Here is a 71639-nt window from a genome sequence, read left to right on the forward strand (position 1 = left end):
ATCAGCTTCCCTGAGAGCATTCCTGTCTCCCCCCCAGAGAGGGGAGCAGTCAGTAGGCCCAGAAGAAAGGCAGCATCCTGGTTGGTACCCTGAGATGGCCAGCCCCTCTCCCATGTCCCCGCGTGGTCCCCCTAAGTCTCGTGGGGAGACCTCTGCTCTGGTCTTCAGACACACTCAGCTGGCACAGAACACAGAACAGATGTGTTTCAGCATCACTTTAATTACATTATTTACACACACCATTTTTTATTCAGAAAAAAAAAAACCCCAAAAAATCCACCCCATCTTCCTATCTCTGGAAAGTTCTATTTCCAATCGTCATTGAAATCAGGATCCCTTTTCACCCTTCTGGAAAAAGAAAAAAAAAAAAAAACCGAGGACCTGGGTCACCTGCAGAAAAAGTGGCTTGTGGTGAGGGTCCTCTGGAGATGTCCTAGGGCCCTGACCACACAGGGTGCAGAGCAGTGAAAGGGTCCAGGGTTGGGGAGACAGAGATAGAAAGGAGTCTGCTGGGAGACTGAGGCCACAGCTCAACCCAGGAGTCAGGGAGAGGAGGGAGGAGGCCATGGAGACAGAGGTGAAGGTGAGAACCTAGCCTCAGAGCAAAAGGCTTCCTTCGAAGTGCACGGGTCAAGAGGCCTGGCTCAGAGATCTGGTCCCACGGTCCTGTCCACTCTGACCCGGTGGCAGAAACAGCAGCCCCAGCAGAGGCTCTGCGTGGCCCTCCAGAGACTGGGACCAAGCTGTGTTCCTTCACCCCTCTGCCCTTTGAGTGGGAACCCATGTGTCCACATGTATCCCTACCAGGTCCTCCAAACACACAGACTCCGGACGTTGTTCTAAAACTTGGGAGTCCAGTTCTAGGCTCAGCCAGAAAAGCTGCACAGGCCTCGGTCTACAGCGGTGGTGGTGGTGCGGGGGTGGTTTACCTGTGGAGCTCAGGGAACTTAGAGAGCAGGAGGGGAGCTGGTGAGCAAAGGCTCAGTGCCTCAGAGGGGGAATAAAGGAGATGGGTTAAGATGGCATGATTCTCTGGCTGTATCATTACAAAGGGGCAAGTGCGAGGGATTGCTTTGGTGTTCCTAAAGCAGAGAAAGAAAAATACAAGGAAGAAACAGGAAAAGGTAAAGCCTCCTGGGATGAAATCACAGCCCAGAAAAGCCCCTGCTTTCCCCTGGGAGTTCCTATAATGACGCAGAGAGGAGGGGGAGGAAAGGGGCCCCCGCGTGGAAGCTGCAAGACCCTCTGCCCCCCGCCCCCACCCCCCGAGGAGCTTCTCAGCATCTTGGCTGTGCCCATCACACCCTTCCTCAGAGCAGCCCGGAGGGGGTGCAGGGAGCTGAATGCATCGAGGGCAGGAGGGCACAGGGCGGGGCTCCGGGGGACGGGCTCTGTGGGTGTGTGCGGTGGGGAGGCTGGCCGGCGAGGCGGGCCGCTCCAGCACAGAGGCTGCGGCGAACGCTCAGACCCAGGGAGGGGCTCCTCCCCCGGATCCCACCCGGCCTCACCCCTCCCCAGCCACGTCACAGTTCGGTATCAGCCACCACACGTTGTCTTGCTGAATGGCCGTTTCTGGAGGTGGCCTGGCCGGTGCCATTCTCCTGAGCCCCTCGATTCACAATGGCCTTTCCCTGAGCCTCGGGGGAGGCCTCAGGGCCTGAGCTATAGCCCTGGCCTCCACTGTTCTCCACGTAATAAGGGTCTTCGCCCTGGATGGTATATAAATAAAGGAGCATTATCTCGCAAGCAGGGGAGGAGGATGAGGGCTAGGGGGCAGGGGAGCGGCGGGGAGGGGGAGGGGGCTGCAGCTGCCTGTGCAGGCTCCTTTCTTCCTGAAGAGCGCTCAGGGTTCCAGCTCCTAGAGGAGAAAGGACAGAGGAGAGGCACCACACCTTGCCACGGCAGCTCGAGAGCCAACTCGCGCCAGAAACTGGGCTGTCCCCAGGGTGGGGTAACCTCCCCAGAGGGGGTAAGGGGCCAGAGACCAACAGTCAAACCCTGGCCGTGTCCTGCCTCTTCTAGACCACTTCAAGAGTGGAGTCTCCTTCCACACGCCCCCTTCTTGTGAGACACTGGGTACCCATGGGCCTTTAATACGCTTGCAAGGAAGTGGCTGCTTTAGCCGCCTGTTCTGGCTTGTACCCAGCTAAACTATCCCAGGGAAAATAATAAATAGATGACACAAACCATCTGTTACCATGGGGGGGCGGGGCAGGGCCCCAGTTCATGTCCCCCTTCCCAGTCTACTATATATTGTTTTGACTCGTCCATGGATACAGTAATGTGCATGCACACACATTCCTGTGTGAGGCCACAGAAGTACCTCTTCTGGTATTTCTCCTACCCTTCTGTGACATTTATGGACCTCCCCAGGAGACCTAGCTTCCTCAATTTCTTTGCCCTGGACCCCAGAACTGACCAGCCTTTCTCCTGTTGGGCTCCAGCTGCGGCGGTTCATCAGGAAATAGCACGTGGTGACCAAGATGGCCAGCAGGATCCCCGAGGTGACCAGTGCAATCAAGGTCTTCCGGGAATAGCTCTGGTGGCTGCTGACATCTTCTTCAGAGATGTCCTGGATGCCCATCTTGAAGAGAAGACATAGAAAAAGACAGCCTTTCACTTGTGGAACGTGGGTTCTAGAAGAGGAGCCCAGCCCATGCTAGACGCCTGTGTGGGACTCAACACTGAATACACCCAAGAAGACATAGACCTCAGGGATTTTCTAAATAGGACTTAAGACTGATCTCTCTTCATCAAGCCAAACTGTAAAATTTTGTTTCAAAGATAGAAGGACGAAGACTGTTGGAGAAGGGTGGAGAGGTAGGGAGGGTAGGTCTGGAGAACAAGACTACTTTCTCCCCCGAGACCCCTCATCTCTGAGCAGTTACCTCTCTCAGGTCAGACTGGTGCCTTTTCAGAAGTTTGATCTTGCTGGAACATTCTGGAATGAGAAATGGAGTTTGCTGAATCTAGAAGCTGGAACAGCTCATCTTGTTCTAGAAGATGCTCTGACAGTGAGGGTAGCTCTCAGGAGGGTCTTTCCCAGACTCAGCACAGCCTTGCTCCCCCGCACCTGTGCCCCCTGAGCTAAGATGCCTGGTTTCCACCCAGCATCCTCTAACCTCAGCCCCTCTCCCTCTCTAGACCTCAGCACAGACCTGTCCCTTACCTGTACTGTTGGCCAGGACCAGTAGCAGGCACTGAGGCTTCACCTCAGACTGGGTCAGGAGCAAGGAGCACACCTCGGCCTGTTCCTCCTGACACAGGACTTGGATCAGCTTCTCTTCGTTGTTCTTCTTAAACTCCTCCTGGGACAACAGAGAAAAGTGGTGAGCAGAACATGAGGTTGCTGGTATCCTCTGCACTGTATCCGGAGTCTCAGGCAATAATTCGGATTAAAGTCTCACTGTTACCCTCAAAACAAAAAGAATCCCTTTTTTCCCCCCTAAAATTCCAAGTGAAAAAAAAAATCTTGCAAACTTCAAATGTGCAAAAACACAATAAGGAAAAAAAAAAAAAAACTCCAAAATTTTCCAAGACCAAAAGGTGGTCTTAGCTGGCGCTCTACCATGTCAGGGAACAAATTGAGGAACCATTACCTTATTGAAGGATTGCCCATGTAAACATACACTATCCAAATTAAGTTCAAAAGAAATCACCGATAACACAAAATATTAACAGTGCAATACAAATGAAGGTAATATCCTTTGTTTCAAGGTTATAAGAGTCCCAAATATTGACGGAAAACCCAAAGGAGGTGAGGAGTAGAGAAGAAATTTATGACTATAGATGCAATGGGATCCTCCGTCCCTGCCCTCTTACTCTCCAAGGGGTCTCACAGACAGCATGGCTCAAATTCAAGTGGGGCTCTTGTCTAGTCTTCCGTTCCCTGTCCCATGAGAGACATGGAACCCAGTTCTACACGAGGTGGACAGACAGGTGGCTCCAGGCTGCGGACTGATCGGCCCACGGGAGTCAGGCGCTCAGACTCAGAAGACAGACTGACAATTCTTCAACAGTCAAGTCCCAGAAAAGGGACGAATTAGAAGCCCTGGCTGTTCCCCCTCCTCGGTCTTCTAGGATTTATTCCAGCAGCCTGCTAAGGGAGTGGCCTGCTCTACCCAGAAAAGGAAGACTCTCTCTCTCAAAACCAAGACTCTCTCCTTTGTCCGGATGGCAGATGGCGGAGGAGGAAATGCCTGAGCAGCTCTGACAGCTTTCCTGTGAGGGGAAAACTGCTGGGGCGTGTGAGGGGCATCAGAGCTGAGCCTCCGTGGAGGAGAAAGCTTCCTGTTTGCGGAGCGGCGCTGCTCCGGGGGCAAGGCCACAGGGCACTGCCGGCTTGGCAGGCAGCCTGGGTATTTTCCTATTGCTGTGGCCCAAGGCAGTAAAACCCAGGCTCCTTTGCTCCTGCACAAGGCAAGGTCAAGATTGGCCTCACGTCCCAGCTTTCTTCTGCCAGCTGGAATTCGAGGCTTTGGGGAGGCCAGACAGCAGGGCGAGCTAACCTCCAGATCACAGGAGAGAGGAGTCCGGCGGGAACCTCAGAAGGTCCCCAAGAGCCAAGGTTACAGAGAGGTGAGTCCTCAGGCCACGGCTGCTTCTCCCTTGGGAGAAGGACAGATGAGGCAGGTCTCCAGGGAAGTCCCAGGATAGGAGCACCTCACAGCAGCATTCACTGTGGGGAGTCTGGACACCGCACTGGATGTGATCAGCAGTCTCCTTCCTCTCCAGGCTCATGTCCCTTTGGACTTGCCTTGCTGCCCCGTGAGCACCTTCTGGATGAGGAGGAGGGAATTCCCTGGCTGGATGACTCTGGGCATCTAAGCTGTCTCTGGCTGACATGTGTCTCGTTCCCGAGAGAGGCAGAGGGATGGGCTCCTGCACAATCTAAACAAGCCGAACAAGGAGGCACCTCCTCAGTGTGCTGGTCCTAAGAAGCTCCACGTCGGTCAGACTCAGCTGTTCCGATGGTGATCAGGACTGCGTGAACCTCTCTGTGCGTGCATCGTGTGTGTGCTGTGTCTGTGGAGGGGGGCTAGCAATGGTCAGAGCTGTTGGTGTGTACACACGGCCATGGAGACAGACACCGCTTCCTGTGTCTCAGGCACTGGCTCTAAGTGCTTTCTGCATGTTGACTCATTTAGGTTTCACACAACTCTATGAGACAGATACTGTTATTCTCCCCATTTTATAGATGAAGAAACTGAGGCACAAAGAGACTTCAGAGTTGACAGAGCTAGTCACGTGGTAAGAACCCTAAAAGAGGCGCAATAAGTACCGTGGACATTTAAAGGAGAGCGAGCACACACCTGCTTCGGGGTTATCAGAAACATCTCAAAAGAGGCCTCAAAGAATGGACAGAATGTATGCAGGGGAAGCTGGGGAAGGGCCTTGGGAGTGTGGGTGCCACCACGAGGAAGCCCAGGCGTGTATGAGCCTGCAGCCTTCACGACACGGGTTGCCTGGGGAATGAAGCACATGGCCTTGGCCCTTGGAGTTTCATCCTTCAAAACAAAATTCCATCTCACCTCCTCAAAGAAGCCAGTCCCTGTCTTCCAGCAGACTGGCTATCAGTCCTTGCTCTGCTATTTACTAGATTTTTTGCAAGTCATACAACTCATCTGAGTATGAGGGTCCTCAGCTGCAGACTCAGTAGGGGTGGTGACTGAAGAGCTGCTCTGTGAAGACTGTCTGACAAGGCGATTGGGATCAAGTGGGCACTGGATAAATGGCAGCTGTTCTGAAGCAATACCTCCTAGACCATATCGTCTAGAATCCACACGTCAATGTTTAATCACATTCTGCCTTACTGCTATTATCATTTCTCTGTGACTAGATTGTTAGGCTTCTAAGTAGGGGGAGGGAAGTGGGTGGACATTAAATAATTTTGAACCCAAACTGCACAAAGCATAGCACCAGACAAACAAGAACCCAGTGAATTGTTGTTCATCTTAACGTCCCAAGTGGTTTGACTTCCAGACAGGGGCACTCCACCCCTTGTTTAGTTTCTTGGACTCAATTCAGGGGAATAACAGTGGCCAGCCAGCCTCCCTCCTACTCTGGAATCCAACAGCATCAGTGAATTGTGTTTGGGCCTGGACAGAAGCAGGTGGATCCTGAACAAAGCACAATGTGCCTCCGGATGCTTGAAATAAACATCCTCCCCCAAGAGAGGCTGCAGGCAGGCATCATGGGAGAGTGGGCAGGAGGAAGCCACAGCCTCGCCATTTTGCTCGTGGGAATCAGACTGGTGGACCCCTAACTGCATCGGCTAGCACATGATATTTTATAAAAACAAATTATCATCATCATAACAAAACCACCTAAGTTTTCTAAAGCAGTGTTCTCAAACTTTGCAAAGACTCCCAGCATGTTAAAGAAGTACATTAAATATTGGAGTAGGGGGAGAGAGGGACAGGTATTTTTCTAAACTTTAAGATATTACTCGATGTTAAGACTCTAGGATCAGTCACCTCTCTCTCTCCCTTCCTCCCTCTCTCTCAGTATTTTATCGACTTTGGTGTGAGCTTGACAATGCAGCTAAAACCCCTCTTTTCATAAAGAGACTGGAATAATTAAGGGACCCGTTACAAGTCACACAAGTGGGCAGCTGACCAAAAGTTAGGGTGTCCCACATCTCAGGTTCTTTCCAGAAGACACACTGTCTTCATCAGTCCTCCATCTGCAAGTTATTTTTTCTGCATGGAAACTGACCTTTAGTGTTTGAGCGAAGGGCAAGGAAGACACCGGCTGGGGGACATTATCTGAAGGCAGCCTGCCTCCGACGAAGCAATGTGACACAGCAAGGGGGATGGGAGCTAGCTGAGCGAATATCACCTCCGCTTATAAACATATGTGGTTCTAAAGAAAGGCAGTCTGAAAGACAAATTGGAGGGCAAAGGACTTGAATAGTGTATCCAGAGAAGATACACAAATGGTTAGTAAGCACATGAAACGATGCTCAACATCATTAATCATTAGGAAATGGCGATCAAATGCGCCTCACATCCAATCAGATGGCTACTATCGAAAAATCGAAAATAATGAGTGTTGATGAGGACGAGGAGAGACTGGAACTTCTGTGTCCCGTTGGTGAGAACATAAAATGGTGCAGCTCTTACGGAAACCAGTATGGTGATTCCTCAAAATATTAAAAATAGAGTTAACATGTGATCCAGCAATTCCATTTCTGGACATATACCAAAAGAAGTGAAATAAGAGTGTTGAGATATCTGAGCAAACATGTTCATAACAGCATTATTAACAATAAGCCAAAAGGGGGAAGCAACCCAAGTGTTCACAGGTGAATGAATGAATAAAATTGGATATGAACATACAATGGAATGTTATTCAGCCTTAAAACAGAAAATTCTGACACATGCTACATCATGGATGAACCTTGAGGACATTAGACTAACTGATTATATTTCAGTCACAAAAAAATAAATACTATATGATTCCACTAATACGAGGTACCTAGAATAATCAAATTCAAAGAGATAGAAAGAATAGTAGTTATCAGGGAGAAGGAGGAGGGGGAGGAAGGCAAGTTGCTTAATGAGTGGAGGGTTTCAGTTCTGGAAGATGAAAAGAGTTCTAAACATTGATCATACAACAGGGTGAATGTACTCAACAGTACTGAACTACACACTTAAAATGGTAAATTTCATGTTATGTATATTTTACCACCATTAAAATGATTCCTTGGTAGATTCCCCTGGATCAATAGATATGAAATAAGAGAATAAGGGCTTCCCTGGTAGCTCAGCTGGTAAAGAGTCTATCTGCAATGTGAGAGACCTAGGTTTGGTCCCTGGGTAGGGAAGATCCCCTTGGAGAAGGGAATGTCAACCCACTCCAGTATTCTTGCCTGGAAAATCCCATGGACCGAGGAGCCTGGCAGCCCCCAGTCTATGGGGTCGCAAAGAGTCAGATATGACTGAGCAACTCACACACACACACACAAGAGAATAAAGTAAGCTTACATTCTGGAAACTATGTGGGAAACCACGACCACAAAAAAGTAAATTAACCTGACGTTGCAGCAGAGAGAATGAATGTCAGACGTGGGTGACACGTTCTGCTAACGAGGCTTCTGAGATGTAGTAACAGCTGCTTGACAAGAGTATGGGATTACCATTCTCCCTCAGGAGCAAAAGGAGAGGAGCTGGGATAGGAATGTCTACAGAAGGCATGTACAGAAGACAGGCCCAGATAATCCCCACAGCCAGAGCTAGCAGACTGGGTCCTGACTGTCTACCAGTGTGAAATGAGTGTCTGGAGAGCTGAGGACAATGAATGCCTGTTTCTGTTATGGGAGCATATTAGATGGAAGAGCGTGACAGCGGTACATAAGGACTCGAGGGTGTGATGTTAGGTCCTTCATGCTTCTCATTAGGCCTGAGTTGCCCTGCGATGAGAAGAACCAGGGCCATAAGGCCCTCTGACACCCAAGGTATGAAAGCAACCTAAGGAAAATTAGGAGGTGCACCCCACTTTGGGGGAGAGGCTGATTATCAGAGAAGCATGCAGTAGCCCTCATGGAAAAGGAATCTGGGAAACAGGAGCTGGGGCTCAAAACTCTGGGAGAAGGACTGCTGACTGAGGAAAACAGGAGGCAATGCTGCCTGAGGGCTGGGGAAGAGGAGCCCCCAGGAAGACAGAGGGACCAACAGTGGTGGAAGGAAAAGAAAAAAAAAAAAAAACAGCGCGGCATAGGTGCTGCTATCACGTTGATTCATCACAGGCAGCGCATAAGCCTTCTTTAGGATATTGGAGGAATTATTATCTTTCCACATCCCTACTCGCAGATTCTCCCCAAATTACAGTAGAGTGCTGATCTTTTCAGCTGTAGCGCAAAGTAGATTAGACAGTAAAGGCCTCAGAGAGAGAGGGAGAGACTGCAGCGCAGTGAAAGCAGTTATTTCTGGAGTAGCAGTAAGTTTCTGGCACTTATCTTGTATGATGACCCTCGTTAAACGTGAACTTTGAAGAGCAGTGGACAGACATTTAGAATAAATCCTCTGCGATTAGCTCTAAATCGTTTGTACGAAGAATTAGTATTCTGGCACAGACCACTGCGATGCATAGGAAAATAAGTGCTCAGCCAAGATAATACAGAGAGAGAGAGAGATGATCATTTTTCTTGGCTATAATTAGCAAACTGTTGGGCAAAAAAAAAAATGTTTTTTAAATGAGTAGAGTTGAAAATCAGCATCAGAAACACACAAAATCTTAACGTGTACACACTGTATATTCATGCTTAACTATTTTATAAGAACTTAGCTATTCACATTGTGTGAATCTATGTCTTCCAAATGTCTGTTGTTTTTTAAAACTGTAAATTAAATAATTTTCTTAGGTATTATTTTAGAAGACCTGTGAGTCAGAATGACCCAACTGATAATCACAAGATACCAATAGTCAAAATGGACAAAAGTAAGTAACGTAACACCCTCTACAGACTACAGTATTTATCCAGACTCTTTCCAATACATGCATGTCACACGTCAAATATACGGTTCCCTTAAATGGATTCCCAACATGTAAGAAAACTCTTTTTTCTGTAAGTAAATATCACTCTTCCTATTATCCCATCTTTCATCCAGGAAATTGTTACTGTCAGGAAACTGGATTTACTGAAACAAAGCAAGGAGATCTGCTATCATCATTAAAAATTAATATAGTGCTGTATAGTTTGCCATGCAATAAGACATGAAACTGAAAGAAGAGGCATAACTACTAAAAAGAAAGAGAAAACCAACCTATTATGAGAAGTGACATGATGGTTTACCTTAAAAATGAAAAACAGTCATCTAAAAAACTCCTGAAATTTATAAGCATGTTAAAGAAAATGGCTAGACCCAAGATAAATATGAAAAACTCAATGAACTTTCTAATATACAAGAAACAATCAACTGGAATTTATAGTGGAAAATCTATATAATAAACAAATCGTAAGAAATCCATAAAACCTATAGGAAAAAATATTTTAAAAATTAAAAAGATAAAAAGACACAGAACAATACCAGAGGAAAATCAGAAAAAAATGGTGAAATTTTAGAGTGGTTCCAATTAAAATTTTAATGGTTTGGTGTTTTTTGTTTTATTTTTTTGACTTGATGTTTCTAAAACTTTTCTAAAAAATAGATGAAAAGTGCTTGACTAGATATTGAAAGTGTTGATGTATAAAAGTATAAGGGCTTCCCTGGTAGCTCAGCTGGTAAAGAATCCACCTCCAGTGCAGGAGACCCCGGTTCAATCCTGGGTCGGGAAGATCCCCTGGAGAAGGGATAGGCTACCCACTCCAGTATTCTTAGGCTTCCATGGTCGTTCAGACGGTAAAGAATCCGCCTGCAATGTGGGAGACCTGGGTTCGATCCCTGGGTCGGGAAGATGCCCTGGAAGAGGGCATGGCAACCCACTCCAGTATTCTTGCCTGGAGAATCCCCATGGACAGAGGAGCCTGGCGGGCTACAGTCCACGGGGCTGCAGAGAGTCGGACACGATTGAGCGATTAAGCACAGCACAGCACAGGGCACATAAAAACTTCATACAAACTAAAGGAAGAATTCCAGTCAGTAAAGGAGAGAATCACTGAATAAATAATGCTAGGGGAACTGGTTATATGGAGAATGAAGCATTTACAGCAAAAAATTCTCTCTATATTAAAGAGGTATATGAAAATGATAATAAATAAATTGATTTTTTAGGTGACTAGTTTATATTTCCTGAAGGACTTTCTTAACATAAAAGCAAACCTAAATCGGACTATATATTGCAATATGCATGTGTGCGTGCTCAGTCATATCCAACTATTTGCAACTCTATGGACTGTAGCCCGCCAGGGTCCTCTGTCCATGGGATTTTCCAGGCAAGCATACTGGAGTGGGCTGCCATTTCCTCCTCCAGGGGAATCTTCCCGACTCAGGGATGGAACCCATGTCAGCTGCATTGGCAGGCAGATTCTTAACCACTGAGTCACCTGAGAAGCCTATATAGTACAATAGAGGAGGGGGAAAAGTAAATCTAAATAAAACCATCTTTGCCTTCTTTGTCCACCAGATGGGGCCTCTTACTCCTTAAATCCAAAGCTCAATATTCAAAGCAGCCTGTCCATGTTAAACTGCCCCTGCCTCCACCCAAGACTCACCTTAAGGAGGTTCATAAGCAATTTCCGGAGGAGAGGGAGGGGGAATGGGCAGGGGGGTTGACTTACACAGCTGGAGGTCTCATTTAGCTTCAGGCAGATGCTGTAGGTCAATTTCACTTCTTTGACTCTGGAACATTTTATTTCATACTGTATTAAAAAAAAAAAAAAGTAAATAAGTCAGCATCATTTCTTCCCCACCTCTTTTCTGGTTTGATTTCTATGAGCTACTTTTTAAAGAGGCTTTAAAAAAAGGAAATTTAAACATGCTGTTAGGAGACTAGAAAGTTATAAGGCATACTCTTCTTTCACCTCGCTTCTTAACACATCTGATAGTCAAAACTTTAGTTACTAGCCTGGGCTTGCAGGCAAGTGGCTATTTGCAACCTTGGTAAACATTGGCTTGCATGGTGCAGAAATGGAAGAGGGTAGGATCTTTCCCCTTGGAGCTGTTTTTCCCTCCAGTGAATTACACACTCGCAGGGGAACAGATAATGAGGTGGACAGGCAAACTGGTGACACTCATTTTCCTCTCGGGCCTTGGGACTCTCCAGATTTCTATTCCGGCTCCCTTAAAAACAGAAACCAGGCCTATGCCTGGTTTCTGCCTGCTGGCAGGCTCCACGCCCACATTTTCTACTCTTCCTGTTGAAAGCTGTTGACAGCCACAAGCCCCAAGACTGAGCAAGGCAGGTTGAGCTCAACACCCCTAGTCTTCTTAGCTCCTCACTGCCTCTCTACACCTGGCATACCACCAAACCCTCTCACAGAGAGGAAATAGTATTTGCCCTAAACATTTTGGGAAAAGCAGCACCATTAAGTGCAAGATAGTTTCCAAATATGCCCAAAGGCGAGTGGTACCTTGGTCCAAGACTAGACCAAGAGGTATAAGAAAGAACCACCGAGGGCTGGATGGATTTCTGAGAATCCTCTTCACTCTCTACTTTCTAGAAACACTACACCCATGGCACAGATCAGTCTTGCCACCAAACCCTACCCTTTTCCTCTCCTTTCTTTCCCTTTCAGCAATATTTAAGCTGTATATTTCTCATGTGAACTCCTACATGATTCAAATTCATTGGTTTGGATAAGCAGAGGTTAATGGGAGGGGAGAGAGCTTGCATACATATGAAGTGAGGGGGCAATCTGTCATTTTTAACCCAATTCACCCACCTTGATGATGCTTTGGGTAGGAGAAAATGATGGAGAGGTTTTAATGGAAGAAGTCACGGGGCTGGTACTATTGTATAGGGAATCCGAAATATTTTCAGGAAACGTGCTGGGCTGCAAAGTCGTCCTTGAAGTTGCAAAGCTGATGAGGGTAGAAGGCACTGTGGTGGCTAAAGAGGTCTGTGATTGGACAGAAGAGTTCACGGTTGCAGAGACTGGGAGGGTCTCGGAGGTAGACGTGAAATTGACTGTAGACACTGGAACTGACCAATACACAAGTGTGAATACATGCACAATGGCACAAACACACAGACAAACACACAAACACATCTCAGTCCATTCACATAGGCTTGGACTTCAATCCAGAAAAGGGAATCTGGGGAGTTAAAAATTACTTCATGTCCTAACCCTTGGCAACTCATTTCCAGCCAGCTTTTGGAACCATAGGTATAATCTAGAATGTGTTGGAAATGCCCTCCAAGACGCTGAAACTGAACTGGAAACTGGTCTACCTTAGAGACACTAAAGACCCCCAATTTGAATCTGTACACGGTTTGCTTCACTTAGAAAAGATCATAGATTCTTCTTTTATCACTAAGCTGGATTCAGGAGTACAAGGAGAATTACTGATCAGAACGAGCAGCCCAGACATTGACAGGAGAAAGCTGTCACTACAGGAAGAATTGTCTAGAACATACTTCAAGGTTCCCTAAGCATGATACTCAAGCCATTATTAAAAGGAGCTTGTATGTTTCCATCTGTGGAGGGACATAAGAGGACAGAGGTGGTTTGCAAATATCCTAATGCTTTACCCAAGTGCCAGCAGCATCCTTCTGGGGGCTTGAGACGAGAAATCTTTACCTAAGGTGACTGCTGTGGTCCCATTGCTGTCCTGAGAGACATTGTAGAGGCTGGTGTTTCTAAAAGTACTTGAGTTCATGCTTCTCCAGTTGGACGTAGTTGTAGGGACAGGTGAAGATATTCCTGGTCTGAGTGGCACTGTGGCTTTAGTAGTCGCATCCATATTTGTGAGTTCCATAGAAGCTATAGAGAAACAGAGAAGAAATATCAGAGCCCAGATCATCCTGAAGACTCATGGCATCACCTGATTCAGGTTCTTGACATTAGGGAGAATCCATCTAGAACATCCCCTGGCAACAGAGCAGAACAAAGACACCCTCCTGGACAGTAGACTAATTTGCCACTAGATTTTTTCCCAAGGAAAGACAGAAAGAGAAGTTCACATGCACCAAGCATCTAGCGTAGCATTATTTATAGGAGGGAAAAGTTGCAAGCAACTAAATGAATTACAATAGGGTAGATGTTATATGCACTCAGCATACCATAATCACTACAAACAAAAGTATGACACAATTATAAAGCAGCACGAGAATATGAGGCAATGCTCATAATAGGCTAAGTAAAATATAAAAATTTCAAATTACACCTGAATAAATATTGCCAAGATTTAAAACGTGGAAAAGTATGCACCTCTGTTTCCTTTTGAATGCATCCTTCTCTCCATTCAATTTATTAACTCAGAAAAACCACTAGATTCACACCATCTCTATGCAATCCTTCAAAAAATCTTTCCTTCCTAGATTGCCCCATTACCCAAATCCTTTCATTCTCTCCCTCAGGGCCTTAAAACCTATTCTTTTTTTTTTTTTTAATTGAAGAACTGTGGCTCACAAGCCCAAGATTTCTTTTGGGAAACTCTGACCTAGGAATCTAGCCGATGGACTAGAGAGCATATGACTTGGTTTCTCATCAAACGCTGTGGGGACAGAGAGTTGGGTTCTGGCTCTGCCCAGAATTCTATAATTCAATGTGTGTGTACTAATTTTTAAACGAGGGTCTTTTCTTACTTGGGTTGTTGGGGAAATCAGTGAGATAACAAATGCTATAGTATAATGTTTCTAGAACTAGTTATTTTTTGAAACTTTTCCTGCAGGTTCTTAACCCTCTCATGTCTCCTGTGGTACCCAGCAGTGCAATCTTTAGGTCCAGGAAGGAAAAGCTACCTGCATGGACCCTGTGCTTAAGAGCCTACACACTGTTCCTTCTCCTGCCCTCCCTGTTCCCAAAACGTGAGGAGTCCATGGGGCCAACAGAGGGGTACCCTCTCTTCTAGATCGTGTGTTGGGACCAGAAGTCCTAGAACTTCTTGCCCAAATGGCTCTTTGCTTACTGGAGGACCCGCATGGGCCTCGTCTCCTGGTCCAACCTTCCAAGGGTGAATTGCAGCTCCAGGGAATGTTCTCCAAGCTCAAGGGTGACCAGTGAGCAGGGAAAGGTTAGAGCTCAAGCGTGTGGGTGGGGTGTCCCTTGCCTGCACGCACAGTCCCTTACAGTATGAACCAGAGCCCTGGGTAAGGAGAAGAGAAGAGGGTGGGCAAAGGCTGAGGACCATCTCTTCCTGCTAAGCCCCCCTGTGACACTGAACCCCAAGGCTCTGAGAGTCTTAAATTCAAATCTGCCTTTCCAGGTGGCCATGAAGGTACATTTTTGAGAAGATAGAAGATATTTTATTTACCAGCTCATTGGCCTGATTTATAACGAAGTATTTAGACATAATGTATGGGATATGGGCCTCTACTGTAGTCTCGGCTTGAGCCCTAGAAACAATTAGAGGTAGACTTGGTATCCAGAGCTCACATCCAGCAATACCATCCTCAAAGAAAGGCCTCTAGGAGTCCCAGGCCACCCTAAAGCTTGTCTCTAACTTTTCTGATTGAGATCTGAGTCTGTGTTCAGAGGTTTCCAGGTAAATGCAGTGCAGAAGAACACCTCTTCTTTTGCGCAGCCTCAAGGCAGAAGTCAGGCAATGGTTTCAAGGCAATGAATTTTCCCCCAAATGTGGGTCAGGTCTCACTCTCCATCATCCACCTCTCTTCCCAGCCTGCTGCAGGTAGGCTGGTACTCATGCTGAGTACAAAGCACCTATCTGAAAATGATGGGGTACGAGAGGAGGAGGAACACGTGGTATTACTATTTCCATTTCAGAGATAAGAACCTGGATCACCGAGGTTTCAGCCAAGGGGGAACACTGTCATTCATTCAGGGCAGGGAGCCATGGGGCCCTCGAGGTTTAGCTGACCCTTGAGTAGAAGAAGCAAGAAGGTCAGAGGGTCCAAACTGCTAAGGATTAGGATGTATTTTCCACACTTCGGAGAGGAAAGGATGGGCTTCTGGCTGGCTGGGGTGGGGGTGGGAGGAATGAATCTCTCAAAATAAAATAGATGGGGAAGTAGACCCAGTTTTTGTCCTTAAATCAGTCCCCCTAGTCCTCTGTCATCCCCTTCTTCTGCTGCTTTTTATCTTTCCCAGGGGACCACAGAGGACGAGACAGTTGGATGGCATCCCCGACTCAATGGACATGAGTGAGTAAGCTCCAGGAGATGGTGAAGGACAGGGAGGCCTGGCGTGCTGCAGTCCACGGGGTCCCAAAGAGTCGGCCACGCCTGAGCAACTGAACAACAACAAGTCTCTCCCAGCAATCTGACCCGAAGGTCTAAGTTCAGTGTAGGGGGCAGGCGGTGGGAACATTTGGACACTGAACTGAAGGACCATCCTCCCAAGGTTATCATTCCAAGGTGCCACTGGAGTTCCCCCTCGACATCCCTCCTCCTGCCCACCCTGGTTTCCGTCTTCCCTCCAGGACACCGATTCTCGGGAATCCAATCTAGCCCAGCCTGGCCCAGCCCTCTCCTCTCCCCAACGAAATCTGGGCCTGGCTGAGGTTACATCATGCTTTTGAACCCCCTCCCCCGGGGCCTCCTTCACCCAGACAAACAGTTCTGAACTTTTCCAGATGTGAAGAGAGACCCACTGCCCGTTCTGAGCGCAGAGGTGGCTGTTCCAGAGGAGTGAAGCAACCCTGCACTCTGGCCAGCTCCTGAGCCACTGGGGTCAGGCTCCTGGCTGGGGCTGCCTCCTCCCACCCCCCACCTCCTCCACCAAGAACAGAGGAACAGGTTGCGGGATCTGTCTGCAAATGAGGAGGGAACCCCAACTGCAGATTCACATCCCCAAGCCCAGGCGGAGTGGGGAATCCCGTGAGAGCCTTGAGAGATCGGACAAAGAGGGAAGGCAGGAAGGCAAGGCTGAGCAATGGGGTATGTATGAACTGGTGCAGGGCAAGGCGACACCTTGGCAGAGCCCTGGGGCCAATCCTGACCTAGGCGTTGTGGCCTGGAGACTGTCGGTGAGGGGGGCTCTTGTTTTCACAGTCTCTAGGTCTCCCTTTCTAGTGTTCCCATGAAGAGATGGGTCTTGGAGGAATGCAATGAAAAGAATCAAGACTGACCACAGGTCTGTATTTATCCTGTCTTCCCTGACATGCCCCTGGCATTAGACTATCCAAGGCGGATCCTTCTTTATCCGAGCTTCTCATCCCCAACTGTGTATGGAAGTCATAGCAGCCTCCCAGCCAGATCTAAGACACGGTCAATGAAGCCTCCACCCTGATTCACTCTAGAAACTGGAGGAATGGCCCTTACCCAACCCAACAGAGCATTATGCCACAAGTTAAACTTGAACAAACGCCTATCTTCTGCTGTTCACCTCTCACTCCATCTGTATTAACTGTGTCTCCTGAAGCACCCTATTTGCCCCTACCTACCCTACTTGATCTCAGTCCATGAACTCGGGATAAAAGGAGACAAGATATTGGGCAGTTAGAGAAATGAGGATTCCAAGAAGCCAAAGAGATGTCACGAAATTCTTGTTGTAAAAGTCATGCATTTAACATACAGGTACTTATTTCAGAGGCAATTAGTCTTGTTTGATACAGAATTCTAACAAATGTCTTCATCTGCTATCCTAGTCAAAGCTAAAAATTAGTAACAGACTACTAGAAGCAAACAACAAGGCAAAGCAACAGCTGAAAATGAATAAACAGCAATAAATTAAAACCAGACACGAGTATTAAAACCCACACTAGTCTGGAACCATTTGTGGTCAGAGTAAATAAAAAATACACACTTTCATAAGTATTCACACTCAATGGACATGAATCTGAGCAAACTCCAGGAGATAGTGAAGGACAGGGAAGCCTGGCGTGCTGCAGTCCATGGGGTCACAAAGAGTCGGACATGACTTATCGACTGAACAACAAGAATTAACAATGCCACTGAGTTGCACCATAACCAAATTGTTTTCCTAATACATCTAAGTCTGAAGGTTAAAGCCCCCTTTTCCCTAATACACTCAGAAAGTAGAAATGTATGTAATAGGTTTTTAAAAGATTTCTACCTACAATTAATATATTGAAAATTCTTTTAAACTTTAAAGGGCGTTTACAAATCTTCAGAGATCCAGAAAGCTCTGCTACCTAAATTACCAAATTCCTGCACTTTAGGCGATGTTTTTTCCCCATTATTTGGTCTTGTTTTTCACAGGCCCTCTGAGCTGTAGTGGTGCTGGTTTGTTTTTTGCTGGTCTGTTTTCTGACCTCCTAGCCAGCCAGCCCCATTCTGCCTCCTGATCTCCTAGCCAGCCAGCCCCATTCTGCCTCCTGATCTCCTAGCCAGCCAGCCCCATTCTGCCTCCTGATCTCCTGGCCAGCCAGCCCCATTCTGCTCATCCTTCCAGGTTCTTGCACCTGGCCTGAGAGAAGTCTCCTCGAGGAGGTCTTGGATATCTTACATGCAGTACTGGGAAGAAGGAACAAGCTGGCCTCTGCTGGGAGCCCACTGCCTGCGTTGATGGTTGATGAGAAGACAGAAGAGCCTCAGAACAGAGAGCTTCAACTCTGTAACTGGACTGTGTTTAAAGGTTCCTCTACCAAGTCCTACCTTCATGACCATGGGAAGCTTCTTCCCCTTTCTACACCTCCTCTGTAAAATGGAGATAAAAATAGCCCCTTCCTCCTCGGAGGAATAAAGGAGATAGGAGGTGTAAAGCAGTTGCCTGTCTGCTAAGTGCTCTAGGAACAGTGATTCTCTTTAGGACACAGGACAGGTCCCTTGTCTCCTGCTTCTAGGAGATGTTAAGACATATGTCTGCACGACTTATCGGGCAGAGATCATATACACTGTTTCCTGAGTGTAGGTCTTGTCACCTCAGTTACATCGCAGATTTCCTGAGTACTGGAACCCTCTCTTAGTCTTGTTTATTTTTAACTCAAGGCGCTGAACACAATCCTTTCTGAGTTCACAATATGCACTTGGGTTGAACAGCAACTTCATCAGGCATGTTTACACTGTCCACTTCTCTGTATTGATAGAACCGTCTCATTCAATGCTATATTATAAGAGGAAATTTACTTAATTAAGGGAATGCCCATGAGAGGATAATCAGAATTAGGAAACTTCTAGAAACCAACTCATATGGTTGAGGGCTTAGTGTTATTTCATCTAGATCAATGGTTGGTGCTTGGTGCTGGTGGACCAAATCTGACCCGCGGGTTGTGTGTTGTTTGGCCAGTGAGTTAAGAATGGCTTCTACAGGTTTAGAGTGTTGTAAAATAAAACAATGTAGAATATGTGTCAGAGACCACATATGGACTCCAGAGCCTAAAATATTTACTATCTGGCCCTTTACAGAAAAAAAAAAAAAATTCACTGATCTTTGATTCAGACAGGAAGAATTTGAGGAGAGAGAATAAAGAACCTTCTTCAAGATTCATTTCAGTTATTCATTCATTCTTAATTTTCCGAAGCACCAGTGATGTGGAGAGGACCAGACTGAGCACTGTGGGGAGTACAGATTAACACCTTTCTACTGTTAGGTGTTATTGTCACTAAAATTTAAATAAATCCCTGTCCTCAAGAAATTTGTAATCTCCTGGGGCAGACTAGAAAGGTTGTTAAGGATTGTCCTGAAGAAAGATCAGATTGAATTCTATGAGAGTTCAAGGAAGAGAATTACAATCAATGACTAGAAGTTACAGAAAGGCTAATTGCACTGCAATACCAAAAAAAAAAAAAAAAGCTAATAATCATAAGATTTTTCTTTAATAGAGTAAACTACTCTGGGAGATAACAAGCTACCCATGTTCCTGGGAGCATTCAGGAAGCCTCCATGCTATGGGTCTCGGTGGGTTTGTGTCATATGGGACTAGATCAAAGTTCTAGGCTGATGTCTTCCTATGCTACAGAGGCTAAGTTGAGGTGTGAGCGTAACCTGAGAGTCTGTGGCCTGAGTGTTCCCAGGGTTCTGAGGTTCCCCTTTAATATTCAAATAGCACGTCTTGGACCCCCATCCACTTCCTGGGGAACCCTAATATCTTGAGCTCTCTCGGGGCCTACGTTTCCCCCGGTCACCTCTTCCTCCATTTCCATCATTTCCAGGAACCCCTGTTTTATAGCTCTGCCCTCAGACTGCAGGAGTTCTCGTTCTACACTGCTGTACCATGGGCTTGCCAAACACCCATTCCTTTATTCCCCTTACCCAGAGCAACACTAACAGTGCAACAAGGCCAGTGTGAATTGACTGAAGATTTAAGATCATGCCGGGAGATTACAGCACAATCCAAAGAGACAACAGCATGATCTTGAAATACTAGACATTCCTGTGCTAAACAGCCGGGCTACACCGTAAGGAATTTTCCCAGCCAGGTCTTTTCCACCCTCCACTCGCTACCGTTCCCCTATTGCTCCAAGCGCTTCCCTCCTCGCTCTATGCCATCCTAGGCTCGGAGTTCTTTGGCCTTTTGTCTCTTGGGTTCATCAAATACAAAGTTCCACTTTATTTTATCACGCTCAGCAATTCAACTTCCTGTCTGCCACTGCCCATCAAAGGTTTGTGCGAGGGTCCAGGTTTTCTCGACCAAAGACTCATTAAGGCATTTTCTTAAACAATGGAGCTGGCTACCTAGAGATGGTGCCCTCCTGGAAGGGAGCAGGCGTGGATTCTTTGCGGCTTTTTCCCTCTTAAATCAGGAGCAGACTTCTCAATGAAGCCAGAGGCCTTTTCCTTTACGTCCAAAGGGAAGTGATTCATTCTAGCAGGTTCCAGGGTATATGTCCTGGGACGCACACCCTGGTATATATCCCTCCTCATTTCTACCACATTCTCTCAAGATGCGTGCATCTTTCTCCTTAGCAAAGTCGAGGGCCCTTGAGACTAAAAATCATAGACACTGTGTTTTTGCTTCTTAGCTGAGGAAGGAAGAGAATGTTCTCATTAGGAAAGTCAAAGCCCAGAAAAATATGGAAATTCTGCCCTGGCAACTCTGAGCATTTTCTTTGGGAGGATGGTGTTTTATTCCTTTTCCATACCTTTCAGATTTTCAGCTCCCCACACTCGGGGCCATTTAGTGACATCCAGCAAAGGCAATGGGAGAGGGAGACCCAGGCCCCCTCAGGGTGGAGCCCAGTAACCACCCAGCCATGAACGCAGGCCTGCGCCCTCCTGCCCGAGGAGCTAAAGGAAATCGGGTAGCGAGGTAGTAAGAAGTGGAATTGTTGCTCCTTTGATTTGCTTTTATAAGAACGCTAAGTCTGAATTTATCTGCTGCAGTGTGGTCCTTCTTGCCCTGAGCTTTGGAAGACAAAGACTCTTCCAAAGGAGATGAGAACTGGTGAACGCAGAGGCCCAGGAGGTGGAGCCAAAGGGATAAGAAAAAGATGCCCAGGCTCCTTTTATCAGTCAAACAGGAATGCTGAGGGAAACCTGCCTTTGCAAAGGCAGTGCCAGCTGGGCCGGCCCTAGGAGGGGGAACGCTGGGGACCACGGAATTAGTCAGAGGTCCCAAGGCTGCTCCTTCTTGGTCGCCATGTGGCAGCGAGTCAAGGGTGTAGTCTCTCCCCTCCGGAAAATATCTGATAAAATTCTTTTCCCTTTTCTTTTTTCCCCTCTTACACACAGCCCCAGACAGGATATGGGTGTGGGGTCAGCAGGCGCGAAGGACCCAGAGGAAGAAGAGGAATGTGAAGGGGTGGGACGTGCTGGACAAAGAGGAAGGACGGGCCGGGAGGGCTTGGAGGAAGCAGATACCCTGGGCCTGACAAATGGGCTTCCCTGATCACCTGCAAGGCTTCTCTCCCCAGCTGGAGGTGTGACTCCGGTCACACACACTCAGGTCAGACCCCACCCTGCCTCTGGTCACCCCGCAGAGTGACCCCGTCTCCAACAGAGAAAGTCCGCTTCTGGTTCGCTGCTGTACCCAAGCCCGGGACAGCATCTCACAGGGACCGAAAACTGACCTTCCCAGAACAAAGCTCCGGGAGAGGAGAAAACTCCAGGACTCCCTTCTGTGGTGCCCTAAAGTTCACAGTAACCATACCGCAGAATTTCTGCAATGTCCCTTCGTTAGCATTTCAAGGTGTAGTCACTCATTTCATCTACCCCACAAAATATCAGAAAATGACTCCTGGCATTAAATAAAAACAAACCCCAGAAAGCTCTTGGGGAAGGCATAAAGCTACAAAGTGGCCTGAGCAGTAGGGCAAGACTGAGCGGAGGGACCCAGGCCCTGCTGCTCATCCCCGAAGCGGACACGCTGAAATTCTCCATGTGTCTGCCCAGGGTTCTGCAGAGGTTAAATCGCTTTCCCGTCCCCTCCGCTGCAGGCCAAGGCGAGACTGAGACTGGCCAGCTGAGGAAATAAGAAAAGGGTGGGCCTCACTCGGCCCGGGACCAGGTCATCATGAGCTGTGAAGCCAAAGGAGCGTGGAGCATTGGATAGGAATCCGAGCTGCTGGTCAACTCAGCCCGTTGTGAGGTGCAGACAGCCCCCAAGGCCGTTCTCCATTCTAGGGCTTCAACATCTTAGCGACAGCTTTTTTCCCGCCCCAAACAGCATGTCTGGGTTGCCAAACAAGTCAACCCAGAGCCTAAGAGAGCCTCCCCCAGCCTGCAGTCTCTCTCCAACTGGGTGGGCCCAAAGGGAGACAGCATAAGAGGCCTCACTGGCTGACCCAGGTCACTCACAGGGGGCCGTGGTGGGTGGCAATAACTTATAATATTTAAATCCATGTAAGCTCCATGAGATGAGACGGAGAGTGTTATCCCCAAATGAAAGTAATTATGAATAAATATTTATTGCATGCCTACCAATTTTTTCTTTTCAACAGAAGTGACAGCAAGAGCTTAAGAAGTACCCAGGCCCGCCTGGATAAGCGAAGGAGTGCCCTCCAGTCTGCAGGTCTGTCCACTAGCTAGAACTTGGAGAACAGGGCAGGGAAAGAAAACCCCCCAAATGCAACGAGCGTGAATTTGTGCCAGGGTGAGCGGTTGTGGTGGGGAGAGGAAGGCAGAGGAGCACAGAACAAAGTCCATTCACCGGTCCCTTCTCTCCAGGGAAATAGGTGTGGATGCCCAGAGAAGGAGTCGTAACCTAGCTTTCCCAACTTAAATGCACTCGCACGGACTCTTCTTCACTACGAACGCCCCGTGTCACCTAACTCCGCCCGCCTCCCGGGCCTCTGGACTCGGACCCGGGGCCTTGTCCCGGGCGGGGTTCGCTCCCATTGGCTGAAGGTCCAGTCCTGGCTCCCCGTGTCCCGGTGGTCGGTGGGCGCCAGCGCTCCCTTCCCAGCAACCGGCTCCGGCCGCCGCTTTCCGAATCTACCATCAGGTACAAACTTTCCCTTTCCTTTCCTTTTCTTCTCTGCTCCCCTCTCCCCCCGTTCTGGCTCCAGCTCTGCGCTCCGCGCACCTTTGGCATCCCCGGAGCGCTTTATTTCAGAGAAGAGTCTCCCGGCCTGATTCCGGGAGGCCTGGGGCGCGCCGCCCGGTTTACACCTGGGCTACACTCAGGGGGTTCCCTTCCCGTCGCGTCCCACCTCCACCGACTCCCAGGTGAGAGGCCGGTCCCCACTGGGCTCTGTTGGAGCGGCCTCAGTCCCACCAAGCCAGGAGCTGCGGCCGTGGGCGTGGGGGCGGGGGTTGGGGCGGGGGGTCCCCCGGGCGGGGGTCCCCCTGGTTCCGCGGTCCCCTCGATCCAGCGCGCTCTGCCCCCGGGAGAGCGTCGACCTTCCCCGCCGCCCAGCAGGGCGGGCCGGGCGCGCGGCCCGTACTCACGCAGCAGACTCAGCAGGCAGAGCGCGGTCCAGCCCCGCGCCATCCCGCGCCCCGCGCGCGCGCCCCTGCGGCCCAGCATCGTTCCCGCGGCGACACCAGAGAGATGCGCAGAGCGCGAGACACTGCCTGGCCCGGCTGGGACGCGCGGCTCCCCGCCCCTCCGCCCGAGCGTGGGGTGGGCGAAACTCGCTTTTTCCCCTCCCCTCCCTCTTCGGTCCTGGCACGGCCAGCCCCTCTCCTTGGCTGCCACTAACGTGAGCTTCCCGCTTAGTCCCAAAGGCGGAGGACGTTAGGAGGGAGGCCGGGGTTGCGGCTGTCGAGGCCAAAAAAGGTTTTGTAAGGGGCCCCAGACGCCTTGTTCAACTTGATAGAGCCACCCCAGCTTCTTCAAGCTCGACTGCCACTGAACTTTTAACCCCTTGGTGTCAGCCTTACAGGTATCCAGGGTAGGTTTCTCTGATTTTTTTTCTTCTTTTTTCTCATTTCCTTTCCTTTTTGTTTTTCTTGGTTTTTAAGTTTTAAGCTGAGAACAGTCTTGCAGAAGGAATCTACCGGTAAGGACCCGAGTTTACAAGTGTGAGCATTTTTGCTAATCAGGTAAAAAGAGGGAAGCCAGGTAAAACGTACCCCGTGTTAAACCTGATGCAGACTGCGATGTGTGATAACGATGCCGAAAGCCTGAGCGGGACACGGAAATGGCGGTAATTGTTCATTTTTTTTCCCCCTTACAAGATCTGCTTATTTTAATTTGGAGGGTTTTTATTTTTCTCCCTGTGACCGGCCCTATTTTCTCACAGTTTGATCCTGTCACCAGCATCATAAAGACAAAGGACTCCACTAGCATCTGGGATGCTTTTCCCCCAGTCACCCCTGTCTCCAGTCCCCGGGGCTGAGACTCTAGGGGCTCCATCCTGATCTTCTATCAGAAAAAAAACACTTCTCCTGACTCCACCCCCTTTTACCTAGTTGATCCTGGAGCTGCATACTCCTCAGGAGTTGTTCCGGATTTTGGTAAACTGAATTACAGAAACTGGGAGCTGGGCGGTCAGCCTAGGACTGGATTGTGGAGGTGGAGACTGGAGGGAAAGAGGAGCCAGGGGGAGCAGATGATGGCACCCGGAGCGGGGAAGAGAAGGCACGGTCTTGGAGACCATGCTCTGAGATCCTGCGTGGGCTCGCAGGATTACAGATGTCCAGTCCAGTCTCTTCCACGATGACCGCGGCACTGAGCCAAAGGGGCAGAAAGCTCAGCACCCTCGGCTCCTCTCTGATTTCCTTCTCTGCAGAGACCCCCTGGCATTATGAGAGTGGAAGTGTGTCCAGGTCTACAAGCAAAACCCAGAACTTCCACTGTGGTCTTATTGCCTCATTTTCCTTTACAGAGGAAATGAGGCCTTGCATCACAGAAGGAAACCAAAGCCTTCTGAAGCAGACCTGGTAGCACACCGTGGGCTATGCTGTGACTCTGATGGAAAGTGCAGACGGGGATTCACGTCTGACCACACTGTGATCTCAAGGGCCTGCAGATGGGGACAGAAAGCCTTACAAGACACATTTGCAAAATCAGGCTTTTGTCCTTGGAACTTCCAAGTGGACAGAGAAAAAGAGTTGCCCTCCCCCACCCCGACTCTCTCAGCTCCAGGAAATGGGTCTGCTTTACCCCCAGTGAGAGATGGTGAACAGAATGGGAGGTTGCAAACCCCATATGAAAACCAAGTTGTCTCTCTTGGCTCTTCCTTCGTCCTCAGTAAATTCTTCTGGTTACTTTAAATGCCCTTTGTCTGCCCTAGCTGGAGCACAGGAAACAGGAAAGCACTTGTCCCTAGCACCTGAATTTCTTAATTCGTTTTGGGGCGGAGGAGAGAATGACCCTGTGGAGCAGAGCTGCCCGAAGCATGGTGCACACACAATCAAGGGTAAGGTCTGCAGCTCCACACTTTTAACAGGCACTCTCTTTTATACGTGCTCAAGTTTAGGAAGCCCTGGTATAGAACAAAGTCAGGCTACGTACAAAGTGGATGACAGACTTCAGGGAGGGAGATAGGAGTAGGGGGCATTGGAGGCTGACAGATCACTTACTCTGGGAAACCAGAGCTGTTCTTCTCTGGCTTAAAGGACTATGGATGACACCAGAGCCATGACACTAGGGGATAACTGACCACTCTTTCTATTTTCCAGGGTCCCTGAGACTCATGACTCCGAGCAGACACAGCCTTACCCTGATCACCCGCAAACTCAGGTTCTGGCCACTGGCCACACGTCCACCCTGGGACCACAGCCTCATGTTCCATCACAGGCCCCAGAGTTGAGCTAGTAAGTGGCTTCAAAGCTCTAGCCTATCTTGGCTGCTCCTTAATGTCTCTGCTCCCCAACTTTGTCACAGGAGCTGTTGCTGAAAGAGGATGTTAACTACACCACACACCGTGGAGGATGCAACAGTCATCTGTACCAGAGGCTCTGTTGGACCTTTATAGACCACTTGGTCATGGCTACTCTTACCAATGAACATCCACCACCCCAGGCCCCAAACACATACATGTCATATCAATCCATTTAGAATAGACCCTCATCCTGTGTTAAATGTAACTTCTTTGATGTAAAAAAAGTAAGGAAAATTATTTTTAAAAATTTTGAGTTTTATGGTATATTCTTCATTTTGTTCTTGTGATTCAAACTTTAGTACATTTATCAGTTTACTAGCTCAGTTGTGTCCAACTCTTTGCGACCCCATGCACCGCAGCACACCAGGCTTCCCTGTCCATCACCAACTCCCCGAGTTTGCTCAGACTCATGTCCATCAAGTTGGTGATGCTATCCAACCATCTCATCAAAAGAGTGAGTTGCATTTTATAAGTTGGTTAAGTTTACCTTTAGGAGGCACTTAATAAAACATTTGTTCATTTTGATTTACCATTTTCATATTTTGGAACCAAGACTTTTTCCCCCCATATTGCTTTCTTATCTTGTATCTTTGAAAGTTTTCAGGATTTGGAGTCCAGTTTGGCAAGGAGGGATCCTTGGTGGTGGAAGTGTCCAGATATTAATATTAGAAGGAGGCGATGAGAACCTGCAGTCAGATGTGAGCCCATTCTTTCCTCTTCCCACCTGCCAATCTCTCCAGTACTTCCTCTTGGCAGAACATAACCAGAAACCAGCTGACAGAGGAGTCTGGAAAATATGGCATGTAGTGTCTTTTGGGAGATTGGTTCCATGCAGTGGAAACCTCCAAGTGTGTTTGAGGCAGGCTATAGAGGCCCCAGACCAAGAAGGCTCAAACCAAATTATGGTGATCAAATCACAAAAGTTATGTATTTAGAGGCTATCTATTTAAACCATACAGCTAGAACCAATAGGAAAGAATCAGATAGGTTAACACACTTGGGGGCTTCCCTGGTAGCTCAGCTGGTAAAGAAATCTGCCCGCAATGTGGGAGACCTGGGTTTGATTCCTGGATTGGGAAGATCCCCTGGAGAAGGGATAGGCTACTCACTCCAGTATTCTTGGGCTTCCCTGGTGGCTCAGATGGTAAAGAATCCGCCTGCAATGCAGGAGACTTGCAGGAAATCTGGGTTCAATCCCTGGGTGAGAAGGTCCCCTGGAGGAGAGCATGGCAACTCACTCCAGTATTCTTGCCTGGAGAATCCCCATGAACAGAGGAGCCTGGTGGGCTACAGTCCATGGGGTCACAAAGAGTCAGACATGACTAAGCAACTAAGCACAGCACAGCACCCACTTGGGATGGGGCACAGCAGTGTGCAAGGACGGAGCTCTCTGAGTCTTGTGTTTTGCTCGGCTGCAAGTATCAGAATTGAGGTTAAGGAATCAGTAGGTGGAAGATGGTTGGAACTAACGTACACTTACTCTACTGGGAGACGCAAGGGCAACCAGGTCTGGCATCAGGTTTATTCATACAGCTCATACGTTCTAGGCTGCTGCTGCTAAGTCACTTCAGTCGTGTCCGACTCTGTGCGACCCCATGGACAGCAGCCCACCAGGCTCCTCTGTCTACGGGATTCTCTAGGCAAGAATACTGGAGTGGGTTGCTATTTCCTACTCCCTACATTCTGGGCAGCCACCCCTTTTGTCAGTGTTTTCTGCAGCAGAGCATACAGGGGCCAGACTGATGCTACCAACAGGAAGAGAGCTTAAGGACGACCCGGCTGTCAGCCCTGAGGGGGCATGCTCTACACTTGCTGACTTATGACTTGATTTTTCTATTCCTTTCTACATGTAAGTAACACTCTTGTTTGTTCCCTTCTTTTTTATATAATGCTGCTGCTACTGCTGCTGCTAAGTCGCATCAGTTGTGTCCGACTCTGTGCGACCCCATAGACGGCAGCCCACCAGGCTCCCCCGTCCCTGGGATTCTCCAGGCAAGAGTACTGGAGTGGGTTGCCATTTCCTTCTCCAGATTTATATATAATACATTCAGATTTTATATAGTACATTCCATTTATTCTATTTTTTTCATGTCTTACAGATTACAAGCTTGCTCCTATTTTTAGTCATCTGAATTCTGCTTATGTCTCACAAACTACTTGCTTACTTATCATCTATAGTTAATACTGATGATTTTCACCTATCCTGTCTGCTTTCCTTGTCCTCTATAGAAGTGAATATTCTCACATAATAGAGCAAACATACATTATACTCTGCATTATAGAGAACATTACAGAAGTGTGGGGTTGGGACTGAGAGGTGCAGGGTGAATACTTGGCACTAATCCAGGTTCATGTAATTTTTATACAGAGAAACACTTGCCCAGCTCTGTTTACTGTGTGGTCTCTCCTTTCCCTACTTGTCTGAAATGCCGTTTCTGTTCCGTATCTACACTTCACGTGTATGTGGGCCTCTTTCTGGGCTCCCTATCCATTGGTCACCACGTGTGCAGCTTCGGATAAGTCCTGATGCGGTTAGGTCCAATGAAGACTCAATTTTTTTCTCAGAAAAGTGACCTGGCTATTCTAGGCTCTTTGAAAAGTGAAAGTTAAAGTTGCTCAGGGGTATCCAACTTTGCCACCTCATGGCCCATACAGGAATTCTCCAGGCCAAAATATTGGAGTGGGTAGCCTTTCCTTTCTCCAGGAGATCTTCCCAACCCAGGGATCCAACCCAGTTCTCCCATATTGCTAACGGATTCTTTACCAGCTGAGCCACAAGGGAAGCCCAAGAATACTGGTATGGGTAGCCTATCCCTTTGCCAGTAGATCTTCCCCACCCAGGAATCGAACCAGGGTCTCCTGCATTGCAGGTGGATTCTTTACCAACTGAGCTATCAGGGACTCTCCCATATAGATCAGAATTCACTTATCAGATTCCTCCCCAAAATAACCTTTTGGATTTTGATCAAAATTTCCCTGTAGATTAATTTGAAGAGAATAGAATCTTCCATTCAGTGAAGCTGGCATAGCTTGGGTCTTCTTTAAAGTTTATGTTTTTTCCTGTAGTGGTTTTAATTCATCTTTTGTTAGATTTATTCCTAGGTAATTGATGTTCTCTAATACTGCTGTAAATAGTATCTTCTATTTAATTATTTTTGTTTCTGGTGTATGAAATGACAGCTCATTGTTTTATATTAATCCTCCATTGAGCTACCTTGTTAAATTCTATTATTTATAAGAATTTGTAGATTCTTTTGGGTTTTCTATGTAAATGATCATATCAACCGCAAACAGTGATAATTTTAGTTTTTCATTCCAGTCCTCCCTTTGAATTCTTTTTTTTTTTTCAAGTTAATGTACTTGGAGAACATCTGCAACAAGAATGAAAGATGGGTGATCTTATACATTCTTGACTCATTTCAGATTTTAAAGGGTAACGTTCTAATGTTTCCCCGCTTAGGATGACATTTGCTTAATTTTTTAAATGTGTTTTTTATATCATGCTAAAGAAATTCTCTTCTATTTTATTAAAAGATTTATTTAATAGTGAATGTATGATGATTTTTAAAAAATATCTGTATCTATTGAAGAGATAGTTTTTTCTCTTTTAATATGGGAGTGTAGTGAATTACATTTATAGACTTTCTAGCATTAAACCGACTTTGCATTAAACCCAAACTTGTCATGGTTTACTATCTTTTTTATACACTGTAGAATTTAATTTGCTAATGCAGTCTTCTATTTATGGCTTGTATTTCTATATTTATAAATGAAATGGGTCTATATTGTCTGTTTGATATTGGGATTATGAAGTCCTTATAAACTGACTTGGAGAATTTTTTTTTTTAATAATCCCAGGAAGAGTTTTCATAAGATTGTGATGACCACTTTTTTAAAGATTTGTTAGAACTTTCCTGATATTTAGTGTGGGACTATTTAAAAATACTATTTTCCATTTGTTTATGAGTTCTCAGTTTTAAAACATTTCCTCTTGAGTAAATTTTGTTATTTTTCTAGGAAATCGTTTATTTATGAAAGTTTTCAATGATTTTTGGTAAAATTCCTTTTATCTTATTTATCTATATTTTTCATAGAAGATATCTTCATTTTCACCCATATTATTATTTGCTTGTGAATAACTTGTGTCTTAATTTGTTATAAATATTTAAGTTACAAAAGTGTTCAAGTTGCATGTATATGTTATGTTGGGACAATATCCCTCTCTTGCACTTGAGTTGGGGTGGGGAGGAGTATATTCCTTAGAAGGGAGTGAGCTTGAGCCAATCATCCAGGGCAGGTGCCCACGATAATATGTTAGCATCTTTCATAGGCCCCTTGGGATATCCTTAAAGCCAACAAATGTAATGATGTTCAGAAAAAAGGCATCAAATGCAATGCTTCATTTCTCCCTCCCTTCAATATTGGCTCAGATCTGCCGTCTGAGCTTTGCTTCCTAAGGGACAGGTTTCTCAGTAAGAGAGAAGGACGTGGCGTTTCAGCTGGACTTGCATGTAATCCACAGCTTTTCTGTGCATGGCTATAGCTACAGCTATTAAGAGCTAGTGATAAGACACATATGTGGGAAGAAAGCACATTGCGGTGTGGTGATATTTTGCGGTGGGAAGGGAGAAAAGGTCAGCGTGTGAACGGCTGTAACCTGCATCACGTGGTCATCTCTGGCTGGCAGAGTCAGGGGCAAATGCTGCCTTCTTCTTCACTTCTGTGTACAGCATCGGCCTTTTTTATTTTATGTTTTACGATAATGATGCGTTACTTTTACAAACAAAAATGACAAATAAAACTATTTGCACCATAAAAAGGAAAACAAAGTGTGCTGATTGTTATTGTAGTCCTTAAGATTTCTTAGGCCCTAGGTTGTCTGAGGGAGCAGCCATGTGATAACCGAAAACTTGGCTTAAGAGCGAATATGTCAGCGATGAGGGCACTTGGCTAAAACATTTCTAAGCCATGGGAAGCAGCCCTCTGAGAATGGCTCAGAAGCCCGTGGCCTGTGAATGTGGGTGTGTCCGTACCTCTGCTCTTGGCTCTGCTTATTTCCCTTGTGTCTCTACTAGGTTTCCAATAAATCTTCCTACCAGGGCAGGCCTATCTCAGCATCCCTCATGAGTGCGACCAGATAACACTTGTATTTCCAGTAAAGCCAGAGTACGAGATGGGGTCAAGGCTACCCTGGGGGCTGGAGTGTAACGGATTCAAGGAAATGCCAACATGAAGGATTTATTTGGAGTAACGGAAGTGGAGCTACTTGGCAAACTGTGCTTCCTCACTTGGAAACTCTGTAGTGCGACCTAAAGGTAGGAGCAGGGAAGTGATGTCAAGGAGCCAAGAATCACCTCAGGGGGCTAGAGTCATCTTGCACCCAATACTACATCTAGTGCTTGGGCCAACAGGCTAGAAAATCCAGGAACCCGTCAGTCTTTGTCTCTAGAAACCCGAATGGACAACTTTAGTGACATACATTTGATTGAAGCCAAAGCAGAGAGGGTAGTTATTTTTAGCTTGGGGCAGGAAAAGGTGGCTGGAAAGGAAACATCTGTCCCAAACTGTTGACTGTTTTGCTTTACATGGAGATCTTTTCTTTCTTGAAACCATCACATAAAATAAGGTGGTTGGTTGGGGCCTGGCTCTGGGAACATTCCTCCCTTCGCCCCTCTCCTACTGCTTATCTTCTGAGTCAGGGCTACGCCTAAAAGAGACCACCTCAGAGGCAGAGGGTGGGGGGAATGGGTCAAAGACAGCCCAATTCCTATGAATTTTTCGGACCCCTCCTAGTTTACCATCTTCATCTAAGACGGCCCCACCCTTTAGGGTACGAATTTTGCAGACTCCCCAGCTGGGAATCACCAGAGGCCTCAGGCTGTAAGAATCAGACCTCTGAGAGCCCGAACACTCTCCTCAGCTGTGCTGGTGTCTGACCTCTGAGCAGAGAAGTTGTTCTTTCTTCCATGGCAGCAAGAAACTTCCCTTTCCTTCAAAACATGGCGGCCTCCTATGTGTCCTTCTGAGGAAGGAAAGGGGCAGGTATGCCCGCAAGGAGGCAGGGCACTCTTTTCGCCTCAGCAGAAGCATTTTCCATTTCTGAGCACACAGAGCAAGGCTGAATGTAGCCACAGAGGCTCAGGATGGATAACGTGAAGGAAGTAGAGAGACCGTTGGGCTCGGGCTGAGCACAGCCGGGACTCAGCAGCTCTGTTCCTGTGGACGACGGCACGAAAATGGCTCCTCAGGAAGTGGCCGCAGTGCAGAAGGGGAGGAGCAAGACCAAGTGTGTCGTTGGTTGAGGGGTTTCCAGCCTTTTGTCTTGGAAAACTAACCAGAATAGTGCTGCTGTGTTCTTTCTTTCCCTCCTTTCTCTCTCTCTCTCTCAATTCCTTCCTGTTTTCGGCCTAAGACTGGACGCGGAGAGAAACAATCACCTTCCAGATTGAGCAGACTGTTGCCGGGAGCAATGACAAGGGAAGAACAAGAATAAAAGAGCCTCCATGGGTCCACTTCTTTCCTCTCCCGGGGCAGTCCCAGCAGAGCAGTGTCAGAGCAGGAGGGCTTGGAGGGTGTGAAACGGGGTTGCTAAATTGCCTGAGTCTCTAAAAAGATCCATATGTCTGGGCGGCATCAGGCTTCTGGGCTCAGGGAGGGGCCGATAACGTCATCTGCTGGACGGGCATCCGGTTCTCTTCCTTTGGGGAGGATTCAACGTCAGTGTGACTAGAAGTTGTTAGACTTCGTGATGACCCAGGTTGGGAACTCAGGGTGCGAGTGTTTAGGGTGTGGAGGAAGGGAGAGGGACAGAGAGTAAATGGGGGTAAATAAATAGGAAAGGTGAAGTTTCTAAGCTCAGGTCTGTGAAACATTTAGCAGGGAAAGAGTTTGGAAACCCCAGCACACTGATTTTTTTCTTTGAAATTTTTTCTCATGCCAGGAGAGTTTTGGGGGGAGCCACTGTGCAGTTGGATGTTGGGCCATTTGCCTACTTCGTGGGAAGTCTAGATGCTTGTTCCCATAACTAGCCCTCCAAAGCCAAGGAAGAGTCACTCTCTTCCCCCTCACATCTTTAACCTCCAAACTGCAGCTTCCTTTGGGGTAGGGGGTGGCAGATGGTACACAGCTGTGGGATGCATCTGGTCTTGCAGGGATCAGAGGAAGGCGCAAAGGCCAGTTGGAGTCCCAGTGGCTACCCTGGAGGCATGGCTCCGAAGATTTGGGGTGGTACCCCTGACACTCTACTCAGATCCCATCTTGGAAAGATTTTCTGCTTTTCCTTAGTCCTCCATGCCTCTTCTCCACTCCGACTTCAACTGGATCAGACAGAGAAGATTTTGTGACAGTGGCCAGGCAGCTGCTTCCCAGATGTGTGTCTTCTCCAGAAATGGCCATATCCAAACACGGGGGCTTTGAGAAGATTGGTTGGGGACAGTAGGGATGGGACTCGGGAGGTTCCTCTGAGGATGTCCTGACCTAGGAGAGTTAGCACGGCAGTCGTCTGAAGACCCCAGAGTGAGGCCAGAGGACCGGAATTGGAGAAAGAATGGCAAGGCCCTGGAGTGTTCTCAGCTCGTCTCTCCAAAACTCTGTGTCCAAACATATGACTTTAGTACATTTGCCAGATAATCTGACTCACTGTGTGTTTGTGTGTTTGCTTCCCAAGTAGAACACAGCCTTCTCCAAGGAGGTCTTGAGCCTGCCACACAACTTCTCAGTAACCCCACTGCTCCCGCACTTCTCGCTTGGAACACGAGTGGCTTCTCGTCTGGTCTCCTGATAACCATTTTGTTGTTGTTCTTCTGTTGTTTGTTCTTCTCTTTATTCGAACAGCAGGCAGAGACAATGTAGGAAGAATGAAACTGAGGCATTTCTTTCTCTTGTTGAAAACTCTTCAGTGATTGCCCTTGGCTCTAAAATAAGATCCAAACTCCTCACCATGATCAGGAGACCTGGCCGGGCTGGACTCTTACTTGTCTCTCAATCTCCTCTCTTAGTCTCACCTCCTTGCCCGATCTCCCCACCATTCTGGTGGTTTGGGGTTCCTAAAACCTCCCAAGGTCTTTTCCCACCTTAACTCTTGACCCAAGCTGTTTCTTTGTCTGAGTGCTCCTCTTTCTGTAACCTGGCTCATCTTCCCATCTTCCCTGACCACCCAATGGAAAATCAGCACCCCCACCCCCAGTCACGTCTCTTCTCTCACAGCCAATCCCACCTTGAAACATGCATTCATGCTGCATATCACAGTCTACAACCACACATTCACTTGTTGGTTCCTTGTCTTTCTCTTTGGACTATACGCAACACAGCAGCAGAAACCGTGTGTATTTTGTGCCCTGGTACAGTGCAGGTGGATAACACCCTCTCAGTGTTTACAGGGTGAATGAAGCCACTACCTCTTCATTTTCCTTTGAGTAGTCTCCACTTGCCCAGACATCAGTAAAAGAAAACGCTTTAACGCTAGGGACAAACATAGGATTATCATACGCTATTATCGCTGTTTCAGAAAAACAAGGTCATTTTTACAACCTCAAGGCTGAGTGGAGCGTAAATTCAAAAGAAAGTCCTTTCTACAAAGACACAGTTGGTGATCTTATCATAATTTCTTCAGGTTCCTGTGAAAATGTTGTCACAGATAAGCCCACCTCTTCTGACTGCGTTTGGAAACCTCAGCACGATCTCACAGTTCCTACAACCCATGACGCCGCCAACCCAACGCCGGTTGGGTGTTCAGACTCTGAACATCCGGGTGGACTTGAATGAATCCTTGCCCCTCTGTGGGGCCCAGTCCCGGCATCTGCCGTGTGATAGGGCTCACAGAGATGGTTGCCAAGGCAACTCCGGCTCCAACCGGCTCCAACGGTACCCACTGGCTTCCCTCTAAGAGGCAGGCCGAGCCATGCCTGCTGCCGAGGGGACTGAGCGGGGTGGGCGGCCGGTGTCTGAGCCGTAAGCTGCTGCCGACGGGGGAGTGTGGGGGTCGTCTCCTTCTGTGCCGGGCTGCCCAGGGCGAGAGGGGAAGCAGCCAGAGTGGGTGGCCAGTTCCTGTCTCTGACCCTTGGGGCAGTGCCTGCAGCTCCTGCCAGGCTCCCACACCTTGGCTAAGAATAGCTCAGCTCCTTCCTGCTGGCCTGCAGGCCTCCGGAGCCCAGAGGAAAGAGAGCCGGACTATATAACCTCAGGCTGGACTGACCCTTCCGGCGATTCTCTCCTCCGCCCTGCAGATCAAAGAGCTACCGGGATTGTAGCTCTAGTTTCTGACGCTACCGCCTAATAATAGTGTTCTGCAGTCGGTGGAGGGGTGCGGGAAGGGAGGTGGTAGTCAGGCCACTGCTGAAGGCTGGGGGGAAGCAGGAGGTCTGGAAACTGAAAAATAACAACTCTGGGTACCCAGGGTTGGGAGGATGTGTGCTTGAGAGAGAAGCAGGTTGCCAGGGGGCTTCAAGGTGAGCTGAGGTTATAGCAGAGAGCATCAGACTAAGGCCTTGTGGGGAAAGGAGCTCCTGGTTCCAAGTGACAAGGACCAGAGTAGGTCTTGGGCACCCGGATGGGCACACAGCTCTAAAGCTGGCTGAAGCAGTTGGCCTGAAGACCACACTTTGAGAAAAAACCAACAATGGATGGCTTAGCCGTCCAGAAAGCACTTCCCTGAGTGAGGGGCTGGCCCTATTCTGGACCAAGGCCAGGAGGGTAACTTTGGGTCCATCACTAGGCTCCAGTGACTAGGGGGATCATTCATTTGGACAGTGAATGAGGATGTTATTAATAGCTATGCCAGGAGAGCAAGCATCATGGAAACTATCCTGGAAAGCCAGACATCTGGTTGTTCTAACCACCAAACATTGCTGCACCTCCCTGCTCTCCTTTCCCTCGATTTCTCAATAGGAAGAGATGAGATGGAATACATAAAATAGAGCGTTAGAAATTGAGGGGCCACAGAAATCTGGGGCTTATGATCAAGCTTCTCTGTGCTTCACAGGTCCTGTCCTTCATAAATCAAGTGGAAGTTAATTATAGCCACAAGGAGGCTGGAAAAGAAAGGAGAACTTTCTCAGGAAGTCCATTGCTTGGCTGGGGTGGGGGACTGCCTGGACCGAGAGATAAGCTTCATTGACAAGCCAAGGGCAGCAGCTTTATGCAGCTGAAATCCTGGGCTGTAGCAAACCCGGGAGAGAACCCCTACATCCTCTTTTACAGCAAAATAACCTCAGCTCCCCAGTTAACTGTCCACAATCTATACAGTTCACTTGAATAGACAGTCTATTGTTGATTCATTAATGAGCACGTAAGGGACAGATCATGTTACATGCCAGCTTCTCTGTTAGTTTCTAGAGATGTGAAAACAAACAGATTCGTCCCATCTCTTAAGGAACTCTCAATCTAGCCGGGGAAACGGGGCTAAATAATTTGCAGAGTGGTGGAGCAATACTGCTTTGGTGGAGAAACCTGTTTCCAGAGTCCCTTTCTCAGAATCACTGAGGACTTTCGCAGTCTTTCTTTAGACAGATAGCAAAATCCTTGCTAATATGATGATGAAATTTACTTCGGGGTGTTTCAGAGCATTTGTGAGGAGGATAGGCTTTGGAGCTGATTAAATCTAGATTTGGATTCTGCTAACTCACAAATTACACACTCTTCAGCAAGGTTCTCCAGGCAGATAGCAGTGCTACTTTGTCAAGCAGTGGATCTAAAATTTTAACATGTACACAGATCACCTGGGGGATGTGTTAAATGCACATTCACATTCAAGAGGTCTGGGCTAGGGCCTGAGAGTCCACATTTTTAATAAGCTCCCAGGTGAGATTAATGCTGCTCATCTGAGGACCACACTGTGAGTGGCAAGGGCATGGAATGCTAAAAGATCAAATGAGTGCTGAGCACGGTGCTGACAAGTGGAAAGTGTTCAGGAAATGTGCCTTGAAAATAAAAGTCACTCAGTCGTGTCCAACTCTTTGTGACCCCATGGACCATATAGTCCATGGAATTCTCCAGGTCAGAATATTGGAGTGGGTAGCCTTTCCCTTCTCCAGGGGATCTTCCCAACCCAGGGATTGAACCCAGGTCTCCCGCATTGCAGGTGGATTCTTTACCAGCTGAGCCACAAGGGAAGCCCAAGAATACTGCAGTGGGTAGCCTATCCCTTCTCCAGGGGATCTTCCTGACCCAGGAATTGAACTGGGGTCTCCTGCATTGCAGGCGAATTCTTTGCCAACTGAGCTATTAGGGAAGCCTGAAATGTGCCTTACTACTATTCAAATGAAATACTAAAATGTTCATTGATCTTCATCTAGATCTTTCTCCATATATTACTTATTATCATAGTCTAAAAGCAAATTTCTTAAGTCAAGGAAACACTCCCTGTTCCATCTCTTGGGACCCACACGAGGCCAGTCCTTTACACAGCCCATGGCAATGGGGTAATTCCAGAAGAGAGGAGTGGAAGATTGGGAATTTGTTTCTAATATCCCCCCAGATCCTCATGATGGAAGGAGCAACAGGAACTCTTGCTGGGCTGTCATCTTTCCTGCAGAGTGTATCTACCTGTGGGTACTGAGAAGGCGTCACTCTCAGACCCAGTACTAACAGGAAAGAGGGAAGCAAGCATGCGGATAGGAAAAACACGATTAAAGTCTAGAAAGTTTTATAAATGGTGGTGGTTTTAAGGTATGGCTCCACATGTGTTGACACTCCTACCATTGAGAGGCAGGCTGTATGTCCTCTCCTCTTAAAGCTGAGCTTGCTCGCGACTCCTTCCACTGGGAGAGCACGATGGAAGGGCTGCTGCATGACTTCTGAGACTGGATGGGAAAGGGCCCTGCAGCCTCCTCCTGCTTCTCTGGGATGATTGCTCTCCTGACATGCTGCCTCTTTTGGAAGCTAGGTGCTGCAGGCCACAAGGAGAGACCCCATCTAGGCTCTCTGGTTGACAGCTTCAGTGGGGTCCCGTCACTCCAGTCTTCTGCTGAGGCCCTAGACCTCCTGGTGAAGCCGAGTCAACACCTTCTGGCTGGGACCTGACCCACAGAATTCACGAATATAATAACACACTTGTTTTATGTTGACACATTCCCGGAGCAATAAATAATTTAAACCATATTTTTATTTAGAATGAGAAAGTATAGATATGGTAGCTAAAAATGAAAGCTGATGTTAAACCCTTATTTACAGGTAGTAAACATTGTTTTCTATGAAGTTAATAATTCATTAGATTTTTAGAAAGTAAACATCAGCTCTCTAGCAAATTAAATTTAAATTCCATGATTAAGTATTATGTCATTAGAAGAGGAGTAGTAAATAGTGAAAAAAAAAATCATACTTTGGAATCTAGGTTGGAATTCCAAATTTAAAACTTGCCAGTTGCGTGAAAGTCAGGTAGGTTTACTTTTCTATGTCTCATGTTAATAATATATTAAATATTTATATCACTTCATGATATAGTAAATGGGATAGTAATAAAATGAGAAGCTAAGCAAACTGTGTGGAGGAAGAGAAAAAGGGTTCTGATGAAACTGCTCTCTAAGTGAACCTTTAAAATGAGTGGGAATAGCAGGGTTAGATATTCTCAGATCGTAGAATTTCCCCCAAAATTTAGGGTAGATTTAGGTGGGGGAAGCCTTCAAAAAAAGCAATTTTCTAAAATATGTATAAAAATTTGAAGAGCCAATAATAACCAAGCCAGCCAAACAAGCTGAATATCTTAGTTAGTCTAGATCAAGATGGATTATAAAGATATAGTAATGAAGATAGCATGGTTTCGGAACAAGGATGGACAAACCGATGGATGGAACAGATAGTTCAGATATACGCCCACATGCATTTGGTCTGATTTACAACAAAGGTGACAGCTCAGAGGTTGTGAAGAATACAGCTGCAGGACAGAGAGATGTGAGAACCAGGAAAGTAGAGCATCCCCGAATCAAGGGAGGAAAGAGCTTCAGGGAGGAGAAAGAGGACAGAGCCAAGGACAGCAGAGGTCTATTAAACTGGGAAGCTCTTCTGAATTTGACTTTCCAGCAGTTGTTAAGACCAAAGTGTGAGCTCTTCCACCAATGTGGACAGGAACCAGACTGTAGTGGTTTGCAGAGTGAGTGGAAGTGATGGGTTAAAGAAAGAAAGTACAGGCTGCTCTTCCAAGAACTCTGGTAAGAGGAGAGGGGAGGAACTCACAGCAGGTATCCATGATAGGAATTCTTTTTTAGGTTTATTAAGGATAGTGCAGGCTTGAGGGTGTTTATAAGTTGAGATGGTGAAAGTTGAGAGAAAAAGTAGAACATATATCCCACTGAATATATATTGATAGAGGAAATTCAGTGTATTTCTGGGGAGAAAAGAAGATTAAGAGTTAAGAATAACACATGGATAAACTATATTTTATGAGTCTTTAAATGTCTCCAGAAACATTTCAGTTTAAAATAGCCCAATTCTCAGACATCCTCAGTTACATCTCAAAGGCCTTTTAGTGGCTTAAAAATGCATTTTGAAATATATAAGACATAAAAAAATCTATAAAGAGTACTGCAAGGAACTTGTGAGCCCTCACTCACCTTAGAAAATAGAACATTATTAATACAATTTAAGACCACTTTTTGCACCATTTGTGTATGTGTATGTGTGAATGTAACTGTGAGCTTTTGTTTGCTATCATTTTTCCTCAGATAAAGAAATGTCAAAAGTTAAAGAATGAAGAAAAGTCTTGCACCTCTGCTTAGCGACAGGTTGCATGTGTGCATGCTAAGTCTCTTCGGTCATGTTCCCCTCTTTGTGACCCCACGGACTGTAGCCTGCCAGGTTCCTTTGTCCCTGGGATTCTCCAGGCAAGAACACTGGAGTGGGTTGCCATGCCCTCCTCGGAAATAGCTTAATATGTTATTATTATTTCTCTTACTGTCCTAGTATACTTTTGCTTTCAGTTCAGTTCAGTTCAGTCACTCAGTTGTGTCTGACTCTTTGCAACCCCATGACTGCAGCACACCAGGCTTCCCTGTCCATCACCAATTCCCGGAGCCTACTCAAACTCATGTCCATTGAGTCGGTGATGCCATCTAACCATCTCATTCTTTGTTGCCCCCTTCTCTTCCCACCTTCAATCTTTCCCAGCATCACGGTCTTTTCCAATGAGTTTTGTATCAGGTGGCCGAAGTATTGGAGTTTCAGCATCAGTCCTTCCAATGAATATTCAGGACTGACCTCCTTTAGGACGGACTGGTTGGATTGGATCTCCTTGCAGTCCAAGGGACTCTCAAGAGTCTTCTCCAACACCACAGTTCAAAAGCATCAATTCTTCGGCGCTCAGCTTTCCTTATAGTCCAACTCTCATATCCATACATGACTACTGGAAAAACCATAGCCTTGACTAGACAGACTTTTGTCGGTAAAGTAGTGTCTCTGCTTTTTAATATGCTGTCTGGGTTTGTAATAACTTTTCTTCCAAGAAGCAAGTGTCTTTTAATTTCATGGCTGCAGTCACCATCTGCAGTGATTTTGGAGCTCCCCAAAATAAAGTCTGACACTGTTTCCACTGTTTACCCATCTATTTGCCATGAAGTGATGGGACCAGATGCCATGATCTTCGTTTTCTGAATGTTGAGTTTTAAGCCAACTTTTTCACTCTCCTCTTTCACTTTCATCAAGAAGCTCTTTAGTTCTTCTTTGCTTTCTGCCATATGGGTGGTGTCATCTGCATACCTGAGGTTATTCATATGTCTCCCGGCAGTCTTGATTCCAGCTTGTGCTTCATCCAGTCTGGCATTTCACATGATGCACTTTGCATATAAGTTAAATAGACAGGGTGACAATATACAGACTTGACATACTCCTTTCCCGATTTGGAACCAGTCTGTTTTTCCATGTCCAGTTCTAACTGTTGCTCCTTGACCTTTTGCTTTAAAGTTTGTTAAAAATATATAGTAAGTTGGTGACTACTGTTGCCTCTTTATTATGGGGAAATGTTTGTATAAAATCAGAATTATTTGCTTCTTGACTGTTTTATAGAACTCACTTCTAAAATATCTGAGTGAGACTGAGTATGTGTGAGAGTGTGGTGTCAATTTTTAATGATTCATTCAGTTCACTTAACTTATATGCACTTTTTCTGTTTCTTTTTGAGTCAGTTTAGGTATATAATGTTTTCCTTTTCATCTGTTTTTTAACTTAAAGGAATATAATTGTTCATATTATTCTTAATATTTTAATTATCTCTTACATCTATAGTTATGAATTATCTAAAAATCCTAATATTATTTTCCTTCTTTCTTTTTTAAAACTCAATCTACTCAAAGGATATCAATTTTAAGGTTTTTAAAGTTATCAACTTTTGGCTTTGTGTGCATTCTGCTGTTTTTTGTAATTTTTTAAGACTCATCTCACTAATTTCCATTCTTTCTTACTTTCTAAACAAACATGAAAATTTGTAAAATTCCCACTAATAACAACTCTTCTCCTTACATATATCTTGATGTGTGCTATTTTATTATCCTTTGAATTTATGCATTTTCCTGTTTATACCTTGGTTTGTTCTTTGATCCAAGGAATTTTTAGAAGCTTGTTTTAGAATTTTTCAAACATATTGAGTTTGTTACGTTATTTAAAAAAAAAACCAAACACTTAAGTCCATTTTGGTCAGAAAATGTAGTGTCAATGATATGACCGCTTTCCCACTTACAGAGACTTGCTTACCAGCTTATTGATCAAGTTTCATTTTCGTAAGTGTCCCACGTGCGCTTGACCATAATGTGTATTTGCCAATTGTTGGATTCAGAGTTCTATATACAGCCTTTGGCATAAATGTGTTTATTGTGTCTATGAATTCTTTTACTTCTAGCTAATTTTCTTACTGCTTGATTTGTTATTTTTGGAGGGAATTTTACTAAAATTTCTGAGCAGGTGAATTTTGCTCTTTAGGTCGTTCTACCCTTTCTTGCTGTGTATATTTGAAACTATATCATTAGATATAGAAAAGAAGAGAATTTTTATATTTTCATGGTGAATGAAACATTTAATCTAGTTAACCTTTAGATTAAAGGTTAATCTAGGCTTTCTTTTTATAGGCTTTCTTTTTATTAATATTTGCCAGAAAGATTTTTCTTCATCCTTTTATTTTTGACATTTCTGTGTCCTCACTTCAAGATGTGTCTTTTGTAAACAGTATAAAGTTGAATTTTCCCAGGACCATTTTAATAATCTCTGCCCTTTAGCTGGTAAATTTTCAGTCCACTTACATTTATTATCATTACTTATCCACTTAGATTTATTTCTACCATCTTACTTTATGTTTTCTATTTGTCCTACTTTTTATTTTTCCTGTTTATTTTCTCATCTTTTTATATTGGTCATTTTTTAACTCAATTTTTTTAACATTCTATTTCAATTGTTTTAGAAATTAAACTTTTATTAATAACAAACATATTAATTTTAATGAAGTCTACATACAAGGATTTCCCCTTTTGTGTTACAGGATATTGTATTCCAGTAATTCAATTCTTTTTTCATACATTATCAATTCATTCAGCAAATATGTATGGAGTGCTTGCTGTGTGCCAACACTGTGCTAGTAGCGTGGGGTACATAAGGAAGCAAAATTTTCCAAAATAAAAATTCTTACTCCATTTCCTAATGAGGGCAGGCCTATAGTTGAGTTCTAAGGACATATTTTTGTTCCCCTACCCCAACAAGACCCAAAAACCAGATAGAAATTTTAAAAATTTCCTTGTGATTTATCTTTGTATATAAGCTGGTAGAGGTAGAAGTTGAAATAGATCAATTAAAAAAAAAAAAAAAGAAATAGATCAATTAGCTGCACACACATACACACATTTATATATGCATATATGACAGATTTTATCAATCTCTGCATATATAGGGTAAAGATTCTTGTTATTTCATAGGACTTATTGCCAAAAAAACCCCAAAAAAACAAAAACACAACCGAAAAAGGATGCCTTTTCTCTTATTTCCCAACTTTAGATCAGTCCACTTTACTCTCTTTTACCTAATTCTATTGTATTTACCTCCATATCTCTAAATAATGTGTTTACATTGCTACTTCCAGATTTTTCATTTAATCATTACTCATATTCCCTATGTTGGCAGATGAGGTTTACCTGTCTTTCACTTTACCTCCTCTATTATCCCATTTGCTCTTCTTATCCCCACTAAGTTAATTCCAGGAAGGATAATAAGTGCTTCATTTTGCAAAGTTATAGTGACCTATATGATCTGCATTCTGTGTATACTATTTTATTATTCTATAAGCTCTCCTTACAAGTAAGCCAAGCAACTATTAATTTTTTTTATTTCCTGAATTATTTTTTAATCTTCCCTGGAAATAACTGTAGTGTGGAATTTTCCCTTTTATTTCATCAATTAAATCATAACCCTGCCACTAGTGTTGACCCCTCCTCTCAAGACATTCAAATGCACCAGGCATTCTATCAATGTCATCTTTCTAAAGAAATATTTCTTAGAGCCTTTGAATATGCTCCAGTCTAGGCTGGCTGCCCCCACTGCCTGAAGCACAGCTCTCATTCTAGGCTCTCCTTTACCTTCATTCCAAGAATTCTCTTTTCCTCTCTTTTGTTGGATTCCCTGTTTCTCGTTTTCCATTTCCCTCTTTCTTAATTTATTCCCTCTTTATTAACAAGCACATTCTTTACCAGCTTTCTGAAAATCGATGTACTAGAGGCAAACTTTTTCATATCTTATGTGTTTGAAATTGTCTTTATTCCACTCTCACAGTTAGTCTAGCAACAAATGGAATTATTGATTGTAAATTGGTTTCTTTTATAATTTTGAAGGCCCTGCTCCTTCATTATTTAGGTCCCATGTTGCTGTTAAGAAATTCAAAGCTATTCCTGAAATTCAAAGCCAATTCATGATATTTGGATGTGACATATTCTCTTCCTGGAAATTGTAGGATGTTTTCTTTATTCGTTAGTGTTCTGAGAAACCTTAATGTACCTTTTGTGGACTATATTCAGCTATAATGTTGGGTTCTCAATAAGTCCTTTATCTCTGGAAACATGTAACATTCATTTGGGGAAAATATCTTGAAGTACTTTGTTCTTTCAATGTTTCAATTTGAAACAAGTCCTCTCACTTTATCTTTTCAATAATATTTTCCATCTTGTGTTTTTTACTCTATTCTAGATTTTCACCACTTTTATTACATTTTTAATTTCTACCAGAATGTTTTCATTTCTAGAGTACTTTATTTTCTATATGTTGTTTCTTTTCTTTTTTTTTTTTATTCTATTTTTGTTTTATGGACACTATGTCTTTTCTTACTTCTCTGAGGATATTGGTGATAGTTCTTTCCCTTTTTTCAAAAAAAATTCTACTTCCTGCATGGTCTCCATTTCCTCCAGGTTGCTTTTTATCTTCCTGTTTGTTTATTTGCTTTTTTCTTTGGTCTGTGTCAATCTTTGATATTTGATGACGCTTGAAGTTTATGAGTGGGGCACCAGCAAGCTGACTGTGAGCTCTGAGAGAAAGTTTGGTTTGTCAAGTGTGGTCTCTACTATAGGAGTGTTCTGGCTAGGATGTATCTTTGGGAAAATCCCTGGCATCAGTAGCTTCAGATCTTTTCTCTTGTGTTTGCCAGAGGCCCCAGAAGATTTTCAATTCTTCTGCCTAGAGTGTTTATTCCTAGCTGCCTGCAACCTGGAAACTAGTGGGAGAAGTGAGCTGGATGGGCAGCATTCAATTCGTGCCCCTATTTTCAGAATGATGCACTTGTCCTAAACAAGGGCTATTTTCTGACGGTCCAGAGACTTTCTGTTTTATATTCTTCAGTCACCAAATCTCCAGACATCTTGCTGTAGTTTACAAGGGGCAGTATCTCATGGTATGGTAGGATGGGACAAAGGGGAGCAGAGTGGAAATTTGGGAATCTTCAAATTTGAGTTTCTGCTTCAACCAAATTGATCTTCAACCTATCATTACATTTTTAAAAACTGTATGTTATGCATGAAAGTGAAAAAATTGTTAGTTGCTCAGTCATGTCTGACTCTTTGCGACCCTATGGACTGTAGTTCACCAGACCCCTCTGTCCATGGAATTCTCCAGGCAAGAATACTGGAGTGGGTAACCATTCCCTCCTCCAGGGTATTTTCCTGACCCAGGGATCGAACCCAGGTCTCCTGCAGTACAGGCAGACTCTTTACCATCTGAGCCACCAGGGAGCCCATTTTATGTACAGTAGTTTGTATCTGTTAATCCCATACCCCTAATTTGTCCCTCCCCCCTCACTCTCCCCGTTGGGAACCATGAGTTTGTTTTCTGCGTCTGTGAGTCTATTTTGTATATACATTCATTTGTATTATTTTTATAGTCCATATATGAGTGATATCATATAAAATTTGTCTTTCTTTGTCTGACTTATTTCACTAAGCATAATATTCTTTACGTCCATCCACATTGCTTCAAATGGAAAAATTCAATATTTTTAATGGCTAAAGACTATTCCATTGTGTATATATACATATAAGACATCTTCTCAATCCAGTCATCTGTTGAAGAGCATTTGAGCTGCTTCCATGTCTTGGCCATTGTAAACAGTGCTGCTATGAACACTGGGGCATGTATCTTTCGAATTAGAGATTCCACTTTTTCCAAAAATACACACAGGAGTGAGATTGCTGGATACTATGGTAGTTCTATTTTTAGTTTTCTAAAGGAAACCTAAATACTGTTTTCTGTAGTGGCTACACCAACTTGAATTCCCACCAGCAGTGTGTAAGAGTTCCTTTTTTCCACATCTTTTCCACCTTTTGTTATTTGTAGACTTTTTGATGACAGTCGTTCCGTGAGATGTGAGGTGACGCTTCACTGTGGCTTTGATTTGTGTTTCTCTAATGATTAACCATGTTGAACATCTTTACATGTGCCTGTAGGTCATCTACCTGTCTCCTTAAGGAAAAGAAGGGAGTGTCTGCCAACCCCAAAAGGAATGAAAGAGCCACAAAAGAGGGCTAATGGAGTGATGGAGACTTGGTAACATGGTGGGAACTTGATGACTGGAAAGAGACATTTCAATCTGATAGGAAAAGAAATGGGAAGTTGATGTTTCCTCAACCAGAAGCTATTATGATTAGTGTTTTGCCAGAAAAATCTGAGGGCTTTGTGCTGACTCCTGGGACATGGAGGACAGAGATAATTAAACATGAAGAAACCAGCTAGAACAGCCACGGCTGTCATAGACCAGCTATGGCTTCCACAATCAATTTTTTTTTTTTTTTTTTAAGGAGAGAAGAGTTTATAAAGTTATCAAAAATTTCAAATGTAGTTGGGATTTTAAAATTTTATTTAGGATTCCAACTTTATTTCAACATCACAGGACGGCTTTGAAGTTCTGTTTGGAAATCATCTAGAGTCATCTATTTGCCAAATATCTGTAAGTAACATAAAGATGTTAAGTTCTTTGCACTTTATAAGACTGTTCTAGGCATGAGAACTATAATACAGATTTGTTCGTGACACCACCTGATTCTGTTTTCACTTTGTGACCTCAGGCATCCTGTGTTATAAAAACCCAATTTATTCCTGAAAATATCTTGGATATTAAAATTTCAAATAGCTTGGGCTCATATTTCATGATTTTAAGTGAGAAAAATAAGAAAGCATTTCTTAAAACCCCAGCCAATTCCACCAGCCCCCCATTTATCATTAAAACCCTCTTAGAAATCTCTGTAATAACCCATGGAGGATTTCTGAACTATAAAGATAGAGGATTTAAAATGACGACTGCATTTCATGAGCTCATTAGCGAGTATAGATAAATGCTCTGCAGCCATGTTGTTCAATAGCCAATACACGTAATGTTATCATTTCTACCTGCTTACTTTCTATCCGTTGTCTTCTCTCAAAATGCTTTTTCACTCTCAACTATCTTTTTAGTGATTTGAGTTTTTCTAGGTCTCTTTGGTTCGTGTACTTGGTTCACAGGCTTTTCCACTTTCTTAGAAGGCATTTTCACTGAACAATGTGGGGAAGATGACAGCGATAACACACAAGTTTAAACAATGCAATCAACAGCGCGAGCAGCAGAGAAGCCGTCTTGCCGGGGAAATAGCTAAGACAGACTGCAGGGCATCCTGTGTCCTCTTGTCCAGACTTGCGTTCAAATGATGAGTTTTTACTGGCCCCAGCATGCAAATACTTTACAGCAGGTTTTCAATTAGGGTAATGTGTGTGGGGTAAAAATGGTTCCAAGTCATACAGGGAATATTTGCAGAGTGAGGATTCAGGTAGTAAAAGCAGTATCTGTACTGTATCCTGTGTACCCATTGCCTTTTCTTAAAAAAAAAAAAACAAAACCAAAAAAACCCACAGTAAAAAGGTTTTTGTAATTAACAAAACAAATTCAAACACAGTACAAAAATACACAAAAATAAAAACGACTGTATTTGTTTAATTTTTCATGGTTTGCATTCTGTCTTCTGATTAGGCAACAAAACTCTTGGTGGAAATGATCTCATTTTTATAATTCAATCCAGCAAATGATGCTGGCCGCCTACATGGTGGCAGGCACTGTGCCAGGCAGAAAGCTGGTTATGACACAGACAGAACACCATGGCTGAGTGTGCAAGCTTGTTCAGTAAGCGTTCATTTCCTCCCAGTTTCCATGTTCAAGTTCTATGTATCTGCCACCAGGTAAATGGTTATTTCTCCATTGCACCCTACCTCTCCAAACAAACTAACCATGCCAGAGTACCAAACAATCTGATCATTTATACTGATATTCTTCCAAAATATGATTGTTAAAACAAGAGTATGAATTATTAGGTCATAACTAATCATTGTGTATGATTCTTGTATACTTTAGGGAAATCCAGAAAGAAAGAAAAAGTACACAAAGGCAAATTAAATATCCTTCTCCCATTAAACTTCGATTTTAGCCCTAATCACTTCTTCACCTAACCCCACTTTTCTTATTTTGCAAAAACAACCTTTTAACTTCTTAGATGAAATTTCCAGTGTTAAAAGGTCTTAGCTCTTCCAATGTTCTGAGAAGCTCACAGTTCCTCCGTTTTTCTGCTTTTGGGCTTCCGATAGATCTGGGCTCGAAAATCCTGTAGTTATTTTCTTACATTTACTAGAGAAAGGGCATTCTGTTTCACGCCTTGGTTCTCTGAATAGACTCTGACATATTTAAACTGGCCAGCTGGATTTCCAGAGGAAATCTGGCTTTAAGCTTCTAGAAGCGACCTTCCTCTTTCTTTTCTTTTGTGGTTAGAAGAAGAAAGAGCAGAAAGACAATGGCAAGCACTGACAAACGTTATATACCCACCAGGGCAACAAATTCTCCCAGTTGTCAAGGGACCTGTCATTTGTCCAGGCTGCTGCCTCCCCTCCTTGTTCTTTGAGGCAACTCAGTGCTGTCTTTACTGAGGAGACAATTTGCAGACTCCCCCAGACCAGCAGTGTCTGATAGAAATATATTATAAGCCACATATGCAATTTAAAACTTTCTTATAGCCATATTAAAAAGGTAAAAATAAATAAGCAAATTAATTTAATAGTATACTTTACATAACACAATATATTCAATCATATAATCAATATAAAACATATTGAGATATTTTAGGCTGTTTTAGTCTTACTAAGTGTACTTTAGACTTACAGCACGCCATATTTGGATGCTCAGTTTTTATGAGGAATAGGTGAAGTATTTGTAATTTTATGTAATTAACGATTGGATAAGTATATTTACATACTTAAGAGAGCTGACTGTGGCTCGGATCATGAACCCCTTATTCCCAAATTCAGACTGAAATGGAAGAAAGTGGAGAAAACCACTAGACCATTCAGGTATGACCTAAATCAAATCCCTTATGACTACACAGTGGAAGTGAGAAATAGAATTAAGGGACTAGATCTGATAGACAGAGTGCCTGATGAACTATGGATGGAGGTTCGTGACATTGTACAGAAGACAGAAACCGAGACCATCCCCAAGAAAAAGAAATGCAAAAAAGCAAACTAGCTGTCTGAGGAGGCCTTACAAATAGCTGTGAAAAGATGGGAAGCAAAAAGCAAAGGAGAAAAGGAAAGATATACCCATTTGAATGCAGAGTTCCAAAGAATAGCAAGGAGAGATAAGAAAGCCTTCCTCGGGAATCAATGCAAAGAAATAGAGGAAAACAATAGGATGGGAAAGACTAGAGATCTCTTCAAGAAAATTAGAGATACCAAGGGAACATTTCATGCAAAGATGGGGTCAAAAAAGGACAGAAATGGTATGGACCTAACAGAAGCAGAAGATATTAAGAAGAGGTGGCAAGAATACACAGAAGAACTGTACAAAAAAGATCTTCACGACCCAGATAATCATGATAGTGTGATCACTCACCTAGAGCCAGACATCTTGGAATGTGAAGTCAAGTGGGCCTTAGGAAGCATCACTATGAACAAAGCTAGTGGAGGTGATGGAATTCCAGTTGAGCTATTTCAAATCCTGAAAGATGATGCTGTGAAAGTGCTGCCCTCAATATGCCAGCAAATCTGGAAAACTCAGCAGTGGCCACAGGACTGGAAAAGGTCAGTTTTCATTCCAATCCCAAAGAAACACAATGCTGAAGAATGCTCAAACTACCTCACAGGCTTCAGCAATATGTGAACTTCCAGATGTTCAAGCTGGTTTTAGGAAAGGCAAATTGCCAACATCCACTGGATCATTGAAAAAGCAAGAGAGTTCCAGAAAAACATCTACCTCTGCTTTATTGACTATGCTAAAAAGCCTTTGACTGTGTGGATCACAATAAACTGTGGAAAATTCTTCAAGAGATGGGCATACCAGACCACCTGACCTGCCTCTTGAGAAACCTGTATGCAGATCAGGAAGCAACAGTTAGAATTGGACATGGAACAGACTGGTTCCAAATAGGAAAAGGAGTACTTCAAGGCTGTATATTGTCACCCTGCTTATTTAACTTATATGCAGAGTACATCATCAGAAATGCTGGGCTGGAGGAAGCACAAGCTGGAATCAAGATTGCTGGGAGAAATATCAATAACCTCAGATATGCAGATGACACCACCCTTATGGCAGAAAGTGAAGAACTAAAGAGCCTCTTGATGAAAGTGAAAGAGGAGAGTGAAAAAGTTGGCTTAAAGTTCAACATTCAGAAAACTAAGATCATGGCATCTGGTCCCATCACTTCATGGCAGATAGATGAGGAAACAGTGGAAACAGTGGCTGACTTTATTTTTTTGGGCTCCAAAATCACTGCAGTTGGTGATTGCAGCCATGAAATTAAAAGACGCTTACTCCTTGGAAGGAAGGTTATGACCAACCTAGACAGCATATTAAAAGGCAGAGACATTACTTTGCCAACAAAGGTCCGTGTAGTTGAGGCTATGGTTTTTCCAGTGGTCTTGTATGGATGTGAGAGTTGGACGGTGAAGAAAGCTGAGCGCCGAAGAATTGATGCTTTTGAACTGTGGTGTTGGAGAAGACTCTTGAGAGTCCCTTGGACTGCAAGGAGGTCCAACCAGTCCATCCTAAAGGAGATCAGTCCTGGGTGTTCATTGGAGGGACTGATGTTGAAGCTGAAACTCCAATACTCTGGCCACCTGATGCGAAGCGCTGACTCAGTGGAAAAGACCCTGATGCTGGGTAGGATTGGGGGCAGGAGGAGAAGGGGACGACAGAGGATGAGATGGTTGGATGGCATCATAGCCTTGATGGACATGGATTCAGGTGGACTCCGGGAGTTGGTGGTGGACAGGGAGGCCTGGTGTACTGCGGTTCATGGGGTTGCAAAGAGTCGGACACGACTGAGCAACTGAACTGAACTGAACTGAAGGTGTTCTAAACATATTTACATTTTCCCCATAACTGAAAAATCATTCTCCTTTAATACTGCATCCACATGGACAAGACTGGTTTATCTTTTAAAAAATAATTGCTTTGACTTCAAAGCCAAAGATACCAATTTCAGATTCATGTCTAAGCTAAGTAAATTCATTAACTCTTTTGTTAGTAATATAAACACTGAACTCAAAATGGTATTGACAGATTGAAAAGCAATTCTTTATCACTGTTGAGTTCTTCATATTTTTCTTGTAGCTTTTACAGTCAGTTTACCTAAATGCTATCAATCACAATGAAAATTGTTTTCATATTCTCTCATATAAGAAAACTGTAAAATCATTATTAATTGATCATATAATAAAAAGTTTCAATTTCAACTTAAAATCTTGTGTCTCTCTAGCTAGGTCACAGATAAGCTTTACCTTTTCTTATGCCTTCAAATTTAGCTCATTCATATGCAGTCTGAAAATGTAAATCACATTGCCATATTTTGTTTTTGATTTTTGGCTATTTGGCAAATATTCTTTTATTTTCAAGAAAATCTTAAATTAGAGTTAAGGGTAGAGCAAATCCTTGTAAAACTCTCACAACTCAGCTGAAGAGCATTGGCAAAGAAGTCATGAGGCCATTAAACTCTCCATCTTTTCTTTCTTTCAACAGTTCTATTCACTTGCAATGGTTCATTGGATTAGCATACAAACACTGAATGATTTTAAAAACTATATCCATGACAAATTTCATGTGTCTGCTTCAACTAAATATTTGTAAGATGTATCATACAGGGAAACAAAAACTTAAAGGAAACATCAGTTCTTTTTAAAAAATTCCAATAAACTGGGTTTTTTTTGGGATAATATGGCTGAAAACTGTTGTGTTAGAAACTAATTTTTTAATATCTAGCCAATATTCTTCTTTGACAGATGTAAAATATTTTAAAAATATCTATACCACGAGTTTGCTATTTTAGGTCCATGAATGGAAAATATTTCTTTGTAAAGTAAGAAATCTTTGGAGACAAAACATACCCAAAGTACTAATTGTACAGTGTCTTTTATATCTTGTGACTCATTTAAAGGCAACCCAAGAAAAGGAAAAGCTTATCTGTGACTTAGATAGACAGGTACAAATTTTTTTACAATCTTTCAGATTTTGAATCAGTTGATCTTTGGTATTGTTAAGAAGATCTTGTATTTTATAAACAATAGTTGTGGTGCCTTAATTGAAGTTCTTACTTTTGTGAAATATTTTCTTTAGTGTTGTTCTCAATTTTGTAACAAAAATTTCTGTAACTTAGATAATAGTTTCTTTTACCATCTCTCCATCTAAAAAATGTGAAAATGAAAGCAATTTTGTATCTGGCCAAAATGACAAGCTCAAATCTTATTAAAAGTCTTAAGAATTTGGGATGACATGGATAGATCTGGAAGACACTATGCTAAGTAAGTGAGTCATAGAAGGGCAAATACTGCATGATTCTACTTATATGAGCTATCTAAACTAATCAAACTTACAGAAGTAGAAAATAGAATGTTGGTTGCCAGTGGGTGGAGGGAGAGAAAAATGGGCAGTTGCTATTCAACTTGTACAAATTTACAGTCATAGAAGACAGATAAGTTGTAGAAATATGCTATACAACATACCTGTAGTTAACACTATGGTATTGTGCACTTAAAATTTTATTAAGAAGGTAGATCTCATGTGAAGTGTCCACACACACACACACAAACACACACACACACAAAGGGACACAAAGAAACTTTTGGAGGCAATAGACGTGTTTATTACCTTTAATGTGGTGATGGTATCACAGGTATATATAATGTATGTAAAAACTCAACAAATTGAATACATTAAATATGTGCAGGTTTTTGTATTTCAATTATATCTCAAAGCTGTGAAAGAGAAAGTGAAGATAAATTGTCTACAAAACAAGAAAAACTTAGATGTTTAATCCTGACTTCAGGTAACTAATTTCAATTCTTTTGCAAACACTGGAGCAAACATATCAAATTCAGTATGTGTTTCCTGAAAAGTCTCTTAACATTGTGTACTTTATTATCTCTAAAGATTTTTATACAACAATCTTTCTCATTTTGCTCCATGTCAGCAAATTATAGTTGTCATTCATTGTGAAATTTACAACATACCTTTACCAATCATTATTTTAGTGTTCTCACCAGCTTTTGCACCTGTATGCAATTCTGCATCAGTACGATGCCTTCACTTTGAATTAAAAAACTTGTCCATTCTTATTTTTTAAATAGAAAAATAATTTAATTGTATTACAATTAAAATAATACTTTATATAATTTATTATTTATAAATTATACCAATTATAATTCATAAAGGTATCATTGGAACTTGTGCTGTCTGTATAAAACATTCAAATAAACACATTATAATGTTACATTGGTGTATAGGGAAAAAAATCAGTGAAATTGAAGTCAGTGTGTAGACATCAACTCGGTCAGTACAGTGTTTACATGTAATATTAGAAATAGTGTATATAATACAGTAATGTGAGAGTAAAACTTCACAGTGAAGGTTAAATGTTGTCCTACCAAAATAATCAAGTCATATTGTTAGAAAAATATTTTATACTCTTTCAGTTTTTAAATGTAAATTATCAGTTCAGTTCAGTCCCTCAGTCATGTCTGACTCTGCGACCCCATGGACTGCAGCACGCCAGGCCTCCCTGTCCGTCACCAACTCCCAGAGCTTGCTCAACTCATGTCCATCGAGTCGGTGATGCCATCCAACCATCTCATCCTCTGTCATACCCTTCTCCTCCTGCCTTCAATCTTTCCCAGCATCAGGGTCTTTTCCAGTGAGTCAGTTCTTCTCATCAGGTGGCCAAAGTATTGGAGTTTCAGCTTCAGCATCAGTCCTTCCAATGAACACCCAGGACTGATTTCTTTTAGGATGGACTGGTTGGATCTCCTTGGAGTCCAAGGGACTCTCAAGAGTCTTCTCCAACACCACAGTTCAAAAGCATCTATTCTTTGGTGCTCAGCTTTCTTTATGGTCCAACTCTCACATCCATACATGACCACTGGAAAATGTAAAGTATCACAATTAAGTACAATGAAACAGTGACATATTTCAAGGGTGTGGCTGGTGATTACGGTGCTGACTGACACGATCTCAGATTATCACTAATGAGAACTGACAGATACCTACCTGAATCTAAAAATCCCCAATAAAGGGATTTTGATTCCATTTCAATAGATCAATATTTAAAAACACACATGAATACTGGAGTGGATAGCCATCCCCTTCTCCAGAGGATCTTCCCGATCCAGGGATTGAACTTTGGCCTCCTGCGTTGCAGGTAGATTCTTTACCATCTCAGCCACACAGGTAAACCATGAATAGGTGCTTTAAAAAGTATGCTTATGCTATAATTCATTGTGATTCCTCTAAATAAGGATGTAATGAAATAACAGTATACATTAGGAATAAAAAAAAATATCAATTTTCAGAAATCTAGCTTTCATGCATTTCACATTTTTGTTTTACATATTCTATTAGATAGTCCATGTAAACCATTTAACACAATGTCTGGAGCATAATAAAGTGACACATTTATTTGTTTTCTCTCCTTGGTCATCTGATTGCTGATGCTTTTGAGCCCAAAGAGTTTGGTGCTGTTGTCCGTCTGCTGCTGCTGCTGGGAGCAGGGCAGAGCCCAAGGCTGATGGTTGAGAGCTGAAGCTGGGCTTCTGAGATAGCAGTTGTCCTTGTCACCATCTTTCTCCCCAACCCATGACCCGATCCCTTAACTGCCAGGGTCTGGAGCTTGCTCACCATGTGCGGTCATCATCTCAAGTGGGCATCTTGCTAGACTCCATCCTCTCTGACCACAGGGAAAGCTGGCCGCTGAGTGAAGACTTTACTCATGAGTGAGCTTGGAGGAAACATATATCAAGACTTCCTTCAGCTCTTGTTTGGGAAACAAGGAAAAAGATCTTGTTTCTGCCACCTTTTCCTTTGTATCCCTCATGTCCGGTGGTGGGGAGGCGGGGGTCAAGGAAGAGGGGCTGCATGGCTCCCTGACCCTGTAAGTTACTAAGTCTTGATCCTTCCCCTCCATGATCACAGCTGCTCCTGCCTGCCCAGATGGGTCTTTAAAGATTTTCGTATGTTCTAAATCACCGGAGCTTCAGTGAGGCAACATCTACAGGAAGCAAAACAAAGGACTTGCTAATCTTTAGCATTTGGGGAAGATACGTCATCCTGCCTAAAAAGATGTAAGCCTAGTGTTCAACTTCTGAATACAGCGTGCTTTTAAACATTGTCAGGATATGTTGTTAGAAGCATTGTTACAAATTAGAAAAAGAGAGTTGAAAGAGTAAAAGCTAAAAGTTTTCATTGAGAGCTCACTATATCCTAAGTATCTCATTAATCCTCAAAGCAGCATTAGTTGTGACTGTTTTTATCTACAGTTTTGAGATGATGAATCCGAAGAAATGAGATGATACATGACCGGTCCAAGAACATAAAGCTGGCAAAAGTAGACATGACTGAAGTGACTTAGCGCGCGCGCGTGTGCACACACACACACACACACACACACACATACGCGTATATGTGTGCATGCTAAGTGATGCATGCATGCTAAGTCGCTTCAGTTGTGTCTAACTCTTTGCAACCCCAAGGATTGTAGCCTGCCAGGCTCCTCTATCCATGGGATTCTCTAGGCAAGAATACTGGAGTGGGTTGCCATTTCCTCCTCCAGGGGATCTTCCTGACCCAGGGGAACCCATGTCTCTTATGTCTCTTGCTTTGGCAGGCAGGTTCTTTACCACTAGCGCCACCTGGGAAGCTATATCAGTTCAGTTCAGTCACTCAGTCGTGTCCGACTCTCTGCGACCCCATGAATTGCAGCAGGCCAGGCCTCTCTGTCCATCACCAACTCCCGGAGTCCACCCAAACCCATGTCCATCGAGTCGGTGATGCCATCCAACCATCTCATCCTCTGTCGTCCCCTTCTCCTCCTGCCCCCAATCCTACCCAGCATTAGGGTCTTTTCCAATGAGTAAACCCTTCACATGAGGTGGCCAAAGTATTGGAGTTTCAGCTTCAACATAAGACCTTCCAATGAACACCCAGGACTGATCTCCTTTAGGATGGATTGATTGGATCTCCTTGCAGTCCAAGGGACTCTCGAGTCTTCTCCAACACCACAGTTCAAAAGCATCAATTCTTCGGCGCTCAGCTTTCTTCACAGTCCAACTCTCACATCCATACATGACCACTGGAAAAACCATAGCCTTGACTAGACGGACTTTTGTTGGCAAAGTAATGTCTCTGCTTTTAAATATGCTATCTAGGTTGGCCATAACCTTCCTTCCAAGGAGTAAGCGTCTTTTAATTTCATGGCTGCAGTCACCATCAGCAGTGATTCTGGAGCCCCCAAAAATAAAGTCTGACACTGTTTCCACTGTTTCCCCATCTATTTCCCATGCAGTGATGGGACCAGATGCCATGATCTTGGTTTTCTGAACATTGAGCTTTAAGCCAACTTTTTCACTCTCCTCTTTCACCTTCACCAAGAGGCTCTTTAGTTCTTCTTCACTTTCTGCCATATATATATATATATATATATATATATATATATATAATGGTTGTTGCTGTTCAGTCATTAAGTCATGTCCGACTCTTTGCAACCCCATGGACTGCAGCACGCCAGGCCTCCCTGTCCATCACCAACTCCCAGAGTTTGCTCACACTCATGTCCATTGAGTTGGTGATACCATCCAACCATCTCATTCTCTGTTGCCCCCTTCTCCTCCTGGGTTCAATTTTTTCCAGCATTAGGGCCTTTTCCAATATGTCAGCTCTTCGCATATAATATATATATGTATATATGTATGTGTGTGTATATATATATATATATATATATGTATGTATAAAACATTCCTAGTTTTTAATCACTTCTATTTGATCCTTCTGAACAGATATGTCAAATATATCTATACAGTGATTTACTCATATTTGCTTATAATACTTACACAGTATTTTTGCTGTTATTCCTACTGTTGAATTGAATGAACTACCAAATTTTTAAAATTTAGGGATGCATATTTTACTGCCTCTTATTTTAGAAAGTACTCGATTAAAATTTGGCTCAAACAGTAATTTTGGTTTTTTTTAGCATAGAAGAAGTTTATTAAATGTTGCTCTTCATTTGAACACATGGAGAAGGGGTGGATAGAAAGAAGGATTCAGCAGAAGGGGAATTTGGATTACCCATGGTTTTACAAAGACCTCACCAGACTTCACAGGAATCTCTGAAGCTGAGATGATCCCTTACTGTAGTTTTGAGTTGGATCAAGGGGGCAGAGGCATTCCTGAGTAGGATGCCAGTCATTGAATGCAGACTGTTCTAGGGATGGGCTGTACCCTCAGGCAAAGTGCTTCTCTTTAGGCAAGACTTGAAGACTGATTGCTGAGTGTTTGCAGTAGGGGGTGAAAAGTACTTCACCCCTGAAAAGGTGTCTGGGTGACACAGGACTCTGTCCACTATACCCAAGGTGGAAGCTCCTTCATCTGAAAACTGGGAGAGTGGAGACTGCACACTGCTGATGGAGGAGTTTAGGGCAGGGATGTGGGAGACGCCTCTCTCTCTCTCTGCTCTGCCCGTCTCCTGCCTGCAATGCAGCAGACCAGGGTTGGATCCTGGGTCAGGAAGATCGCCTAGAGGAAGGCATGGCAACCCACTCCAGTATTCTTGCCTGGAGAACCCCATGGACAGAGGAGCCTGGCAGGCTACAGTTCATAGGGTCGCAAAGAGTCGGACGTGACTGAGCGACTAACGCTTTCAAGACTGAAACACAATCCAAAATAAGATAATTCATAGTAAAGCCCTGCAGAGCACAGCTGAAGGATGCAAGGAGAGTGGACAATTAAGCAGTTACATCGGACCAACTGGCACAGGGGCCAGCAGCTGGCTCTAAGCCTTCTGGCAGCGAGGGCAAGAGCTACACACATTAGATTGAATCGTTTTCAACTCCTGACAGTAAGAAGAATACGATTCAGCTGCAGATAACTCAAGTAGGAATTAACGTATGAGCCTTCAAATAAAAGGGATTAAACAACATGGAAAATATCTAACCCTGGTTTTACGAGACACAGAAGAATCATTCAGATAGCTGGTTGTCATGTTGTTCTTAAGTAAGAGTGCATGCCCTTACATACTAACCTGCTACTTGTGAAAACATCTCCAAATGCTGAAAAAACATGATGCTGCGCTTCCTTCAGGGCTAGAATTCCATGATTAGAACTTGGAGACTCTCTGATGGGTGATTTAGATGCTTTGACCCTCTCCAGTACCAGACGCCTAAACCATTTCTGGGCATGCGCCAAATAGTTATAAATAATGACCAAATCCTCTAAACAATACAGATTTTTCCAAATTGTGTATTAAAATGAGAACTAGATGCGAGATGGGAAGAGAGAGAAATGAGTCATGCTCTGTTAGAACGTTAAAAGCTAGACAGGCTTTACTCAGACAGGCTGCTCAAGAGAGGCTGCTCACTTCAGGGGAGGCATGAGACGTCCAGGCTCGGGCAGGGGGACAACTCGGGCTAGTAGGCAGCTGACTGAGGTGCTGGGTACTGTTCCAGAAAAGTTGATAGGGAGATGTTACTATTCTCTACATCCTTCGGATAAGGAAACGGAAGCTCAGAGAAATCCGAGGCCGTATATAAACCTCCCTGACCGCAGAGTGCAGTAATGAGCCAAGAGATGTGAGTCTCGTCCAAACTACTTGGGAAAACAAGACTTCAGCTTGACAAGTGATTGGGCTGGATGTTACCACCCGTCTACACCTCTCAAAGCAAACATCTCTATTATCCTGTACTTTTTTCTGAAGAAGTTGTCTGTTGGATGCCACTGATAAGTGATAGTGCAAAAAAGTCACTTAAATAGCAGGAAGATTCAATCTAAGCAGCAAGAGAAGACTGTATAAAATTGCTCTTTGAAATTTTAATTTTTTTAATAAAAGCTTAATTATTTCTATGATTTAATAGTGGTATAATCAATATTAATTAGCAGTCCTTTTGGCAGTGGCTAAACTACAAATTCAACCACTGCTTAAGACCTATTTATTTATTTATTACCAATTTTTAAAAAACTGAAGTCTAGTTTTTTTAAACTAGGCATTTATTATAATTACCGAATTCTCCATTCTAATGATTATATATTGCCTAAAATTTGTAAAACTGTAGTGTAATTAATTTACAATATTGTGTTAGTTCCAGGTGTACAGCAAAGTGATTCAGTTGTATATACACACACTCATATATATATATATATATTATATATATATATACTCTTTTTCAAAGACCTCTTTATTGTCAAAGACAATAAAACAAGGCTACTGTTTCAAAGGAGAAAGGCCAGCCTTCCCACTTCCTATTACAGAGGAACATGTCCCTAATTTTCCTAGTTTTATAAAGATTAAAAAATGAGCAGTGCTAAGTTCATTGTCCCACTTGATATCATTTAAAACTGGTTGTGTATGTGCCATGATATCTATTTCAAACGTGTTGCTTTTCTGAGGCACTAGAGAAGCAGAGGCTAGCCTGAAGTCTGTGATACATATTGAATGATGTTAAGTTACCTGAGGGCCCTTGATGCTTTCACAATGTGGAGGAAAACTTATTCTTTAATTGAGCTTTGTTCTTATACAAAGCCAGTTTTAGTAGTAATGAAAAGGAAAAGTTAAAATTTTACATAACCTCCTTTTCCTTCTCCCTCTGTAACTCATCTTGCCCCTTGCAAAGTCTAGATCACGTAGGTCACGTAGTCTCAGAAAGTGGGGACTTGCAATACTAGGTACTGGAGTTTATCTCCCTCACCCTTGTCCTGCTCTTTGCAATCACCCGGCCCCTGCAAACCTGCTTAATCACGCCTGTCCAGGCCAGGCATCCCTCTCCGTACCTTGACTGCTGTTCCCGCACGTGCGAAACCCCTTAGTTTAAACCAGCCAATTAACAGCTAGTGTTGCCCACTACAGTCTGTCTATAAAACCTTCGCTATGTTGGGGGCTCAGAGCTTGGAGTGTTAACTCCTCTGGGCCGGACGGTGTAATAAACCCGAGTTCTCCACCTCTCAGTGTGGTGCTTGGTTTCTCCAGTACTGGTTTCCGCAACAGTAATAGTAGGAATAGGAAAGTGGGTGTAGATGGGAGGTCAAATTAGTGGACTGAGGGACTGCAGAAACTTGAAGTGATATGAGAGTCAAAGACAACACGAATTTTAAATTTTAGTAGCTCAGATGATGGTGCTACCATCACCGGAAGTGGGAGAATTAAGAACCAGGTAGGTTTGGGTGGTAGAGGGACAGGGATCATGTGTAGGAATCTATTTGAAGGTAGACAGTGAAGGTTGTAAAAAACAGTCATTCTACCTCCCTTATTTGAGACCTGTGCTGTGACTATTCCCCATCATTACTGATACAATGTCAAGGGTCCATAACCATCTGGTTCAGTTCAGTTTAGCTGCTCAGTTGTGTCCGACTCTTTGCGACCCCATGGACTGCAGCACGCCAAGCTTCCCTGTCCATCACCAACTCCTGGAGTTTGCTCAAACTCATGTCCATCGAGTCGGTGATGCCATCCAACCATCTCATCCTCTGTCATCCCCTTCTCTCTTGCCTTCAATCTTTCCCTGCATCAGGGTCTTTTCCAGTGAGTCAGTTCTTCACATCAGATGGCCAAAATATTGGAGTTTCAGCTTCAGCATCAGTCCTTCCAATGAATATTCAGGACTGATCTCCTTTAGGACTGACTGGTTGGATCTCCTTGCAGTCCAAGGGACTCTCAAGAGTCTTCTCCAACACCACAGTCCAAAAGCATCAATTCTTCAGAGCTTAGCTTTCTTTATAGTCCAACTCGCACATCTATACGACTACTGGAAAAACCATCTGGTAAAGGTCTGAAAAAACTGATGACACCATCTCACAACCTGATGCAATTTACAGAACCATCTAGTCTTTCAACTTGAGTGAACGCAAGTTCACTCATCTGTTTATCTAGCATGTGTTTCTACGAGTCAGGTCCTGTGCTAGGTACTGGGGGTGAAATGGTTAATGGCACAAGGAGCTTATGATCTCACTGGAAAGATGATAAGAAAACAGGCAGTAACAACAGAGTGAGTGCGCAGTGGTAGTAATCAGAGACAGAACATTAAGCCAGCTCACGGCAGAAGCATGTGATTCGGCCTCCGTGAGTCAGAGAAGCCCTCCTGGGAGGTACGAAGTCCAAGTGCAGGGAGGAGAGAGCCAAGTGAAGTGGTGAGGTAGGGAGCCTTCCAGATGGCGCTGTGAGCATCAACACAGTTGAAGCACAAAGGATGAGAGGAGGTGTGGTGAGAGTTGAGAAGGGAGAAGTAAATGGACCCAGTCGGGAGGTGCCTTGTCAGTCTTATTCAAGGCTTTGGACAGGATTCCAAGAGCAGTGAGGTGCTATTACTGAAGGGTTTAGAATTCTCTCTCCGCCTATAGTGGGAAGGATGAAGTGGGCTTGAAGCAGAGCTTTAAGGAGTAACGTTGTCTCCAGTCACCTGAGGGTGAGAGCCCAGGGCAGAGAGCCCTTCAGTTCCCATCTCACTGGAAGCATCTTGGAAAATCAGAATCAAGGGTGGCAAGAGCTTTCACTACCCACCTATCCCACACCCCACCCTCTGATGCTCCCTGCCTTCTGCCACCGCTTTAGTGAAGCTTCCCAAGGAGTGATGAGCACCTACACTCTGCAGTCATAATGTAAGGACTTCACAGCTTCCTCATAACAACCTTATGAGGTGGGGATAATGTTACCTCCATTTTACTGAAGAGGAAACCGAAGTTCCAAAACTGAGTACCTTGCCCCCAGTGGCACAGCTAGTAACAGAGGGAGGATCTAACCCAAACAAACTGACTCAAGAGGCCTCATTTACAATTGCAGGGAATATGAAAGCTGCTAGTAGCAATCATTTCTCTACTTTGGAGAGTCTGAAAGGTTGAATCACACTTTTTGGTGAGAAAATTATTAATATAACATAAAACATGCCATTTAACCACATTTAAGTGTACAGTTAAGGGGCATCAGTTACATTTGTATATAGAGCAGCCACTGCCACAGAGCTTCCAGAACCATCTCTCTCATCTCAAATAGAAACCCGATACCCATTAAGCAATAACTTCCCCTTCTCCCTTCCACAGTCCATGGTAATCTTTACTTTCTGTCTCTACGAAAAGTCCTATTCTATATATCTCATATAAATGGAATCATAGAATATTTGTCCTCTGTCCCTGGCTTATTTCACCCAGCAGAAAGTCATCAAGGTCTGCCCATGTCATAGCATGTAACAGAGCTTTATTCTTTCTGACGGCTGAATAACTGAATAATATCCCACTGTATATGGGTCCCACATTTTGTTGAGCCGTTCATCTGCTGATGGACACTAGGTTCTCTCCATCTTTCGGCTACTGTAAATCATGCTGTAATGAACACTGCTGGCCTAGCATTTGTTTAAGTCCCCACTCTCAATTCATTTGAGTATTATATAACTAGGAGTAGAATTACTGGGTGGTATGATGCTTCTATGTTTAGCTTTTTGAGGAACTGCCAAACTATTTTCCACAGCCAGTGCACCATTTTACTTCCCCACCAACAATATACAAGGGTAGAACCATAAGACTTGAAAGGCAGAAAAGATCCTGCGGTGTATTTAGTTAGCTCCCTTACTTTACAGCTGGGGAGACAATAGTAGTTTAAAGATTAGTCACCATTTTTGATCACTGACTATAAGCCAGCCATTTTATATACATTATTCCACCTTGTCCTCTCCAAACCCCTGTAAAGTGTTTATTATCTCAGTTTTACAGAGGCTAATTAACATGCTCTGCATCTCACAGAAGACAAATGGTAAAATTGAGCTCTGAACTCAATTTAGTCTTAAATTAACTCAGGATCCTACAAATGGATCTTCTCTGTGGCCCAGGATTATCTGCTCGTCCTTCCTGGAATTGGTTCTCAGTTGATTCCATCTCTAAAATGAGTTTAAGATTTTGTAGGCTTGTGAAAGCTTTTGATTACTTTTGTAAATTGATCTGGAATTTATGTTTTTCATATTACCTGGGGTCACATCTTAAAAATGCAGTTTCATTGTCAGTGAACAATGGAACAGGCAGGAAACAAAACACTTTGTTGTTATTGTTGGGTAAATATAGCCTCCCTGCTGGTTTTCCTTTTCTGAATTTTCTCCAAAGTGTTTCTCTGTAAAGCTACTGTAATCTGATCCTTAAAAAGCATTCTGCTAATTCGGATGCCCTTAGTAGCTGTAGAACTCCTCCGTCTGTCTTTCTGTTCTTCTTGGGTGCTTATCACCCATCTCTTGCCTGGTTTTCTTGGTTGTGGATTGAATTTCCATATGCTGCTACACAGTCCTGTAGCCTTTCTCTCCAACGATCTCTTTCCTGTGTAAGACGTTTTGCTCGCCATTGTTAAGCACAGGCATATGACAACATTTCCTCCAAGAAATTTCCTTCTGCTTCTCCTCTGCTTTGTAGGTGTTTGACTTCATTCATTTGTTCTCTTTAATATCCTCATTGCATAAAGTATTATACTGTGGCCTCCTTTTTTCTTCCTTCCTTCTCTAAGTAATTTAGTTGGCCATTTTAGGGCTCATACTACTTTTTGTCACACTTAGGATTTGAAGTCTGGGTATCGGGGACCCTGAGAATTAACTCGGCCTGCTTCTCAGTCCACGCGTCTTATCTGAGTGATGAAAGCGCACTTGAGAGAAGAAATAGCCATTGTAGCTGCTTCCCAGCCCCTTCTGTAAAGGGGTTCTTTATTTTTTCTTTTCTATTAGAATTCTAGATTTTGTAGCTAGATTTTCACCGCCATTGGCTCACCTAGTTGCCCCCAAGCATCCTGCTGGCTACTCTGGCTTCGTTAAAATAGTAGCTTACCTTACCTTCGTTGTGGTTGTTCAGTTGCTCAGTCGTGTCTGACTCTTTGCAACACAGCTCCATATTTTACAAAGTGCATTGGACTACATTATGTGACTCAAGTCTGACTTAATTGCAGTAAGTAAACCTTATAATCCTTATTTTATAGATGAGAAACCAAGATTTAGGAAAGTTAAGAAGTTTTCTCAAAGCCGCACCGAGTGGCAGAAGTAAAATTCAGACTTCATATTTTTCTTATATTGTCTTATATCTTGTCAGCACTTAGTGTGTTAGTTGCTCAGTAGTGTCTGACTCTTTGGGACCCCATGGACTGTAGTCCACCAGGCTCCTCTGTCCATGGGATTCTCCAGGCAAGAATCCTGGAGTGGGTAGCCATTCCCTTCTCCAAGGGATCTTCCTTATCCAGAGATTGAACCTGGGTCTCCTGCACTGCAGGCAGCTTCTTTACCATCTGAACCACCAGAGAAGCCTTTAGATAGAGTCAAATTCTTTCTGGTTCTTAGTAATCAGTTTGAGACTTTAATTTTTTATTTTATTTTTTAATTGGTGACTTTAAATAAAGCTAACGGAAAATAAAAAGGAAATAAAGGTAGGAAGAACCAGAATATATAGAAGATGAAGATGGGCACATTTCTAAGTCCTAGGTCTGGACCACATATTTCTTCACTGATCAGCATAGAACTCATCACAAACTTAGAGGCTTAAGAAGTGCTTGCGTGCTAAGTCACTTCAGTGGGGTGTAACTCTGTGGGACCGACCCTATGGAGGGTAACCTGCCAGGCCCCTCCGTCCATGGGATTCTCCAGGCAAGAATAGTGGATTGGATTCCCATGCTCTCCTCCAGGGGATCTTCCCGACCCAGGAATAGAACACATGTCTCTTTACATCTCCTGCACTGCCAGGCATGTTCTTTACCTAGAACCACCTGGGAAGCCCAGAGGCTCATGACATACCTACTTATTATCTCATAATTCAGATTTTGAAAGTAGTATGCCACGGTTGGGCTCCTGCTGAGGGTATCAGAAGGCTAACACCAAGGTGTTGACCAGGCTGGACTCTCATCTGGAGACTCTCAGAACTTGTGAGTCCTCGCTGAGGCCTGCTAGACCTTCCCTGACTCTACTCCCAAGGATTTCCAAATACCTTTCACCACTGCCCTACAGGTCTGTTGGCTCCCCAGTCCTGAGAATCCCGTTCCCACCACTGCCCGTGTCTCAGTGCTGGGCGGCTTGTCCCAGCACCATCCAGTGATGGTCACCATGGTCCCTGCTCCCTGGGAACTTGAGCCTCTTCCCCAGGGACCCAGCCAGCATCCCACCTGGCTCCCACTCCTTTCCCCACATGGCATGAGACGATGAGTTACACCTGGGCTCAGCTCTGGATGCTCCTGCGGCTTCCTCTCCATTTCCTGGGCAGAGTCACATGAATGAAGGTGTCTCCTTCCCAATATCTCACCACCCACTTGGCACCATCTAGCCATTCTCATTTCTGATCGGATGACCACACTGAATCTCAAGCTCATTTGCTGAGCCGGGTGACAGACATCACAGGACCCAGTCAATACTACAGACGATGATTCTCTCAAAAGAATCCCATAGTCCACTTGCCCCAGGAAAGGGGTCTTTTAGAATGACACCTTTAAAATGTTATAATAGTAAGTGCTCGACATTTTCTTAGATGCCAGTCTGTATATAAAGATCTTGGCGATCCTACAAGTGAAGTATCATTAGACACATTTTACCTAGGAAGACTTTGAGGCTCAGAAAGTTCAAACAATTTGCCTCAGGATACAGCGCCAATGAGTGACAGAAACATCTCAGTTTGCACCTCTTCCACGCCTGTGATTACTTGTTCTTAAGGGGAAAATAACACACATACTATCAGAATGCCACAAACACAGTGGAAGCAGTGTCACATCCTCACACGTGGGCTCCCAGGTGCTCAAATCACATTTATGCATTTTTAACGCTTTGGTTCAGGAAACGTTCTGCCACTGGGGGAGCCCTCGCTTCTGCTCGTGGTCCATCAGTGCCGCTGTCATTCACACATCTCAACACACTGTTTCACCGTGACTGAAGCGGCAAAACAACTCCAGCAACAGTTGCCATACAGCGCCATATGGAAAAGTCACGCGTGGTGTGTGCGTCTTGGACAACAGCCGTGTGTGTGCGTCTTGGACAACAGCCGTGTGTCTGCTTCCTGTGAGGATGCCCGGGTGGGTGCACGTGGGGTGGGGATGTTTTTTGAGCGGTATGACTGTGTGTTTGGGATAGATTGAGGATCTGGGCAGGCCTTTTGACTGGGAGCCCCTTACTCTCAAGTATAAAACAGATTTATAGCAGAGAAGGCTTGCGGTGGGAATAGCTTCTTTTGCTCTGACCCTGTCGGCTCAGCACTGCCATTTTACAGCTCCCCATGAAGAGTGCTGGCAAGTCAGTCCTGGTACCCGCCAAGAGGACTGTGTCCTTCCAAGGGAACCTTCCCAGCCTACGGCCTTAGCCTCACACTAAGTTGGGCTGGCCAGGTTCTGCATCCACCCTCCTTTCCATGGTGGATTAGACGGGATTTGGATTCAAGGACAGTCAACCCACACACACCAGCAGCTGATGAAGTGACCAGGCAGGAAGTGCTCTGAAGAAATGGTAGATAAAGAGGCCAACCAGGGTCTCATTCTTGGAAATTTGAACTGGAAATTGGAGTTCAGTTCAGTTCAGTTCAATCGCTCAGTCGTGTCCAACTCTTTGTGACCCCATCAATCGCAGCATGCCAGGCCTCCCTGTCCATCACCAGTTCCTGGAGTCTACCCAAACTCATGTCCATCGAGTCGGTGATGCCATTCAGCCATCTCATCCTCTGTCGTCCCCTTCTCCTCCTGCCCCCAATCCTACCCAGCATTAGGGTCTTTTCCAATGAGTCAACTCTTCGCATGAGGTGGCCAAAGTATTGGAGCTTCAGCTTCAACATCAGTCCTTCCAATGAACACCCAGGATTGATCTCTTCTGGATGGATTGATTGGATCTCCTTGCAGTCCAAGGGACTCTCAAGAGTCTTCCCCAGCACCACAGCTCAAAAGCATCAATTCTTTGGCGCTCAGCTTTCTTCACAGTCCAACTCTCACATCCATACATGACCACTGGAAAAACCACAGCCTTGAGTAGACGGACCTTTGTTGGCAAAGTAATGTCTCTGCTTTTAAATATGCTATCTAGGTTGGCCATAGCCTTCCTTCCAAGGAGTAAGCGTCTTTTAATTTCATGGCTACAGTCACCATCTGTGGTGATTTTGGAGCCCCCCAAAATAAACTCTGACACTGTTTCCACTGTTTCCCCATCTATTTCCCATGAAGTGTTGGGACAAGATGCCATGATCTTAGTTTTCTGAACGTTGAGCTTTAAGCCAACTTTTTCACTCTCCTCTCTCACTTTCATCAAGAGGCTCTTTAGTTCTTCTTCGCTTTCTGCCATAAGTGTGGTATCACCTGCATATCCGAGGTTACTGATATTTCTCCTGGAAATTGGAGAGTATCAGCCAATTGGTAGAAAGAGAAAACAGGAGACAGAAAGCAGGCAGAGGGCAAGAGAGTGACGGACCCCCACCGGTGGGGCCACAGGGGACTCCCAAAGCAGATGTGGGCGAGAAGACAGTTCAATGCCTCGGGGTCCCAAAAGTCTCCACGACCTCCTCACAGCTCCCTCTGATGCCCTATTGGACTTTCTCTTTCTGCTTGTGTATTCCAGTGCAATCTTAATCACATTAATTGTATTGGGATGACAGGCAGCAAGTAACAGAAAACCCAACTAAAAATGGTCTAAATAAGAAAAATGATCTTTTTTTCTCACTTAAAATCCCAAGGGTTCACCCCACTTTCTCATCTCAACCCCTCACCCTAGCCACCACCTAAGGTCAGTTCATTTAGTGGTTCAAAAGTGTTGTGAAGACTCCAGGTGTTTCCTGACTTTCTCCCATCACCCCAATATGCTGCTTGTCCTTCTAGGCTAACTTCTTCCTTTGTCCAGGAAGATGGTGGTGGTTCCAGGCAATGACATCCAGAGACAAAAAATGATGCACTTGTCCTATGTCCATCAACTCTTCATCACCTCCCCAATCTTCCATCATGTCTCCTTGGCCAGAATCATGCCTGATGCCCACTCCCAAGTCATTCCCTGGGGCCAGCAGGGAGGAACTCAGCCTCCCCTGACTGGCACCACACTTTAACCCAGATAGTGCCACCTTTCAGCTGGCCCAGGGATGGACACAGCATGGTCTGCTCCACTTTGTACCTTGGGCACCTAACAATGAAGTTCCATTTCATGAAATGAATTGGTTGCCTTTCTTTCCAACTCTAAGAGTCAGCTAACACTGAGCTCATCTTTAGCAGGTACATGTGGGGAGTTCAGTGAGTTTGTAAATACAGTTTTGTATGGGGTCCTAAAGTCTCCGTTCCTTCCAGTGTTTTATGGGCAGGCACACGCACACACACACACACACACACACACACACACACACACACACACACACACACACACACACACACACACACACGGAGTTAAGAGACTCTGAGGAATGACCTTTCACACTGCAGCTAACCACTGAACTTCTCAGTTCACTTCTCACCTTCTCCAGCCCCTCAGCAGAGTAGCAGTCAGCCTTTTGGAGGCAGGGCCTGTCTCTAGCCTATAGGGAAGCTTTTCTGGACCAGAGGTTTTCCATATTTCAGAGTGCATCACAGGATGGGCTGGAGAGCCCCTTAAAGCAAAGCTTGCTGGCCTCCACCTTCATACCATCTGATTCAGTAGGTCTGGGACCATGTGCCCTTCTGACAAGTTCCTAGACGATGCTCCTGCTGCCAGTCTGCGGATAAGACTTTGAGAATCACTGCTCTAGGGCCAGGAGTGCCCATGTTCCTTCCATCTAGAAGGGAAGTATCTAAGGAGGCCACTTGGCCACTCACATCGTTTCTTCTGCAATGAGGGGAACCTGCGTCCCTGTCACTTGCTGTCAGGCCCTCTCCAGGCCGTAGTGACTCCACGGCCTAACTCTCAGAGAAACAGAGGCCATTGTGTCCAGGAATGTCAGAGGGTGGAAACCTGGCCCCCTGCCACGGGAGGAAAAGGAGAAGGAACTTACACATTTGTTGGATCCTAGCTGGGGACAGCGGCCCAGAACCTCAGGCCTTTCCCCGCCCTGGGGTCACCCCGCTGTGAAATGGCCTGTCCAGTCCGCTACATCCGGTTGCTGTGAGCATAAAGAGGAAAGAGGGGTTTGAAACTGCCCAGCCAAATGCAAAGCTCTTTATGATCTGCAGTCTTATTAACCACATAAAGGTAAGTCAGGGCTGTGTAAAGGCTCCTGGGGAAGAGGGGCCGCCCGGGTCAGTTTCTGGGTCCCCGTGCCTGTCACCCTGGCCAAGCAGGGGTTCACCCTCCAGAAGGCTTCACCCCACACCCCGCACCCCCAAGCGTGTGCACTGGGCCGGGGACATCCTCCAGGCCCCCCTGACCCGCGCCTGCGCGCGTGGATTGCACAACAGATTGAAGACCAGGCCTCCGTTTGCCGTCCTTCCCCAGCCTGCTCCGGGATCCCAGCTGCGCGCCAGGGCCGTGGAGACCCGAGGAGACGAGCGTTTCCCTCCCGCCCTCCGGGGTCAAGAGCGGGCTGGCGATTGGGCCGCCGCCGGAGGACCCGGTGCAGGCCGCTTGGCAGAGCCGTCTATAGGGAGGGCCTCTCCAGCGCGGCTCCGCGGAGCCCTGGGGGCCGCGCCGGCTCGTCCCAACATTATTCAGCACCCCGCGTCAGCCTTGGCCGCGGCCCCTGGCGCGCGCCGGCCGCTTTTGGCCGCCTTGGCCCCATCTGAACCCTGCGGGCCGCGGGCCAGGGCGGGCCGAGCGCCGCCGCGCCGGGCCCCTCTCCTGACGCCTCCCGGCCGCCCAGGGCGGCTTCTCCCGGCCTCCCTGGCCCGCCCCGGGCTTCCCCCCACCACGGTTCACGGGTGCAAAACACCCCCGGGGGCTGGGCTAACAGGTTTGCGGGCGTGTGCGCGCCCGGAGCTCCCTGCTCGCGCCGCCGCTCCCTTTAGGGACGCGCGCAGGGGGCTGCCCTACCGAGCCGGTGCCTGGAGCCCGGGAGTCCACCCTGACCTTGGGCTCAGCGCTCCTGGGCGCGCGGGCGGGAGCCGAAGGGCCGCGGCAGGGCGGAGGAGAGGCCTGTGGCCGCTCTGATGTCTCCGAGCGCACAGGTTTTGGAGGTCCCTGCGCGCCCCTCGGGGCTCCAGCCGGGCGGGGTTCCAGATGTGTGCAGCTGTGCAGTGCGCGGGCTTCCAGCAAGTTCTGGGTGGGGGCCGAGTCAGAAGGCCCCTGTCGCTCTTTGTGTGAACCGGGTGGGGAGCTTTGCCTGGGAGGGCCGGCGCATGGCCATCGAATGTTCTGGGGGAGTGAAGGGCCTTTGGATGAGAAGTTGAAGGCTTGGGTTGAAAATGGGGTCTTGGTGCCACTACTTATTTACCAGCTGCCCAACCTTGAGAAATACAATGTCCCCCATCTTCTTGATTGTCAGTAATATAGCTATCATGGGAGTACTTCTTATTTTCCGTACATTATTCTTTTGTCTTTCCAACAACACACAGAGTCGGTGTTACACACGTTTTGCAGATGAAGTGGGATCCATCCACACCTGCCAAGGTTATACCAGGGCTGAGTGGGGACCTGTGACTTGAAATTAACTCTGATTCCAGAGACTGGACTGTGAGGATGTTGATGGGATTCCGAGAATTTTTTAAATATAAAAGAGTGATAAATACCATTCTCTTCTGACTGCCCTCAGTGCCTGAAGCCCCACCCGCAGGCACGACCCTTCCTCCTCCCTAACTCCACAGCAACACTTCCTTAGGATAGCTGGTGAAGAGGAAGGGGTTCAGGGAGGGGACTCCTGACAGTAAGCCTGGCCTGAAGCCAGAAACAGAGGGGGCCTCGCCCTTTCCCATGCACACCCTTCGCTGTTCTTGAAAAACGAGATTCTCTGCTGTGGGGTTTCCTGTCTAGCTTCAGTTGGGCAAAGGTATTTTCTCTTGTGTTTAGAGGGAGGGAGTGGCCCAAGGTGGTCCACACAGTCATTCTGGACCCTCCCACCCCCCCCAACAGAGCCCACCCACCATCAGGACCCTTGGGTGTCTGAAAGTGCCTCAACTTCCTCATCTGTGCTCCAGCGTTCACTTTGCTGAGAAAATGGTCGGAATGCTGGAGAGAAAAGGGCCTGGGTGCCAGAGAAATCTGGGTGCTAGTCCTTGGTAAAACAAAAACTTCTAGCAATACTACAACCGGTCTTGCCTGACCCCAGGAGAGTTGTGGTGAGACTCAAAATGGATACTGGCCACACCAGGGCTTTGGGAAGTGTGAAATGCCTCACACATTCACACAAGGCACTGGGAACAACGGGAATATAAAAATGAATGCCATCTGGGAATCTTCCCGGCCAGCAGGGGAAATAAAAATGGCTATACACACAGTCAGAACATAAGACTGCGTGCCAGTGCTAGAGCGTATACCCCTGCGATACTTATCCCCTTTCTGGAATGACAGTACATCTGCATCCGGCTAACCAGGAACATTCCTCCCCCAGCTGCAGGAGCGGAGCACCCTGTCCCCACCATAGCTCTAGCCCGGTCATCCCCGTCTCCAGCGAAGCCCCTTCTTCCCATTAACGTGGGTCTACGGCAGGGATATTTTTCCTCTTTCGGGGGGGAGGGGAATCACTTTCCTTTTGCTGCTGTAACAGAGCACTACAAATGTAGTGGCTTAGCACGTATCTCACAGTTCTGAAGGCCCGAAGTGCAAAGTCGGTCTCACTGGGGTTAAAATCAAGGTGTCAGCAGGATTGTGTTCCTTCTAGAAGTGCTAAGGGAGAACCCGTTTCCTGCCCTTTTCTGCCTTTTGGAGGGCACCTGCCTTCTGTAACTTGTGTCCCTTCCTCCATCTTCAAAGCCATCAGTGTTGCGCAGGGTCTTCCTCACCTCAAATTGGCTCCAAGCTCTGCTTCCACTGGGCTTCCCTGGTGGCTCAGAGGTTAAAGCGTCTGCCTCCAATGCGGGAGACCTGGGTTGGATCCCTGGGTCGGGAAGATCCCCTGGAGAAGGAAATGGCAAACCACTCCAGTATTCTTGCCTGGAGAATCCCATGGACGAAGGAGCCTGGTAGGCTAC

The 71639-nt window shown here is 45.0% G+C and overlaps 1 protein-coding gene and 1 long non-coding RNA gene across 5 annotated transcripts; one reads left to right on the forward strand and one right to left on the reverse strand.

Annotated features, from left to right (window-relative positions):
• Positions 1-200: 200 nt before the first annotated feature.
• CD34 (CD34 molecule) lies at positions 201-23390 on the reverse strand. 4 transcript variants are annotated; one of them, XM_081495360.1, is made up of 8 exons: positions 23294-23390; positions 13184-13366; positions 12326-12579; positions 11222-11302; positions 3170-3308; positions 2889-2941; positions 2420-2584; positions 201-1709 (listed from the first exon to the last, which is right to left on the reverse strand). In XM_081495360.1, exons 1-8 carry the CDS (start codon positions 23370-23372, stop codon positions 1524-1526), a joined length of 1140 nt encoding a protein of 379 aa, XP_081351486.1. In that variant the 5' UTR covers positions 23373-23390; the 3' UTR covers positions 201-1523. The 4 variants fall into 4 exon arrangements, with proteins under 4 accessions (XP_081351486.1, XP_081351488.1, XP_081351485.1 ...); XM_081495362.1 differs by having other exon boundaries at positions 201-1858; XM_081495359.1 differs by having other exon boundaries at positions 12326-12585.
• A 65-nt stretch (positions 23391-23455) lies between these two features.
• LOC145507871 (uncharacterized) lies at positions 23456-26197 on the forward strand. Its single transcript, XR_014055214.1, has 3 exons — positions 23456-23739; positions 24676-25209; positions 25472-26197. It is a non-coding gene; the product is annotated as an uncharacterized LOC145507871 (long non-coding RNA).
• The last annotated feature ends 45442 nt before the right edge of the window (positions 26198-71639 follow it).

The sequence above is a fragment of the Giraffa tippelskirchi genome, chromosome 5 (assembly GCF_054371585.1).
Source record: "Giraffa tippelskirchi isolate mGirTip1 chromosome 5, T2T-mGirTip1v1.2.pri, whole genome shotgun sequence".
NCBI classification, from domain to species: domain Eukaryota; kingdom Metazoa; phylum Chordata; class Mammalia; order Artiodactyla; family Giraffidae; genus Giraffa; species Giraffa tippelskirchi.

Bases quoted from the DNA above. Each gene is read 5' to 3' on its own strand.
- CD34 (XM_081495359.1), bottom strand. From the start codon at position 23,372: ATGCTGGGCCGCAGGGGCGCGCGCGCGGGGCGCGGGATGGCGCGGGGC. The intron at 3,309-11,221 runs GTAAGTCAACCC...CTGTTGTCCCAG, and splicing joins TAAATGAGACCTCCAGCTGT to GAGGAGTTTAAGAAGAACAA. The intron at 2,585-2,888 runs GTAACTGCTCAG...CTTCTCTTCAAG, and splicing joins ACCAGTCTGACCTGAGAGAG to ATGGGCATCCAGGACATCTC.